This window comes from Periplaneta americana, chromosome 4 (assembly GCF_040183065.1).
Source record: "Periplaneta americana isolate PAMFEO1 chromosome 4, P.americana_PAMFEO1_priV1, whole genome shotgun sequence".
Lineage (NCBI taxonomy): Eukaryota > Metazoa > Arthropoda > Insecta > Blattodea > Blattidae > Periplaneta > Periplaneta americana.
Window position 1 is genome coordinate 151,659,639 of NC_091120.1, and position 60,948 is coordinate 151,720,586.

At 36.5% G+C, this 60,948-nt stretch overlaps 1 protein-coding gene and 7 non-coding genes across 8 annotated transcripts; 4 read left to right on the forward strand and 4 right to left on the reverse strand.

Annotated features, from left to right (window-relative positions):
* Positions 1-21,613: 21,613 nt before the first annotated feature.
* Positions 21,614-21,685, forward strand: TRNAA-UGC (transfer RNA alanine (anticodon UGC)). Its single transcript has one exon. It is a non-coding gene; the product is annotated as a tRNA-Ala (tRNA).
* Positions 21,686-26,690: 5,005 nt separating this feature from the next.
* Positions 26,691-26,762, reverse strand: TRNAA-UGC (transfer RNA alanine (anticodon UGC)). Its single transcript has one exon. It is a non-coding gene; the product is annotated as a tRNA-Ala (tRNA).
* A 9,772-nt stretch (positions 26,763-36,534) lies between these two features.
* LOC138698328 (uncharacterized) lies at positions 36,535-60,395 on the reverse strand. The gene is made up of 3 exons (XM_069824168.1): positions 60,023-60,395; positions 39,333-39,528; positions 36,535-36,880 (listed from the first exon to the last, which is right to left on the reverse strand). Exons 1-3 carry the CDS (start codon positions 60,219-60,221, stop codon positions 36,676-36,678), a joined length of 600 nt encoding a protein of 199 aa, XP_069680269.1. The 5' UTR covers positions 60,222-60,395; the 3' UTR covers positions 36,535-36,675.
* Positions 44,131-44,202, forward strand: TRNAQ-UUG (transfer RNA glutamine (anticodon UUG)). The gene has a single exon. It is a non-coding gene; the product is annotated as a tRNA-Gln (tRNA).
* Positions 44,376-44,447, forward strand: TRNAQ-CUG (transfer RNA glutamine (anticodon CUG)). The gene has a single exon. It is a non-coding gene; the product is annotated as a tRNA-Gln (tRNA).
* On the forward strand, positions 49,072-49,143 carry TRNAQ-CUG (transfer RNA glutamine (anticodon CUG)). Its single transcript has one exon. It is a non-coding gene; the product is annotated as a tRNA-Gln (tRNA).
* On the reverse strand, positions 53,612-53,683 carry TRNAQ-UUG (transfer RNA glutamine (anticodon UUG)). Its single transcript has one exon. It is a non-coding gene; the product is annotated as a tRNA-Gln (tRNA).
* Positions 53,898-53,969, reverse strand: TRNAQ-CUG (transfer RNA glutamine (anticodon CUG)). Its single transcript has one exon. It is a non-coding gene; the product is annotated as a tRNA-Gln (tRNA).
* Positions 60,396-60,948: the final 553 nt, after the last annotated feature.

Here is a 60,948-nt window from a genome sequence, read left to right on the forward strand (position 1 = left end):
TACTTGAGGACAAAATATTATATTTGCCTAATTGTCCAATTTTGTTAACATAATAATAAAGCAGTTATTCTATATGCCGGTAATAATATAACAAAACTAAATGACCATTTTGTAGAATGCGAGATTATCACTTACTAGCTATAGATTTGCCGTTTGAAACTATTAAGACCTACATGACGTTTTGGACAATTAGGCTATTTACGCTTGAATTAAGAGAAATTACACGGATGCCTTCCTTTCCCTCTTACTCCAAAATTCCACCTTGTGAACACAAAATAAATGGATAAAATTCAGAACAAGGATACTTTCCTTTTCCACTTACTCCAAAATTCCAACCTTGTGCACACAAAATAAATTGGCACTAAAAACTTCCTTTTCGTATGCATGATGATGCATATTCGACATACACAGACGAATTGCTTTTTTTTATTTTAAAATAATTGTTAGTGAGGTATCTGTATACTGAAATTTTCCCAAATAAATTATTGGCACTGAAATGTGTCTTTTCGTAAGCAAGATGATGAGCATTCGACAAACACATACAAATCTGCTCTTTTTAGTAGCCTATTTCAAGATAATTGTCAGTGAGGTATCCGTATACTGAAATTTTCCCAATTATTATCAATAATATGAAATAACCACTGTATAAATTACGTTACAAATTATGTGGAATTATGTAAACACGTATAACTCATATTGAATTGTGAGGTTAAATCCAACCAGGTAGCCTGATTTTCTCTTAGAGAACTTCCGTCAGTACCTACTTTTATTCTCTAATATGGATGCAGAATTGCTGACGAGTTCTAAAAGAATTTCCACTTCGAACTGTGAGAAGTTCGGTGCTCTTTTCTTTTTTTCTTCCATGATTATTGAAACTTGTTATTTGAAAACTGCAAGGATGTTTGAAACAATCCGACAAACAAAAACGAAGCGATAATTGACAGAGTGCGTTCGTTGGCTGTTTTATACGCGGTAACCTAGCGCTCAGATGATTCTTCTCAAGCGAGCGTACCGTCAGCTGACGGTACTGAGTTGATCGAGGGAAAATGTCTGTGCACTGCATCTGTAACTTGATCATTGTCAAGAATTAACCATGTTTCCGTGATTGCTGATAAACGAGCTAGATGATCGAGAATGGTGCACACGGCCATAGATCTGTTTAGTATCTCACCTATTTTCTTGAAATACTGTATTTATCTTGTCGAAAGCATCTGACTGCAATTTGCCTTTCTTCTTCAGTCATTTCTTTACCTTTCCGCCCCATACTTGGTCAACCCTTATAAACTGCTTGCACACTGAAAACAACCTCACTGCAGCAGTCGTATACACCAATTGAACAGAGGGAAACTGAAAGAGTGAAGGTAACTTCATGGATTTTTGTTTACTAGTTAAATACTTATTTGACGTCTAAATCGACACAGCTTAAAGTTAGGGTTCTATTTGTAAACACAACAGAAAACTTGTACAGTTGAAATTCATTTACAAGAATGGTGCTAATATTAACTTCACAAACATGAAATGCAGACATGAAATTCGTGGTTATGTATATGCTATTTGAATAAAATGTACTATAACGACCGAAAGTTGAATACTTTTTTGAGCCGCTGTAATGCAATTGACGCGTGAATTTCAGTTAAACTTAACCGAGATTGAAAGCATTCGGCCGCGAAATGCAAGTGTGGAGGTGCTGTAATCTGGCTGCCACTGCATGCGGGTGATTGTCTGACCTTGAACGGGGTCACGCTTGACACAGAGCGTGAAAGTTTCACCTGCGGCGCCTGACCTACTTTTCGACACTTTTGAGTTCACTTTTTACATAGTAACCCTGTGATTTGGCACAGCGTTCAAATTCTCCGCCGTGACTTTGCTCCGTGGAGTCGAACGAGACATCATCACACATTATCCGCGGCAGTCGATGAAGGTGAGTAAGGGATTTCACTTCTAAGGTTGTTCTGATGTGAAGAAATAAGTGGGAAAGTCGTTAGCATACGCCAAGTGATTGGTTGGATGAAACGTGCACGCGTTTGAAATGTTGGAGTTTTGTATAGAGTAGAATTCAGCCGTGGCGAAAATGCGTTCGTGCGCCGAGCCACTGTGTAATCTGCAACGTGCATAGCACCTATGGTGGGAGGCGGACACCCGAAGGGGAAGTGAAGCAACTGTCTGACTTATTAACGGATTTTCATTTTCCTTACGTCAAGCACTTAAATGTAATTTTATATAGTATAAGGTTACAAACTAATGTTTTGTACGTGTAACGAAGTAAGAAATAAACAAGAAAACATAGGACACATTATCACGACCTAAAAGTGTCTTCAGAATGTCTCTGCGACAGAGTTTCAAAATCAGGAATTATGTCACTTACTGCCGGTCGTGGTTGGTCACGAAGGTATTTGTCTGTCAGTCGTGATCTAAATTTGGTTTTTATTGTTTTCATTGTTGAAAATAATTTTTCACAAACGTAAGTTGTAGTTCAAAAGAGCAAGCGAAAGAACGACGCTTCGGATATTTATTTTTTGGCAAAGATTTGAAAAGTTCAACATTTGTCAAGTCCTTACATCTAGCTTTCATTTAACATCACATTGTATCTGTGAGTTTAAATTGAAGATCTAACCGCATTATTCGTACATCTGCTGAAAAAGGATCAACGTACAGAGATGACGATGATGATGATGATGATGATGATGATAATAATAATAATAATAATAATAATAATAATAATAATAATAAAAATTAACCTTTTTAATGTTTCATCAGCAACATGTAGTATAATGCCGTTTTATGTTATACAGCCGTTTTCCTCGTAATACTTGTGAACAAATAATACATTTAATATTCTCCTCATATTGGCAGCAAAAAAATGCGTCCTCCCATCCTACTTGAAACTTTCGTTTTTGTAGAAGTACATGGTTTCGTGAGAGACATTGCGACGATACGTCACTCGCAGGTCAGAGACAAATACAAATGGAACGGAGTTTGACTCCAGTGAATGAGAGGGTGGGGGTTGGGGGAGGTAGGAAGCGCATAACTATCATTGCGAGCCATAATGTGCTCGCGAGTCACATTTACGCCAAGGCTGCAGTATATCATTATTTTATTATCCAGCGCTCTTGCCGATAATGCGACTCCCTGATTGGTTCACGTGACCTCTGCTTCATAGCGACCCCAAAATTCAAATGTAGTTATATAGTAAAACATAAGCTCAGTCACAAATCTTTGTTTTCTTATTAGTATGAAGGTATAAATGAGGAGCAGAGTATCAAAGTTAGACAACTCCAATTTTTGCGATTTCGAGATATTGATTGTTTCTCATAGAATTTTGTGTGCTGAATGCGATTCTGGAACTGTTTTAAATTTAAAACTGACAGAACAGGGTGAAAATGGCACTTAATTGTGCGCTTTAGAATCAAAATGTAGACAACTCCACTGTGGCTTGGTTTCAAATTAGGACAATTCCTTCAGTAGCCAATGAGAAGCCCACATTCGTACTACCTTTTCCCATCACGCATCGCGAATCCAACATGGCTGATTGCTTATATAATCGGTTTATGGATGAATAAGTACTGTTTTACGTAAATTTGCTTTGAAACCGAGTTAGAAGAGACTTAGATTCAAAAGTAGACAATTTCTCTTTAAATATGGCTTCGTTTGGTTTCAAAAACAAACAATTCCATGAGTTAGTTTCAGAGATGGACAACTCCACTTTTTAAACTTAAATTTTTGACCTGAATATTAATTTTAATCACATTTTGAGACTAAAAAAATATTTCTATGACCTTTGGGAATGTTTAAAAAAATTATTTATTTATTTATTTATTCTGGTGTAGTTAAGGCCATTAGGCCTTCTCTTCTACAACACCAGGAATACAATACAATAATAGAAATAAACAGAAAAAAATACACTATATACAAAGTAAAGCTACACAAGAAATAAAGAGAGAGAGAAAAAAACACTATAAACAAAGTAAAGCCACACAAAAATATACACAAGTTGCAGTTACAAAAACTTTAAATGAGCGATTAAGTATCATAATTAATTCTATCCTAACTAATTAACTAACATAAACAAGAAACTTGCCATTTTAATATAGATTAAAAAAGAAAAAGAAAAAAAAAACAAATCAATACTTCTAGCAATACCGTACCTAAAAACATTAACTGAGACAAAATTTTCCAATTTAATTTTGAATTGTGATAAAGTCCGGCAGTCCCTGACGTCATTAGGTAACGAATTCCAGAGGCGAGGTATTTCTACAGTATAGGAAGATGAGTATAAAGACGTTCTATGACAAAGGGATAGAAAGAAGTGCTTGATGTTGGTTTCGAAGAGTTGTAAGAAATTGAAAGCGAGATAACAGATAATTCGGAGTAGAAATATGCATGATTCTAAATAGAAGAGACAGTGAATGTATTGTTCTTCGGTCTTTCAGACGCACCCATGAAAGTAACTGGAGGGAAGGTGTTATATGATCAAATTTACGAGTATTACAGATGAATCGTATGCACGCATTATGAACACGTAGTCTCGCAGCTAAGAGTGAACTTACATTAGTTAGCAAGGAATCGCAATAATCAAGATGGGGCATTACAAACGTCTGAATAAAATTCTTTTTTAGATTAAGTGGTAGAAATTCTTTCATATGAAACAAGGAGTGAAGTTGAGAAAATATTTTTTTTGCAAATGTGTGTTACTTGAGTGTTCCAATTTAGATCGCTATCCATAAAAATGCTAAGATTTTTAACGGTTTCACTGTATTTAACAATAATCCCATTCAATATTATATGTGGTATAGTATTACTATCAAGAGTGCTTCGTAGACGATTATGTCCCATTACGATTGCTTGCGATTGTACAGGGACATCATTTTATTTTTACTAACATTTTTAATATTAACCTGGCTATATCTTTGGATTAAAGGTCTAGAACCGGAAACACCGCTTGCTCCCCCTTCCACGACTGGAGTTTGATGATACTGGCGTAAAATACAAACAAATCACTTTACTAGGTATAGGAGGGAAGAAAAGTAGTTCATCCATTTATGTAAACTAGAAAATATCGCGATTTTGAGTTTGATAATTTTGATTAGGTTTTTATTTAATCAAAATACAGTACTGTATTAACACGTGTTTTTATTCACGAACTGAGCTATCCATTCGGACGTATTAATTATGCAGTGTATATTATACTGTCTACAGCATATTAGCGTACAATATAGAGAATGAAGTTAAATTGAAAAATAATCATAATATGGATATTTAAACACATTTTTGAAAATGGTGACCGTTCATTTCGACACAGGCTACAGTTCTTTTGTGCATATTAACGCACTATAGACTATTGTACCTAATTCCAATTACCAGTTTCGTCCTTCGTACTAGTATAACTCATGTTGAAATAATTCTGTACCTACTGTACTCTATAAAAGAGTACCTTACGTACTGTAAATTCAATCTTCACTTCTGCCCGATCCGAAAAGATAAAATTACTCAGAAATGCTATCTACTGTCCGTTTAAGTGGTTTTGTCGCAGGGTCGTGGAAAGGGGGGGGAAATCAGGTGACATTTAATTACTTAACGAGATCCTTTTATTTAAGTTATTTTAAACAGTTGTATAATATTACGTAGACGTCCAGTTTTCAGAAAAAAGCTAAGAGAGCCCAGCTACTAGACTTTACAGAGGGGCGAACGGAAGCAGGTGGGGGAAACCGGGATGCGACGTAGGCAAACGGACGACAGTACCTGTGCGAAAATATGATTCAATATTGAAAGCTCTTTCGTCACTGGAAAACGCGAACATATTTCTGGAACGTACTATACTCACTAACTCAGTACTGCATACGAGGCCTCTGTTCTGTGTGGAGAACGGTTGGAAGTTTACTAGTAGAAGGGATGGTAGTGAAGTACATTAAAAAACTCAGGTACAATAAAAATTGAAGTAGAAATAAAATGATGTCCCTGTACATATAATGGTGACATTGGTTTCCTAGGATCTTGTTTTTCGCCTCTCCTATAAAAAAAAAAGCAAATGTGGAGTTGTCCAACTTTGATACCAAGCTCCTCAAATATGTCTTTATGTTAAGCATACAGATGCTATGCCAAGCAGAACAAAGGTGTGAAATTTTCCCTCACCCTCACGAAAACCTTGAGGTGAAAGACAGAAAGAGAGAAGAAAAGTTTAGCTGCATGCCACTTGAACTCCAATGAATCATTCACATAATAATATATTTTAGAATATGTTTCAAACAGAGGTACCATTTAGGGGAGACAGAGGGGTAATTGTTTCCCTCCTGAGTTTAAAATAAAAAAAAAAAAATTGAGTAGTACCGGTACTAGTGAAGAAAAAGAATGTGAGAAGTGTAAGCCCTGTTTTTAATATTGAAATATTCCACTTTCATAAACTCTTAAGATGACACTTTTTAAAATTTTGAATCTTCTTTCTATTAGGCCAATTTTAAACAAATTTGTTCATTTTATTTTTTTATGAGGTAAGGTTGTATGTAAGTCCACACCTGTGGAGTAACGGTTAGCGCGTCTGGCCGCGAAACCAGGTGGCCCGGATTCGATTCCCGGTCGGGGCAAGTTATCTGGTTGAGGATTTTTCCGGACTTTTCCCTCAACCCAATATGAGCAAATGCTGGATAACTTTCGATGCTGGACCCCGGACTCATTTCACCGGCATTATCACCATCTCATTCAGAAGCTAAATAACCTAAGCTGTTGATAAAGCGTCGTAAAATAACCTACTAAAATAAAATTAAAAAAAGGTTGTATGTATACTGTATTTCCTACATGCAAATAACCCTAGATCATATATGTAACAGTCCACACCTGTGGAGTAACGGTCAGCGCGTCTGGCCGCGAAACCAGGTGGCCCGGGTTCGAATCCCGGTCGGGGCAAGTTACCTGGTTGAGTTTTTTTCCGAGGTTTTCCCTCAGCCCAATACGAGCAAATGCTGGGTAACTTTCGGTGCTGGACCCCGGACTCATTTCACCGGCATTATCACTTTCATTTCATTCAGACGCTAAATAACCTAGATGTTGATACAGCGTCATAAAATAACCTAATAAAATAAATAGAATAAAAAATATGTGTAACAGGTCATCGCTATGTTAAAATCGTTTGCACTTTGAAGAGAACAACCGCCAGGATCGCCACCTGTCCGCCGTAAACGAACACGAGATGGCAGTACAGTCGCTAATGCAATTCAAATGGGAATTATGACGTGACTTCTTGTGTAATAACTAGATGACAGCGTAGTAAACCTGACAAAAGTTGTTAACTTCAAAGCCTATAAGGCCGACCTATCTGGGATGTATATGATCTAGGAAAAAACTAAGGACTGTTCAAGAGAGCCTTACACAGGGACATCATTTTATTTTTACTTCAATTTTTATTGTACCTGAGTTTTTCAATGTACTTCACTCCCACCCCTTCTACTAATGAAGTTCAACCGTCCTCCACACAGATCCAAGACCGCATATACAGTCATAATAGCCTTACGGCCATAGTAGACATTACGTTCCAAAATATGTGTGCGTTTTCCAGTGACGAGAGAGCTTTCAATATTGAATCATTTTCGCACAGGTACTGTCGTCCATTTGCCTACGTCGTATCCCGGTTCCCCCCACCAGCTTTTATTCGCCAGCTAGTGGCTGGGCTGTCTTAGCTCTTTTCTGAGAACATTAATTTCTGTTAGGAATTGGATGTCTGCGTAATATTATACAACTGTTTAAAATAACTTAAATAAAAGAGCCTCGTTAAGTAATTAACTTTCACGTGATTTCCTCCCTTTCTATGACCCTACGACATAACCACTTGGACGGACAGTAGATAGTATGTCTGAGTAATTTTATCTTTTCGGATCGGGCAGAAGAGAAGATGAATTTACAGTACGTAAGATACTCTTCTACAGAGTAGGTACAGAATTATTTCAACATGAGTTAGTAGTACGAAGGACGAAACTGGTAATTGGAATTAGGTACAATAGTCTACAGTGCGATAATATGCACATTAGAACTGAAGCCTGTATTGAAATGAACGGCTACCATTTTCAAAAATGTGTTTAAATATCCATATTATGATTATTTTTCAATTTAACTTAATTCTCTATATTGTACGCTAATGTGCTGTAGACAGTATAATATACACTGCATAATGAATACGTCCACATGGACAGCTCAGTTCGTGAGTAAAAACACTCATTATTAGTACTCTACTGTATTTTGATTAAACAAAAAGCTAATGAAAATGATCAAACTCAAAAGCGCAATATTTCCTAGTTTACGTAAATGGATGAACTACTTTTCTTCCCTCCTGTATCTAGTAAAGTGATTTGTTTGTATATTACTTCAGTATCATCGAACTCCAGTCGTGGAAGGGGGTAGCAAATGGCGTTGATCCTAGGTATAGGCAAGCTAATATTAAAAATGTAAGTAAAAATAAAATGATGTCCCTGTAGAAGCCAAATTAAAAAAAAAAACAATATTTGGAATTCGAACTCGAACAAAAACAATGCATCTTTTAACAACTCCATACTAACTACGGACATAATACGTATACTGTATAGGCCTATGTTGCGGCGATGTGAAATATTTGCCGGTTGCAAATTAAGCAAAGGTTGTCCATCGTCATAAGTCGTGAAATTTGCCGTAACTCATGTGAACTGAGCTTCCGGACTTAATGATTTTATGACTGGCAATGTTTTTGTCCACCATCGTAAATCCCTCAGAAAAATATTTCTGTAGACTTTGGTCTATGTCTGCCTCTCTTTCAGAGGATTGTTAAAACTATAACAATTGATTAGTTATTGGGAGGCTCACAGTGGGCTAGAATCGACTCAAAATGGGACAAAATTATTTTATATCTCTATTGTTTTCTTGTGTGCATAAAATCAATAGTTATTCAATAGTTTTCACTTTTTCTTTAAATTAAAAGTACTTTCACATCACACAGTTGATTTTATTCAGTATCTGAGTCCTACCTAATGAACTAATATTTTTCTTTAGTTCTGAAGAAAAATCTTGTGGATAATTTTCACATAATCCTAATTAAGAAATAAGAAACTCATGTATTGCTGTTTTATCATTATTATTTTATAGCAGGGGTTCCATGATTTCACGGTGTAAAAAACAGCGGTCATCTGGAATAGTAATGAATAGTACTGTACGTAAGTATCTGAATTTTCGCACATTAAACAGAAAAGTGCAATTAGTTGCAGCTGAATATCACTTTTCTGCTATCTATAGGGTCTGTTTAAACCTTCAACACAAAAGGTTTCGTAACATCGAGTGACACGCACTTTATAATCCTTTTTAAATATTGAAAACTAAAATATATTAGCTTAAATTGCATCCCTCCGAGTTACCACAAATATTTACAATATATTTAAACCAATTCAAAATTATATATTCCTAATAAAACCTACCCTTTGTTCTAACATTCTCAGCCATTGTTATTTCTTTATTCACGAATATGACCACCTAACACACACCACTGTCTCAAGCGCACGGCCTAGGACTGACTGGTGCGCTATCGCTGGTTACAATAGCTCTCTTTCAAGGATGTAGCCACAGTTATTAAAACATGTTATCGTTGATGCATCATGAGTTTAATGCTCACCAACATCCATACTATGAGTATACACTGTCAAAAGTATTGTAAAGAAAGTTCTTCCCCCCCCCCCCAATTTTGTCCCATTTTTGACTCAGTCTGGCCCATTGTGGGCTGGTATAACTCAACTCTCCCACGTTATTTTATCGGTCTGCGAAATGACACTTGAGATGGTCAATGACTCGCGATGGATAGAGCCGATTGTAGCGCCGTGTGTCGTTGCGCGGTGTTAAATAAGATACTCGTCACGCACAACAATAGTGTCTGGAATTATCAATTATTGCGTGGCAAATGACGTTTGATATAACTAAGGTCGACAGACTTTGGTGCAAGAAGTCTCACTTGAGAGAAGAAATGAAATATGTCTTACTGACATGTGATATTACCATGTACTGTTTAAGGGTGAACAATTCTTTATATCCTAGATAAACAGCATTGTTTTCAGTCCAATGTTTAACTGGGGCGTTGTCTTCGGGGGACACACTATCTCCAATATTATAAACCAACTTTATTTCTTATAATTTGTTGCGGATTTATTATTTCGAAATTTGAAGAATATTGACTATTTAAAAAGTGCGTACTGATAAAAAAATTTCACCCTACCTTGTGGTAACAGCTTACGATTTTGGCAACACCTGCAGTGAATTAATATTAGTATGCACTAGACCAGCGATGACCAAAGCGGGTGTCGTGATTACGTCGTGTAATCATAGACATTCAAACGGGTACGAGGAGTATTCTGTAGATTGCTGTATGTTTCATTGACGTACTGAAGGCAAGCAGTGGCGATATCATGTTGCTCTACAAACTCTGTCTCTACAAGCAGTAAGAGGTGGTTTCGTAGAGAATGAGAATGAGAACTTTTTTGTTGTTTCGTCGGACAAAATGTAATATGTTTACTTTGCTCAACGGTTCAATCAGGAGTAAATAGAAACATTAATTGCCACTCTGAATAATGTATTATATTATTATTATTATTATTATTATTATTATTATTATTATTATTAGTCAGTATGTGTTTCTATAATTCTTCTGTACGTGCATGAATATTGATATTTTTAGATCTTCTCCCTAGAAGGATAAAATAATTAGGTTTTATCTCAATTTTAATCTTCTTAATCTTTAGATGAGGATAACTATTTATTAGTTATTCATTTAATAACAATACTGTAGAAAAACTTATTCAACATTATGTGCTAACGAATTGTTAAACGCAGGAATTTACATGTCTTAAATCATAGCCAGGAAGAGGAAGATGACATAAATAAATGTAAGAAAATCAGCTAGCTAATAAGTTTTAAATATCTCGTGCCCTAAAGCCTTTTAATAGAACAGAATTTCTCGAAAGAGTAATGATTAAAATAGCTTAATAATAACTTGTCCATAAGAAGTTTTTAATTTTGAAAAACTACGAACTTCTCAGACAAGTATCGAGAGAAGAATTTAGAAAATTCCTGATTATATTGAAGAGGAAAGTTAAAAAAAAGAAGTAAGAAAAATCGTATATTATTCACTGGCTCTTGATGACAGCAGTGACATTACTGATACAGCAAAGCTTGAGATTTTTATCCGCGGGATTGATCAAGATATTGGTACAGGAACCACCACTGGTTGTAGTTTTCATGCCAAGTACCGTACCTTCGTCTCTTTACTTCATAGGCTGTCTGTCACATGTAATCACTGCAGCTCGAGTTTTGGTCACTGCAGATCTGGGCTCGTATCATCATGATGCAATGACTGAAATACATGTATTTTCATCAAAAAAAGTCCATTTTTCACAAGAAAGTTCGGTATTTTTTTGTCATTTAAGTAACTGCCTATGTGCATCGTAAAATAATCCGCGGCTAGACAGCCCACGAAGAGCCAAGGCCGACTAGTCGGTTGTTGGCCTCATGTCCATATGCCTCATCAGAGGTGAACGATCATCCAACTAGGAAGAAGATATCGTGTGGTCAGCATGATGATCCCTCCAGTTGTTATAGCTGGTTTTCTTAACCGAATTTCTCTACCTATCGTAGCTCCCCAAATTCATCACGATGATGGGTGGACACGGGTCCCATACACAGGCCGAAATTTCATGCGAAAATTCCTTCCTCATGAGGACTCGAACTATAGCGCATTCTGTAACGCGAGTCCTAGGCATCGTACGTTCCAACTGAAATCGACGAAAGGAACATTCTAGTTTTTCTGTCAGCAGTGCATTATATTAGTAACTAGTGGCTTGTGCAGTAAATGCTGCCAACTAAGTTCATTAGATGTTCAAATAAAAATTTTTCAGATTTATTTTCAATGAAGAATACCAGACATTTTGAAAGTTACTTGCTTCCATAATAATGTAACATACTCCCTCTCAATGTTTTTTTATGTCAAATACTTTTTCTTGAACCTATACACCTTCAGTTTTTTAGTTTCAACGCGAAAACGCAAGTAACAGTATCAGGACGATCAGTGGGTTTTTCATGTGAGAGTAAAGCAATAGCTATTTCAGGTCATTGTGGATTGTAGGTGAAAGTTAAAAAAAAGTCAGGTTTGCTATTCTTTCGAACAATAGACATAGCATCTTGGTATAGCTGCTGTATGGACAGCTTGAAATGTAGAGGGTAAAATCATTTTATCCTGCTAAAAGATCTTGCTGAAATGATCTGGAGACTACAAAATTTTGTAGGCCTCTTATTTAATCAGCAAGTAATACCTTTTGGTCTTTCCTTGGCAACTGTAATTTTTGCGCTCTCTCGAGCCAATACTGACGAGTAAATTATAGAAATGAAGATCTAATTTAAGATATTCTCTACATCTACTTATATAACCCCAAAACATTTCACTTTCATATCATCAGTAATAGCATTAATGTGCATAATTAATGAAAAATAGTCACATCTTGGCATTAACTATAATAATATTCTGTTTCTAATTGTAATAATGTCATCAAACCACCTCAAGTTTTGTAGATTTCAATATCCAATACACAGCTATACTCAGAATATTACACATCGCAGAATCAGATCTGTAAATTATTTTAGTAAGTCTTGAAATTGTTAATAACCAATTGAATTTGAACTCTAAATATGTTAGCAATCCTGCAGATCATGGCCTTCGTGTAACAGCTTATTATTTATTGTAGTGTGTGTTTTGTTTTATTCTGAAATGCAAATTAGTTCTCAAAACTGTCGAAAGATGGATTTTTGGAAAATATAAAAATTATGTAGGAAAACTAACGCTTCACTGAAAGTTACTATTTTTCTGAAAATCCTTAGATGCCAAGCTTCAAAATGACGGGCCATTCATTAAAATCTGTTCAGCCATTTTCCCGTAATTTCCATTACCAGTTCAAATTATATACATATAGATTGCAGGCTCGATCTTATCAAGTGTCATATCGCAGATGAGAGAATAAAAAGTGTTTGTAGAAAGAACGATGGTGAACTGCGGTTAAAAATTAATTTACATGTTCCTTCGCTCGAAAACAAGCGCCATACTTTTTATTCTTTGAAGCGGGATGTCTTATAATAAAAAGAACTGCAGATGTTCAAGTTTTTCCTATATAATTAAAAAAATATGATTCCTCAGTGGCCTCATTTAAGTCAATTTCACAGTTTTGAACACGGCACGAGGAGCTTCGTTCAAGTGTGAACTTGAGTAGTTTCTTTTCAAAGTCAGTCTCTTCTGATGAATCACATGCCTAGTTTTCATTGCCAACTTCTAATGAAATTTTACTCTTCTGCTTTACAGGAGTTGACAGGTTTACTTATCATTATGTAAAGAAAGTGATGGGTAAATTCCAGGGAACTTTGTCAGTGGAAATATTTCCCTAAAAATTCTCAATCACAAAAATGGAAAATACTGTTAAAATTAAGTGGTGTTATTGCAATCACACTGAAAGTTGTATTAACTACATACTTTTTTTCATATGTAAAACACAGGCAAACGTTAAATGTGGATATAGGGCTCTTACCTTTCTTTAATAAATGTTAACTGTATAACAACTTTACAAAAAAATATAATTTTTTCAGTCGATCAGCAATTTAATTGTTATTTCAGGTTAAAATTAAAGTACACAGAGTAATATGCAGGGACATCATTTTATTTTTACTTCAATTTTTATTGTACGTGAGTTTTTCAAGAGAAATAAATATGTGCGCTCCTGAGTTGTTACTTAAGATATAATTACTCTCGTGTGCTGTGAAGGTGGAACTATGTTCTCCTTAGAGAACTTGCCATTGGTAAACAGTGCTGCTCTGTTAGCAGTGTTAATTGTTGGTGCACAGATAAGATTAAATCAACTGGAACAAGCGACAGGAATGTGACTGCGGTTAAGTGCCTCATGTTAATTGTTGTGTCACATGCCTTTCTACTACATTCTTGGGGTAGAGACAGGAACTCTGGATTAAGTGCATCGGATTCCACTCACGCTTTGAATGAATTCCTTCGTGGCTTCTATGTGTCTCTTTCTCTTTAATTACCTAGAGAGCATTATTATTATTATACCATATTGTTAATCACGATAATGTTTGAAATGCCATTCATTTTTTAAGGAAAGTAATAAAGGATTCGTGCATATATTTATTATTATTATTATTATTATTATTATTATTATTATTATTATTATTTGGCGGCCGGGTAGCTCAGTTGGTAGAGCAGCTGGCTACGGACTGGAAGGTCCGGGGTTCTATCCCAGGTGGTGACAGGATTTTTTCTCGTTGCCAAACTTTCAGAACGGCCCCAAGGTTCACTCAGCCTTCTATAAAATTGAGTACCGGGTCTTTCCCGGGGGTAAAAGGCGGTCAGAGCGTGGTGCCGACCACACCACCTCATTCTAGTGCCGAGGTCATGGAAAGCATTGGGCTCTACCTCCATGCCCCCCAAGTGACTTCATGGCATGCTACGGGGATATCTTTACCTTTTTATTATTATTATTATTATTATTATTATTATTATTATTATTATTATTATTATTATTATTATTATTATTACTAAACAGCGGAACTTCATGAAATTGCATGTTTTTATTGATTTGGCATTTGAAAAAGTAAAAGTGGATCTATGCTGATCATGGTTTTTACTCTCGAATAAAGTCAATTTATTTTGCATAAATGCATATTTCGATGATTTTCCTTTTAAATACATACAAATTCTAATTTTGCATATTTAAATGCACATATTAACATATTTCCTTGTTTTGTCCGATTTATTATTTACTTTTAAAATCTCTCTCTGAGTATTTCCATTATATGACGTCATTCCATTTTCGGTGAATGAAGTGTAATTAAATCTGAATTCCAACCAATCACAGTCATACATCGCGATAATTTCTGCAGCTCGATTTATCGCTATCAATTTATTGCATAGTCGTTCTTTTGTTTAGTCAGCGTCGCCAACTGTTTCCACGTAAATCGATGAGCATGGATCCATTGTACTAAATAAAGTGCGAAATCCTAATTCCACATCTACATCTTCATCTCGAATTTCATGTCCATTGTATCTAAAGAAAATGACACTCCTTCATAACAATTGTTCATTCAATTAATATATTAATCAGGTTATTTGTAATTATTTAATGTTTAAATTAAATTTTGATTTCAGCAGATAATGAAAACGTATTTCTGTTATAATAACAAGAGAAAATCGCAGTACATGTAATTGATATTTTGAAACCTATATTTCGCTTTTCTCTTATTGACGTTACTGAATAACATTCAATTTCTTTATTGCAGTAGCCGTTATTCATCTATTTCGACTTCACAATGTCTGAATAGGTTAAGTATTCATAAATATACAATTATTAACATCTTGTGAGCGAATTTTAGGGTTATATTATTTACATTTTTATTTTATTCACGAAATAATCCTAATAAATGTCACTCCAGATCTGAGATTTCCCAAATAAATCCACTGACTTCGCTCATGGATTTATCGGCAAATCTCATACCTCTTGTGACATTATATAGATAAAAATAAGAATATTTTACAATAAATATAAGAATTACTTGAGAAATAAAACCAAATAATTAGTTAATTACTGTTGAGGACATGAAATTGCCGCGACGACAATAAATACTTCTTCCTTCCTAGTGTATAAGTTGGGTATTTTCCACTTTGACATGAGGATAGCTGCTGTCCTGTGCATAACAGCCATTAAGTGTAATCACTGGTCGACAGCCATCTTGCACCAGACATAGGCCTAAAACTAACAAATTCTTACTAATTTCTACCTCCTGAATTCAAAAATATCAATCAAAATGTTCCATCAGTTGGGGTTTTCGAGATGGACAATATAATTCATTTTATATGCATTCTACTTTAAAAAAATCACCGTATTTCGTGTGTAACTACATTGTTTTACAAATGTGACAACCCATTATATGAAAACAATATTGGTATAAGTAGGCCCCATGTTAGAAGCACTTGTAGAAACGGAAATTATGTTATTGCCCTTTTACGATTCTATACAACCTCCCGGAGTTTGTCGGTTTAATTACTTTTCACTCTGTAGATTTGAAAAGCTCGTGTTTACTTACGTATTTTACTCACAATATGTCAGATACTCTTGTACTTTGGGCGTGACAAACGATTGAAGATGGAGAGTGAATGAAAGATGTTGCATGTTTTCACTAATAAAATTATGAGATCGTAAAAGATTCATTAAATAAATTGCATATATAGTACGCTCTTTACTTACTTTTTTATTTACATGTAGGTTTGTGTTGTCTATCTTTTACAGGTACTGAATTATTGAAATTTAACAGTGTTACGCACCAACGTGGATTACATTTTGAGTCTAGCACAGACTCGTAAATAAACGTTATTAACAGTAAAAAAAAACTTGTTTTCATAGAGCAATGGAGCTTGTTACACATTGACATTTCTTACGTATCGTTAGCATGATAATAGGTTCGGCGACAAGCATACAAAACTTAGTTATTTTCTTTCTTCTTCTGTATATCTCCTCCTTTCCTTCCGACTTATAATTCAGAGCGTTATAGGGAGGGTACGAATAGATCTGCAGCTATGAAGAAATATTTTAGGCACTCATTGCGGGCCTCCCTGATCGTGTGGTTAGCACGGCGCAGGGCCATATCTGAGACAACATAGGACATTACATGACAAGGGACAAACACCCAGTCCCATCCACGGAAGATTTAATCTTTTCCATTGCCCGCGCCGGGAATCGAACCACACGTCGTTTGCTAGGGAAGCAAACACGCTATTCATATAGACACAACATCGGAAAAGTTATTTTCTAGCTTAATGAATGTTATGTGCATTCATTGATTTGTGTATTATTTAAAAATTGTTTTCCCTTTGAAATCATGACATTTATAATGTGATCTTTATTTTAAAAAGTGAATATCCCCCATTTTTCAGTATTAGTAGAACATCTGTTACTTAAAACACCTTTGGCTGTCACTTAACAGACATTTTCCCGATACCTGAACAACACACCCATGGGACATCAATTCAGCATACTTTGAATGTGTCGATTTCACGACAGACTGTAAATATTCGGCCACATATTCAGAAAGATCCACATAATAGAGAAAAATTATTGTTTATTAATGAGCAAGATGGCCGACGTATTCAACATATTAGCTAAATTTATAAACCTTATTTCCTTTTACAAAAGTAAATGTCTTTATTTTCTGTCCACTTCAATTAAAATGATGGTATGAAATTTTAAATCAGAGCACCCTTTATCAGTTTCTTCTAAAAGAAAGAAACTAGTTACCACGAAGTTCTCTAAAAAGGTAATTTGTTCAGATATTTAACTCCCAACTTACCAGGGGCGGTTATTCAGGTGAAGTATGTGAAGTGTTACTTCACCTATTTATGTTTAAAACACAATTTTATCTCGTATTAATAATTAATTCTAGTTATTACCGGTACCGTATTTCTAAAATAAAAACGTTTTCTTTTCAGTCGTTATGAACAGTGTTTAGTTGTATAAATAGTACCTGTAACCGTCCGCTGAATAGAATAATGTCAACTGTTACGAGCGCCGAGCGGTGTCTATTAGAACTTACAATACTGTAGAGGTGAAATTATCTTATACTGCACTTGATTTCCATGGTAATGTGACGTCACGCAATAAAGAAAGATTGTATGAGTGAAGTGCGTTTCTGAGTCTTTCAGTTACCGACAACTTCAAACTTGTTGAATGTGGAGTAACCAGTTTGCAGATCTAACGGTACTAATAATAATAGAGAAGGGTTGCAGCTAGCCTCCAAGGCCGGGGGCTATTGTTTAAGGGCTGTGAGACTCGAGAAAAGTATTCTCATTCCCTGTGTCTTAGCAGCCACCCCTGCAGTGATAAATTAGCTGGTTCTATGTTATTTTATCAGGAATACACCACATATACATTAGCAAAGTTTAAAAGTTGTTTTCCGCCGCGTGTATTATTTCTTCTCATGAGATCGCCAGTTTTGTTCGAGCTCTTGTATTTGAAAGTTTAACGCGCGCGTAAGTGTACACATGTAGTTTAATACGTGTACGTATATATTAACTTATTATTTAATGTATTTAGAGTATATTAGTGACAAGTGTATATAGTGTATTAATCCTATATCTAAGTGTATATTACATGTTTAATCACTATAGTGCTATTATACAAATACGAGTACTTAGGTACCACTGCTTAGAAAATGTTGATAAAAGTGTGCGAAATATGTATCCCGAAAATGACACAGTTGTTATTTATTAGAAATGTCGTTTTGTAGACTTAAATATGAGGATAAAAAATGATTTAAATTCTCGATGATCTACAGTTCCATTTGTTCTCTGTTTTAAAAAGTGCTAAGAAAATAGAGAATTTGTATAAAATAACTTTAAAATTCTCCCGATGAAAGAAGTTTTTCTGCTTGAAAATATTGAAAATTTCACTCGGAATGCTACATCACAGGAGGGACTTTCATCATTAGCCCCATAGCTTTGCATAGAGATATACTGTCCACCCTCAGTTAAACTCAGACATTTTATGAAGACATCATCGACAGGTTTGCTGCTTTAAAAGATAGGAGGATTGACTTGGTATGCAAGAAATTGGGAGAGTCCTGAAATATTAGATTTTCTGTTTGCATGTGTTCTAGAACTATTAGAATTGTACGTAGTTTACGAATAGTAGGTCTATTTATTATATTGATAAAAACTGTTCATGCATTTGTTTATGTGAACAGCACTTCACCTATTTTTACGGGGAGCCGCTACTGCAACTTACCTTCATGTAATCATGTTACACCAACATTTACCGTTTACCTCTAGATACCGAGTATGTTTTGTTTTATGCCACTTTTCCCCGGAGTCGTTGATGCCATGTGGGTTTGCAAGCAGAAGGCGTAGTAATGGATCGCCATATGAATACAGAGGTGCGTGGAGAAAGTGAAGCTATGACTTTCTCTTTCTTTAGAAGTCATCTCGCTGTAAACACAGCTTCCTTCATTCCTTTATTCTTTATTCTGGGCTTGTATGTAGCTGATTGCCATATTCATAGGTCACACAATGTATCTGGGCCATGTGTTGACAATAGAAGTTCAAGCTTAGCTGGCCTGTTTATCATGATCCTTACGTACAGTATGTTAAAAAGATACTGGAAATTGTCATTCTGATGTACGTAACAACTAATTGTAAGATAGAGCTTTAACGCTGTGTTGAATTCGTAGTCGTGAGATCGTGTCCCGCCTAGGGCACATAAAACTACATACGATAAGATTGCATTTGCATTCTACTTTAAGATGTCAAAATTTGAGAAAATCAGTAGAAGGAAAATAGAGACGTTTTCCAGTTTCACTTACCACATTGCATAATTTCGTTGTAAGAGTAATTATGGATAGATGGTTGGATAAATGGATTGATGGGAGCAAGAATGGATGGTGGACGGACGGACGGACTGAATGACGAATTGAGGGATATATTGATAGGCAAATGGACATGCTGGTCAGGACAGATCAGATCAAACTAGACAGATTTGATTAGATCGGAATAGACAAGAGACATTAGCCTATTAGATTGGATTACATTATATATATATATATATATATATATATATATATATATATATATATACATACATAGGCCTATAAGATTAGACAGACAAATTTGAATAGGTAGATTATATAGGTGGATTGGTTAGATATATTGGATAGATGGATTGAATTATTGAATTCAATTAGATAGATTGGGTGGATAGACAAATTGGATTAGTTGGATAGATAGATATATAGATAGATAGATAGATAGATAGATAGATAGATAGATAGATAGATAGATAGATAGATAGATAGATAGATAGATAGATAGATAGATAGATAGATGGATGGATGGATGGATGGATGGATGGATGGATGGATGGATGGATGGATGGATGGATGGATGGATGGATGGATGGATGGATGGATGGATGGATGGATGGATGGATGGATGGATGGATAGATAGATAGATAGATAGATAGATAGATAGATAGATAGATAGATAGATAGATAGATAGATAGATAGATAGATAGATAGATAGATAGCAGTACTTACATAATCTAGGTGGATGGATAGCTGAGTGGGTAAGTGGAGAGGTAGAGAATGGATGGATAGGTAGATGGATGGATGGATGAGTATATGAATGGATAGGTAGGTGGATAGGTGGGGGAATGGATAGGTGGGGGATGGATGGATGGATATATGAATGGATAGGTGGAGGGAAGGATAGGTAGATAAATGGATGGATGGATGGAGGCATATAAATGAATGGATAGGTGGAGGGATGGATAGGTAGATAGATGGATGGATGGATGGATGGATGGATGGATATATGAATGGATAGGTGGAGGGTAGGATAGGTAGATAGATGGATGGATGGATGGATGGATGGATTGATAGATGTGTGGGTGGATTAATAGATGAATGGATGGATGGATGGATGGATGGATGGATAGGCAGAGGTGTGGATGGATGGATAGGTAGATAGATGGGTATATGAATGGATTGATAGGTGGATAGATGGATGGATGGATGGATGGATGGATATATAAATGTATAGGTGAAGGGATGGAAAAGTAGATGGATGGCTGAATAGATGGCTAAGTAAATGGAGAGTAGGTCTGTATGAATGGATAGGTGGATGGATAGGTGCTTGGATGGATGGATGGATGGATATATATAGACGTGGGTAGGTGGGTAGATAGATGGATGAATGGATGGATGGATGGATGGATGGATGGATGGATGGATAGATAAGTAAATGGATGGGTATGTCTGTATGAATGGATGAATGGATAGATGGATGGATAGGTGGTTGGATGGATGGATGGATGGATTGACAGATAGATGGATGTATGGATATAAGTGTGGATAGATAGGTAGGTGGATGGATGGATGGATGGATGGATAGATGGATGAATGGATGAAGGGTTATAAGTATAGATAGGTAGGTAGCAGTCAAGCAACTAGATATAAAATAAAAGAGTTTCGTCACCAAAGAGAGAGAATAAAAGAGAAAGAGAAAACTAGATGACCCGATAGTTACTGATTATTAATTGTGGGAGTGCCTGGTGAATGGAATTGTCTGTCCTTGTATTAGTCCATAACGGAGAATACTGTAAGTCCGGTCAGCCTCAGAGGTTTGTACAGTGATGATCAATCTGATGATATTTTAATCAGAAGGAAGAAGATATTTCAATGAAGCTACATGTAGCCTATATTTTTTTTTTCTGTTTTCTAAAATATTTACCCCTTCATATTGCATTGGTGTACATTTAAAATTACTAATTACGTACTAACACGATAACAGTTTATGAAACTCAACATTGAATTCCAGACCATAATTTGGCATTGACAATGACTTGCCACATGTTATCTCTGCTGCTTCTTGTATCTATGTCAAGAGCGCTCCATTATCACTTATCACCGCGTTTACTGCTACCGCGTGCTGACTAATACACGTTCTGACGGAAACCTGAAGAACTACTAGCAACCGACAGGAAACTATAAGTGTCACATGTAATGTAGCTGCCGCTACTTGCGTCGGGGATGTAGCTCAGTGGTAGAGCGTTCGCTTTGCATGTGAAAGGCCCCGGGTTCGATCCCCGGCATCTCCACTTTTAATTTTAAAATATTTAACTTATAACCGTGTTCACTTCTGTTGCACTTAGATTGCCCTTTGCGTTGTATTTATATACGTTCGCGGTTTTTTCTATCACCAATATTTAAAACAATTTAAACACTGCATCAAAGCTCAAGAGAGATGTTTTCTTTTAAATCTACTGTTGACTTTCTTTTCAATGTTTTAATTTTCATTGTGTGCTTTCTTAAACTTAAATACTGTACTAATATATTTTATATACAACGAAAATTCCACTTGTACAGAAAATGCACACAAAATAGTACAGAGTATCCATATGGAACCTTTACAACTTCAGATGTAAATAACAAACTATTGAGACAAGATATCTGGATGCGATTTTCTTGCTTGTATAGTCAACTCGACCGGTCTAAATATAAATACTACTCTATGCAGATGTAATTTTGATAGATGACATACTTGAGATCGAGATGTGAAATGACATGAACTGAAAAGGAAACTAAGCAATGTGGGTTTCAAACAGGACAGAAAGGAAGAAGAATTTCACATACTGTAGTATCACAGTCTTCTATATACAGTCACGAAGCTTGAGTTTTGAGGGTGCTAGAAACAATAGACAGTGACGGTACTATTTTGCATTGCCTGTAATGAGGCGATATTAGCGATCCTAGTGGTGAGAAACTACCTAATGTTTGCATATTTACTACGTATTGAGCTTCGCGACTGTATATACTAGTCTGTGGTAGTATGTCATGGAAGGCCTCTTGAGAAGTAGAAACTTTTGAGTATATCTGTATATAATACACAGTGATGAATTCAGTTGGTTACTTAACGACGCTGTATCAACTACTAGGTTATTTAGCGTCGATGAGATTGGTGATAGCGAGATGATATTTGGCGAGATGAGGCCGAGGATTCGCCATAGATTACCTTGCATTCACATTACGGTTAGGGAAAACCTTGGAAAAAACACAACCAGGTAATCAGCCCAAGCGGGGATCGAACCCGCGCCCGAACGCAACTTCAGATCGGCAAGCAAACGCCTTAACCGACTGAGCCACGCCGGTGGCTTACAGTGATGAAAGAGTTGAACAACTAATGTTAAAAAGCACTAAAAGGGCAGCGATGGCTTGTTGCCAAATGAAAAATATTATTGTATGAAAAACTGAGATCAGAGTTAAAACAAAATCATAGTCTACAATGCAATCACGATCCAGATCATGCTGTATGACACGCAAAGTCCTGCACTATAGGAAAAAAAAACAGTGTTGTTGTTGTTGTTGGTGGTGGTAGTGGTGGTGGTGGTGGTGGTGGTGGTGGTGGTGGTGGTGGTGGTGGTGGTGGTCTGGTTTACCGACCTACGACATGTGAACCGCCCGGCACTAATCTATTGTCTGCCGCCCACTCTGCTTCCCGATTATCCGTCACGTTGGACGCGCCTATGCGTGTTGTTTAATTGTGCGATTGTTATGAGTGCAGTATCATGTGAGATACCCTATAGAATAGTTCGCTTTTTTCTATAGAAGAAAGGTTGCTTTCAATTTATTCCAATGTATTTTACTTTCTTTTTTTTTTTTTTTTTTTCTATTATGATATTATTTTCATGTTGTTTAGTGTCGATTTTATTATGCTATTATTTTTTTTTGCAATATGTTAGTATTCTGTTCTTTAACTTTTTGTTAAATTTTAACTGCTTGTATACTTTGTGACCTGGTAGAGTGTAAGAGAAGGCCCTATGGCCTTAACTCTGCCAGTATAAATAAAGAATTATTATTTTAGTCCTTACTCATGTTTGTCCATAATAGAATTAAATATGATTTTTCAGAATTTGTACTGAGTATTTTGTGACTGTGATAGCCATTGCTTTTAGCACAAATGAAGGAATAAATGAATTGTTTGTGTACAAGCGTCTTATAAATATGAATCGACTCGCCGGGTCTATACGGAGTTTATTGCGAAATTTCCGAACCTCAGCCACCGACGAGGCAGGCCGTATAGAATTTAGTGAATAAATATGAGAACACGGGGTCGGTGTAATACAAAAACCCCTTAGAAACAGATCAGTTTTAACAGATTAGATGACATTAGTGCTATTTTCGAACGTTAGCAAAAAAAAAAAAAATCTCAGCAGGGTGGCTTGTCTTTATCATACGCAAGAAATGCAGCACGTTTATTACATCTTAACCCTTATTACGATGCCCCAATGCAAGTTCTAAAAGAAGGTGACCATATTTAGAGTGAATTATTGTACAGTAGCGTGCAAATTAATCTGAACACGACATATTTTTACATTTTCTGTCATTGTTGGCCTCACAGCTGCTCATACCGCTTTAATTGACATCTGTAGTACGTGTAATTCCATTGTTGAAGGTCTGTGAATATTTTTTTTTATAATATGTGACATTTTGCTTGTCGTTTTGTACTTATAAGCATTTCAGTTGTGTTGAAGACTTAATATTGCAATCCTGTGCACATTCTGTCGTCTTCACAAATGGATACAACTCCACGAAAACGGTCTAAAATTATAACATTAGCAGAGCATTCTTCTATGACACAGAGGCAAATTGCTGCAGAATGTCACATCGGTTTGGCTACTGTTAATTCGATCATAAAACGATACAGGGAGACTGGATCCATCACACCCCAGAAAAAAGAAAGCTGTGGCCGGAAAAGGAAGACTTCACCTGCAGACGATCGTTTAATTGTCAGGAAAAGTAAATTAAATCCTAGACTAACTGCTGTCGACTTAACCCGCGAGTTAATGGGGCGAATATTCACGTCACAACAGTGCGGCGTAGGCTTTTGGAAGCTGGACGAAGGGCTCGTAAGCCTATTAAGAAGCAACTGCTAACCCCTGTTATGTGCAAAAAAAACGCTTAATGTGGGCAAAATTACATCAACACTGGACAGTGAATGACTGGAAGAATGTACTTCTTTCCGATGAGCCACATTTCGAGGTCCACGGCCACCGTGTTTCTTACGTACGGAAAGGATCCGAAAAAGTAACAGCAGCTCGTCTCCAACAAGCACCAAAATACCCCCCTAAAGTAATGTTTTGGGGTTGTTTTACACATGAAGGGCCTGGAGCATTAATACCTATCAAGGGAATGATGAATTCTGACAAATATATTCACTTATTGGAAACCAGAATCGTACCCCAGCTGCAAAAATCATTTCGGATGGCAGAGGTGTGTTCCAACAAGACTTGGCACCATGCCATACGTCTCGAAAAACTACAGAATTCTTCAACAAGAAGAATATTCAGGTACCCTCCTGGCCAGGCAACTCACCCGACATCAACCCCATTGAGAACTTGTGGTCAATTTGCAAAAGAAGAATGCAAAAAATGGATTGTTTTACAAAGGAGAAGATGATTTCTGCCCTCATTGTGTATGGTTTCGCGATGAAGAAATGAAGAATATTTGTGGGAAATTAGTGGAATCCATGCCAAATCGTCTCAGAACTGTTATTAGGAACAAGGGAGGCCACATAGATTACTGAGGTATGTCTTAGATCCTTTTTTTTTTATCCCGTTTGAGTGTTTCTGCATAAGTAATTACGCTGTTCGGATTAATTTGCATGCTACTGTACTTGGTTTTTAGACTCCGTGGAGAGTGGTGTAATTGACCCACAGCTTGTGTAGTTTAATCGCTCTGTTGCGGTACTAATTCTGCGCCAGCAACCTCAATCCTTGCCAAGGACCCGCGCGCCAATATATCGGTAAACCAAACTGATAATAACTCTGGAACATGAGTAAGATCGTTGCCATTTATATGAAGTATGTGAGGCGGACTATAGTAAAAACCAGAAGAAACTGTCGATATGCTCTACCATTATTATTATTTTATTATTGTCATTGTCACACTAATAAATTACAGCTATATTGTTACAGTAAACCTTGTATTCATCTATTATTGGCTAATTCTGCTATTATAAATAATGTATATATATTATTATTGTTATTAATATGGTATTATTGTTATTATTATTATTATTATTATTATTATTATTATTATTAGTCTATCCCTGTTATTGTTGTATTGTTACAGTGGCCCTTGTACTCACCTATTATTGGATAATACGTAGCTGCTAATTAGCACATTATTGTTATCAATAGTGTGTGCATATTATTAAAATTATTATTATTAGTCTTTCACTGTTATTGTTGTATTATTACAGTGGCCTTTGTACTCACTTATTATTGGATAATACTGTAGCTGCTAACTAGCATATTATTGTTATTAATAGTGTGTGCATATTATTATTATTATTATTATTATTATTATTATTATTATTATTATTATTATTATTAATATTTGGTGTTTTAGGTTTTGTGAAATTTGCTTTCTTTATACAGTCTAAAATCTTAAAGTCTGTAATTTCTAGGAAATACATTATGTATATATACGGTATAATAGGCCTATACTAGCATATTAAAAATAATTGAAGGATAACAAATGCAAGCTTTTCATTGTGACTCAATTTCTTGTAACGTAATATGTGGTTTTATCAGAGCAACTTTTGGACGTAAGAAAATAAAAAGAAATCCAATAGATTTAGTTGCAGTCATGAAATACTTTCATTGAGCTCTAGATTAAAATTGCAAGTTTCTTGTTTATTTAGTTAATTAGTTAGGATACAATTATTAATTAGGATACTTAATCACTCATTTAAAGTTTGTGTGACTGCAACCTGTGCATATTTTTGTGTGGCTTTACTTTGTTTATAGTGTTTTCCTCTCTCTCTTTATTTCTTGTGTAGCTTTACTTTGTATGTAGTGTATTTTTTTCTGTTTATTTCTATTACTTGTAGTTGTATTCCTGGTGTTGTGGAAGAGAAGGCCTGATTACCTTAACTACACCAGAATAAATAAATAAATAAATAAATAAATAAATAAATAAATAAATAAATAATGCATTATTTATGTTTTATGAAATAATCTTGAGCTAATAAAAACCGGAAATCCATAATTGAACAATGCGAAGTAATTACTATTGCAAAGTTGACTTAAAAAAAAGTTATGGAGATGCCGGGGATCGAACCCGGGGCCTTTCACATGCAAAGCGAACGCTCTACCACTGAGCTACATCCCCCATACACTGTGCGTTTGCTAAATACATGGAACGGCGGTCACGATCCGCGAGGAAGAAATAAACAGCCACAGAACGCTTGTTGAACTTCGACAGTCGCGTATGGATTATTCACCGCCAGAGAAGTAGGCCAGAGGTAGATGGAGTTATTGTTTCCACTTTTCTCACGGAATGCTATCACTGACACACATAACTGACAGCTGGATAGTGAATTTCCATGCACCATTATCGCGTCACTCCTTGCGACCGCTATGAGGGCAAGTGAACTCACAGTCAAGCCAAGACCCCACATGCCAATTAATTTTTGGTTCCAAACAGTTGTTTAAATAAACATTATTCTCCTTCCTAGTTCAACTACATTCATCGAATCTTCGATCTCACTACGCACCTCATAACATATCTGATTTACTTTGAGTTTCATAATTGATGAGATGAAAATGAGAGATGGAATAACTTTAAAAATGTATTCATTCATTTAGTGTTCTGCCCAAGGGCAGGTCTTTCACTGCGAACCCAACTTTCTCCAGTCTTTCCTTCCTATTTGTTTCCGCATTTTATCCATATATCTTATTGTCGTCTATCATCTGATATCTTCTTCTACCCCGAACTCTTCTCCTGTTCACCATTCCTTCCAGTGCATCCTTCAGTAGGCAGTTTCTTCTCATCCAGTGTCCCAACCAATTCCTTTTCCTCTTCCTGATCAGTTTAGCATCATTCTTTCTTCACCCACTCTCTTCAACACAGCTTTATTTCTTCTTCTGTCTGTCCACTTCACACGTTCCACTCTTCTCCATATAAACATTTCAAATGCTTCTATTCGCTTCTCTTCACTTCGTCGTAATCTCCATGTTTCTGCTCCATGCAATGCCACACTCCATACAAAGCACTTCATTAGTCTCTTCCTTAGTTCTTTTTGCAGAGATCCGCAGAAGATGCTCCTTTTTCTATTAAAAGTTTCCTTGGCCATTGCTATCCTCCTTTTGACTTCCTGGCAATAGCTCATGTCACTGCTTATAGTACACTCAAAGTATTTGAAGCTGTCCACTTGCTCTTCTGCTTCATTTAGAATTCGCAAGTTTATTTTCTGTATTTTTCTTCCTATGACCATGCTCTTCGTCTTATTTGCATTTATCTTCATCCCATACTGCTCGCAGTAAAAATGTATATACGACAGAAAATTAAGTAAATATGTCGCGTTTAATACACTATATTTCACAATTACACTTAATAACGTCTCCCACATTTATTTATATGAGCAGTGTTGCCAACTCGATTCTTAAAAATCCGCCGTGAAGCCGAGCAGAAACCGCTAAATTGCTATATTGTCAATGTAAAATTATATTATTTTGCCGCTGTGAGTGCTAAAATACCCGCTAAATCCCTATATCAGCAATACAAATTTCATAAATGTTACCCGCTAAACTAACGCCGAAAAACGCTAGATCTAGCGGGAAAACCGCTGAATTGGCAACACTGTATATGAGTCCGTTACCTATATGTTATAGTTCTGAGTACATCCAGCAAAGAGCTCTTGAAATCGGTGTCGCAGTGCTGCCAATATATGACAAGAAATATTAACCATCAATGACAGGTTAAATTTGGTTTGTTCAGGCTTTTGATATGCCTTACATAGACATGTACGTAGATTTTCCTGGACCAGGGATGTCAAAGCGCCTGCACTGTGTGCTCACAAGAACCCACACACCATTTCGTAAGAGCGATGATTGTACTTTATCTTGCTGAAAAGTGAACCTTATTGGATTTGTATTACTTGCAGTACGAGCACGCTTTGTCGTCCTCCCTGGACCATAGTGAAGAAGGGAATGCTTTCGTAAGGTATGATTATCAAAGATCGTACAATAAACAATATTCCCAGAAACAACAGAAGAAAATACGGGACACTCAGTATTCATTTAAAAAATCGAGCTTTGGTGTTTATGAGGTCGGACAATAAAGTAATGAGACTGATTTTTACCCACCTGATGAGGCAACTCTGCAGCTTCCTACCAGAGATATGTTTGAGCTTGGTTCTTCCTCCACCCGAATTCCAACTGGCACCACCCTGCAAACCGTCATTGTGGAGTAACTGCTTGACTAGTGAAGTGTGTTTGCTCTTCGTCAATACAATGGAATCGTATAAAAAATATGGTTTATTTAATGACGCTAGCAACTGCAGAGGTTATATCAGCGTCGCCGGTGTGCCGGAATTTTGTCCCGCGGGAGTTCCGTTACAGACCGATTATTTAGTCCTGACAGCTCAGGGACGCGAAAGAGGGGAAGTAATAGGAGGAGTGGGGAGAGTTCCAGAGTAGAGCTAAGGGTGAGCTGTCGGTAAGGGAATGCAGTACAGCTTAATTGTACTGGAACCATACCGCTCTACCGCACGCATGACATCCGATCGCTCCGAAGGTAAGCGAGTGAATAACCCAAACATCCCTTGGCGTAACTTAATGGACTCGCCTGACCCAGGCGCATATCGCCGGCGACTGTAAGGAATAAATAATCGTACTGTACTTGCCAGTAAATCTACAAACATGAGCCTGTCGCATTTAAGCACACTTAAACGCCATCGACCTGGGCCGGGATCAAACCCGCAATCTCGAGCACAGAAGGCCAGCGCTATATCAAATACACTACCGATGTCGACGAATCGTATAATATCGCGCAGCGGTATACCATCTTGTTTTGTGTGAAAATGCCGCGAGAACAAACTTTCCGGTGGCATAAAATGTTTCTGAGGAGAGAAGCAACATTGGAGATGTACACCGGAGTGGGCGACCAACAATTGCACTGACAGATGACAACATTGACAGAATACGTGAAGTTGTACGAACTGACAGACCATTAACAGCCAAAATGATAGCACAAGAATTGAACATGAATCGGGAAACTGTTCGCTTCATTCTCACTGAAGACCTGGGCATGAGAAAAATCTGTGCAAAAATGGTTCCAAAAAATCTCACAGGACAACGAAGAAATGTGGCAGCTGATCTGTTTCAACACTGCCGCAGCCTTCATATTCACCAGGCCTTGCTCCATGCGACTTTTCTTATTCTCAAAAGTGAAATCAGTTGTGAAAGGATGCCATTTTCAAACAACAGAAGGCGTCCAAAAGGCAGTAACCCAGGCATCAAACAGTGTTTCAAAAGATGGGTCTCACAGCTGTTACCAGCAGTGTCAGCACAGCGTTGGGATAAGTGTGTGTCAGTGGCGGTGAGTCAATAAGAGCACAAGAGCACGTGAACACCTTGTTTCCAATAATGAACGACTAGTTTTATTATTTAATACCGTATTGACGTAGTGGGGATGTATAATATCAGAATCGAGTATTTTAAACTTCCCACATCTTACATAAACTTCTTATGTAAACTTGGCAACATCCGTTCACGTACAAGCCGTGCTCTTTTCAAGAAGGTTACAGGAATTTCACGCATGCGCGGGAGAAAATTGTCTTTCGCTGGCCGCTTATGATTCGTCAAGAGCACAAAGCGTTAAGTGAACAGTGAATCTATCCTACAGATGTCAGGTGCATCGATGCCTATCGTTCACGTGCTATATCTCGAGGAGGAAATTTAATAGTCTGTATTTTAGCCTGTAGTTGTCAGCATCTCACTGTCGGAACGTTTACTTTGTGTGGATGTGTGTATAGTGCTGCTACGAGATTGTAGTTTGTGAATTACTATATTTCAGTGTCAGCATAATAGCATAGTTTGGCTTTCAAACACGTGCTGGCTGAATGTGATGGTGGTATGAATTTAAATATCTGTATGGTGATGTATATTATTTCAGAATAATATTTACTGGCAAGTACTTATAGTAGGGTAAATTAGGGTCTGTTGGACAGTCGGGCATGTTGGACACTTTGTACTTTAACGTGTTACCTCGCCACTTGTGGGCACCACATTCTGCTAGAAGTCAATGAAGGAAGTATCCCCACTCGTGGCTACTTCCGTCATTGACGTCTAGCAAAATGTGGTGCCCACAAGTGGCGAGGTAACATGTTAAAGTACAAAGTATCCAACATGCCCGACTGTCCAACAGACCCTAGTTTACTCTAATCAATCTATGCGAATGGGATTACAGTACTGGTATAGGCTATAGTGTATCAGTGTGTTGTGAATCAAAATATATTACTGAACACACGCTTTTGTAAATAACTGCATCGCATTAATTTTTAATAAACGTAAACAATGAACTCTGTTCAACTATTTTGAACAGTAAAGAACTGGGTAAACTGGCTTACGAGGAAAATTTGGAAATAAAAATACTGGGTTTCATTGCTATTATTATTATTATTATTATTATTATTATTATTACATGTTGTTTTGAATTTATATACGGTTTTTTCGGTAGTAAAATATTGGAATCATGACATTTCATGTTAGGCTAAACGTACGATTTCTAACTCTCTTCGATTTTGGAACACAAAATTGTGAACACACACAATATTTTATCACGAGCCGCCACTGGTGTGTGTAGTCTCAAATGAACTACTCTGAAGGTGATCACATTATAGTTAGTTAAATATGTAAGTAAAAGTGACTTTTTAAACCAGTCTCATTACTTCATTGTCCGACCTCGTATTTTCCTCGGCCCCATTGTGCTCTCATCTCGAGCTGCTCGTTAATTGATCACCATGACAGTTCTCAAGGTATTATATTTGATTAAACATAACTAGTCGGATAAGCAGACGGTCTTTTAGGAATATATAGCTTCATACAAACACAGTTATGTTTGCATATCACTTCTAAAGCTGCTATTTTCGGTAGATGTGGATTATTGATTATGAACAACAGACATACTCAGAGTATGGACGCAGTGCATATTATGTTTTCGAAACCTTTACTAGTATTTTACCTAAATTAACTATTCAAAGGAGATATCAGTTCGAGAAATATTAAAAGTAGACATTGCATTGTAGAGTGTGACGTCGTACAGGAAAGAAATAGACAGGTAATTTCTTATGGATCGTGAGAAAATGTCCATCTCAGTTTCGATAGTTATATCCAGAAAGAACAGAAAGATTCGACCCAGTGAGAAACAAATAGAGAGATGGAAACATCTTCAGCTGAAACAGTACAGATTTTAATGAGGACAGTTCATAATTATCCATGATAATGATAACTGAATGCACTATTATCTTAAAACTGTATTTATTGACCAGTGAACATCGTAACAATTTCCATTACAATCCTAAATTAAATACATAGACAATTTATCAGTCAATTCTTTATTAATTGTTGGGTTCCGGAGTAAAACATGGTAAGTGTTTTAAAGTTATTTGGTAGGTAAACATTTATACAAACAACAGTTTGTATAGTTACCAGGAAAGTATAATCTGTATACTGCTGCCATCTGTTGACATGTTGGAAAACTAACTACTGCATTAGATGCAGAATGTAAGATACCATATTATACGCTATCATTTTTTTTTACAAAAATGTCAGTTACCATGTCTTACGCCTGAGCTCCTGTTATCAGTTACTTTTTAATTTAAAATGCAATATCTATTCTGCAAACTGTTTAGCAAGAAAGACTATAAAACAAAGCTTTGCTTTCTTTAATTTTTAGTTAATATAATTTTAACTTACTCTTTTGAAACCAACGGATATTGGAAAAACTTTCGTTGCAGCTAGTCTTTCCTGGTAAAATCTGAGTCCGCAATAGAGATTTTCTTGTATACGGTATAATTTCATATTTACTCACTACTATCATTTAAAAAAAAAGCGAAGTGTTTGAATTATGTTGTTTTATTTCCAAAAATGTACAGTTCAGAAAATATTTTAGAAGTCCATGGTAAATCAGTGATTTTCGAACTATGGTCTACTATCCTCCGAGTCTCCTAAGCAGTTGCGCTAGTTTCTAACAATTTATTGATTATGAAGAATTCAAGTAAAACTTTTTAATAAATTTATGCCTATGGAATGAGTTTTCTCTGTAGACTCTTCTATTACAACTTTTTATGACAAAGTTTTCATATTTGGAACTGAGATATTTTTTCGATCCCGGCCGAAAGTCATTGGCATTTACTGGGCGGAACGGGATTATCACCAAATACTGCAGCCCAGTAGGCTTTTTGTGCACCTGTTATGGAATGAACTGCTTGCCGACTTCGCCATCACCCGCATCACGTATTCCTCTCCAGCCAACAAGTCCGAATACTGTACACACTTCAGAGATTCATTTGAGTCTGGTAGTTCATCGCCCTGGAGATTCGAACTGCCATTCCTCTATATAGATTTCTAATTCGTCTCAGTCATATTTACTGACAAATTCTGGAAGTAACTCAGAGAAGATAGTGACCTGCTTACTGCAGACCTTGAAAATCACTGATTATAATAACTTATTTGAGCTCATTTATTAAGTATCTCTCAACTTCATAAATTAAAATTATTTTACTTTTATTTGCTAAACTTCATTCAGAGGAGGTTTGGATTAGACTTTGTATTTTCAAAATAGCTGTGAAGTTACGCAGGGTGGAAGTGAATAGCCTTGCAGATTTTCAGAGCGAATAGCTCATGTTGTATAATTATAACTAAAAACTATAATATCATATTGATGGAAAGTTCATAGTTTTTTTTTTCCCAAAAAATTGTTTTATTCCCAAATGTTTAACAACCTCTTATTCGGTAATTATTGCAAATAGGATTGTGAACTTCGTCCATATCGATCGGAACACTAATAAAAAATAATTTATCCTTTTGGAATATTTCAATAGTATGTACTGTTCTCGTGCAAATTTAATTTTAAAAACCTCTAAATTCAAGCCATTGCACGACGCGAGTTGGTTGCAACACAGCGCCAGAGAACAGCTTATCTAGCGAGACACACCGATTTCTTTGACCTCTTACATCTGTATCACGAGAAGAGTGTGTTAGTGGCGATGTTGCCGGACTGCTGAAACTTCAAACTTAATTTTATAATTAACCGTGCATTTAATCACAAAACGTAATATAGGTTTTCTATTCATTTCAGAGTACCCTATCGTCCCTTTCAATCTGCAAGGTCATTTCACTTCCGCCCTGTATAGGTCTGTGAACAGGTGATTTTCAAAACTGTCTTTGTCCATCAGATATGATTTTTCACTGAACATGAAAATCTTATAACAAGAGAAGTTTAAATGTTTAATGAAAAGAACCTTCTTGTAGTGTAAAATTATGATGAAATGAATTGTTTCCAGACGTTTCATAAATATTCCCCTTAAAGTTATAGAGTTATATAAAATAATATTTTGGAAAAGGGTTGTTTTGTAGCAAACTGGAGGAAAAGACCAATTTTGACAATCAACTCATCGAATTAGGATACTTTAGAAACAGAAAACTCAGTTTCAAATTGAAGAGTCCACTGCAAGAATTATGGATGTCACTTTCTTGTCGAAAATGAACCAAGACTGTCAATGCATAGCTTATGAAATATAGAATGTACATAGAGAGTTATATGGCATTAACACTGATAGTAATTGTCCAATAATGATCGGAAAATCACAGTTAAGCTTTGAGCGCTAAGCTTTTCAAACTTTCAATTGCTTCTCCTGCAAAATGTATTCCAAATGACATCCATCATTCTTGCAGTGGACTCTACAATTACATTTATTAATATGATGTTCTTCAGCTGGGTGTAATTTCTTAAATACATTTATCTTTGTCTCGTACGTATTAGTGGATCTATCAGTATTTCTGTTTTCTTTAGGAAAAAGTTCAGTGCTTAAATGTTTTCTGCATAAGTTTTGAACAAGGCATCTGGATGTCACCAGATAATTCAATAAAATTTTAGCACGCACATTACCTGTAATGATTCTGGTTAGGTTCTGACGAAGGTATAATTTTTTGCTGATGTTTTACCGGAACTGTTTGGTACTTTTGCTCGAGAAGTATTCTCTGAAAAGCTCTCAGAAGTGTACAGCAGTCCTGACCTAGTTTGTTCGAATTTTCACAAAAATAGTAACAGAAGAGCCGAATATCCTGCATCCCTAGACTTCCAAACGTGAATGTCTTTTTTGTGTCCGGCAGTGATTTCGATTAATGATTCACTTCTACACTCTCTGATAACGATAAGAATTCAACCATTGATAGTTAGGAAGGAAAAGGCCATTTTTTTAGTATTACATGAATAACACACAACAAGTACAAGAAAAGGAGAGTTTGGTTTCAAAATGACTTAATGGAAAAGGGAAGTTCTGCTGCTCACGGGAGTTGGAAAGGAAGAGTTTTGCACCAGCACTCGTACTTCACGGCAAATATATTATACAAAAGACATGGTTTAGACACAAATTACCACCATTTCTAGATGCATGTGTACAAATATCAACATAATCATATGAAAACTATTTTAGTCTTCATTTGTGGAAAATGGCAGTTCTGCAAATCACCTGCTCATATATATTGTGGTAACTTCTCAACATTACCAAGTTTGGATGTACTATCCTCCGAACAACTACAAATTTCCTCCCTCCATTGTAATCTTTTCCTTACTCAAGTAACAGCAGCTTCTATACGCTTCTCATTGTTGCGAAAAGCGGTAGGGAGGGAAGAAATTCGAGTATCGGGAGACGATGCTGCAGGGCACAAGAACAGCTGGTCGGTCTGTACTTTCGTATTCAGGCGAAAAGGAAACACAGTGAGAAACATACACACGTGGACAAATTATTAGACTAAGTTAATTATATTTGCAACGAAGCTGTATTTATGGGCACAAATTATGAACAAAAATGTATTTTGCACAGAAATAATGGACAGAAAATTGAGTCTTGAGGTTACTAATATTTTGTGAACATTCCCTTATTCTTTATTAACACGTTGATTTTGTCAGGGATGCTGGAAACCAAAGTTTGACACTTTCTTTGAATATCAACTTCATTTAGCCAGATATCAGACAGTGCTTAAATGAGTCCATGTTTTGTTGTAAGCCTCTCTTTGTTCACTTTCTTCTTCAGTTTAGATCACAGATTTTCAGTTTCGTTCATGTCTGGTCTTCTTGCAGGCCATGGGAGAACAGACTGTTGTATATCTTCTGCAGTATATAATTAAAACAACAGTAGTACCAACATAGCCAGACAAAATATACTTAACCTTTGAAAAAATATACCAGAAGATGTAAACAATCATATTTACGACAATAGAGACTCTGTGAATTATACTGATAGTTGATATGACGAATTATATTATGTTTCCAACAAAAACGTCTTAGTCTAATAAGTTGTCCACGTCTGTAGTATCTTACACATTGCGTTGCGTCCACGTGACAGATCACTAACCAATCACGTGGATCTAGATATTTTGTAACGAGTTCAACTAGTATGGTACGTTGTCTCTATCATGTTTTTCACCTGAAGACAAAAACAGATCTAGCCTTTGAAATGTAAAGATTTCAATATAGAGTTCCCAGATAAAAGGTATCAAAAGATATTCAGAAAAAAGAACTTCCTGTAGAAATCACTTTCTTGTCCTAGATTAGGAAATTTTTCTGTGATGGAAGTTCACGTCCATATCGCGTTCTAAAACAACATTGAATACCCATAAGATACTTCTAACTCGGTTACCACAACAAGCAAACAACCTTATTCTTGCGGTCTCGAAATTATTTACAGAGCTCTTGGCCAGTCTCACAAACTGACGCATACACTTGAACGGGAAATGGATAAGACTTCCAGAAATTCCTTTTGCAATGGCACAAACTGACGTATGTATAATCTACTTTCAGAGATACATAGTTTGCTTATTTTGATACCTTTCATTCTGAGAACTTCTACATAATTTTTTCACCTGCGATGGAAGAATTATTCCAATATAAAATTTAATTCATAACAGTTACATCGTTTTAAATTAAACACAAATTATAATAACAAATATTGTGATTCCATTTTCTGGCAATCGTTAACAATTATTGATTAGCAAGAAGTTCAATTCCGGGTTTGGTGTTAATGGCTGCGACCTCTATGAACTTCCGCCTTCAGTTTCCTTGAAGTACGTGGCCTGGACCTCCTGAAGGATCGGGGGCTTCCCTTACATCCTCGGCCTCTTTTGACAAGCTGACGACACAAACCAGGTGACGCAACGATATCTCCCAGGAACACACTTAGAAGGTAGTTTCGCTTGTCGTTCACTGGAGATGTTTCATAACCCCTGGAAGGAATGATGCAAATGAGTTCTCCAGTTCGAAGACAAACCAATTGAACATTAACAACTGCTAACAATGAATGTATCATGATGATGATGATAATAATAATAATAATAATAACAATAATAATACCCCCGATTTTTGTGTACTAAAAGTTAAAAATTACACTGAGTGTACCTGAATGGGTGTGCTAGGTCAGAATCGTTTTCAGGCCTTGTTCACAACACTTTGAAATCAACAAAGGCGAACTGAGCCACAAGAACTGCGGAATACCTACATTTAATGAAGTATGCTTGTTAATTTGTACATAAAAACATTCAGAAACTTCTACAGAACTAAAACAAATTATATTTCACATTAGACGATAATTGAATAGTCCGGATCAATTAGTGCCTAAAACAGTTTTAGGTAAATGGAGTTAGGATCGCTATTTAATTCTACAGCGAGATGGGTATCATATCACGCCACGAAACAGGGGCGTTATTTCAATTTTTGCTTCGGTGGAGGCGGCAATATATTTTAGGATAGGCCTTATAGGGTATATTGCGTGGCGTACTCCCTCTATATTTCCTCTGAAATGAACTATTTTCCATACTGGAAACTGGGGTAACTTGCCCACTATCTATGTTTATTATGATCATAGAAAACAAAAAGACTTAAACCGATTGGCACTCTTGCTTTGAGATATGAAATTTATTTCTCGTGATTGGCTGTGCAGCGAATACTGTAAAAATTAGTCTATCTAAAATTTCCGATTTCATTTGTTCAAATTCTATTACAGACGTGGCCTAAATATTTCCTTTCCTACGGGTGATGCCATATAGCAAAATTTTAATTTTAGGAATATAGAAATTAATGAAGTAATATTACCTGTGAAATTCACTTCTAAGTATAATTAAAGAGTGTGATCTCGCTCAATCCATTTGGCTCTTTTTATGTTATAAGAACAAGAGGAAAACATAAGAACAAGGGGAAGACTATAAGTGCAAGAGGAAGACGAGGGGAAAAAGGGGAAGACAAGAAGAATACTGTACTCCAACCACGAGAAAGTCTCTGCGGAATGAGACGAAGCGGGGTGATGCTGTGAATGAATGTTGGTGTCATAAGGACACACACGTGGGTACTCGTATCTCTATTGACTAGCTCTCATAGCACAAACAATAACATTGCTAGATACATATTTATACTACCCTAGTTACAAAATTAGTTCACTGTTAATCTCCTGGTCTTTTAATCCCTCCATACAGGAAATAAATTCAGGAGAGCGCATGGTTTTTAAACTGACGTTATGACGATAATATTATCTATCTACTTCGCTCCAATAGATGACTCAATAGTAAGCACATTCCTTTCACGGTTGATCTCCTGGTTGGATAACAGTAAGGTGGAGACAAGAGGAAAAGGGAAAGGCAAGGAGAACAGGAGGAATACAATGAGGAGGAGGGGAAGACAAAGCGAACAAAAGGAATAGGAGGAGAAAGAGAGAAACAAGGGGAAGGCAAGTAAACAATGGGAGGACTAGGAGAACAAGGGGAATACAGGGAAAAAAGGCAAACATAGAGAACAAGGGGAATATAATGAGAATAATGGAAATGCAAGGGTAACAAAGGGAAGACAAGGAGAACAAAGGGAATGTAAGGAGAGGAAGGGGTAAACAAAGAGTACTGTGGAAAAACAAAGGTACCAAGGGGAATATAGGGAGAAAAGAGGAAGACAAGTAGAATATGGAGAATGAAAGGAGAAGAGGGCAACAGAAGGAGAAGAATAAAGATTCATGGAGAGCAAGGAGAATGGGGAATAACAAAGGAAATAGAAAGAGAATAAGGAGAATGCGAAGATAATAATAGGAAGACAAGAAGAATAAGAGTAAGACAATGATAAGAAGAGGAATAAGGAAGGAATGTAAGGAGAACAATCGGAAAAAGGAAAAAATGGGGGAAAGGAGAACAAAGAGAATACAAGAAGAATAATAGGAAGATAAGGATAACAGAAGGAAGACAAGAAGAACAAGTGGAAGATAAGGACAAGAAGCGGAATACTAGAAAAGAAAGGAAATACATGGAGAACAAGGGAAATACAAGTAGAACTAGGAGCAGACAAAGAGAACGTGTAAGACAGGGAGAACAGGGACAATACACGGAGAACAAAGGGAAGTAATGAGAACAAGGGGAATATAAAGGGAACCAAGGGAATACAAGGACATCAAGGACATTGAAAGGAGAAAAATGAAAACACAAGAAGGGCGAGGAGAATAAAAGGAAAAAAAGGTAATGTAAAGAGAACAAGGGCAGAGGGGATTGCATTTTATGGTGACGATGAATTTCAAAGTTGCTCCCCATGCATAATGAGGAAACAGCTGTAGGCCTAGTTCTGTGTCGAAAAGCATCCGCTTGTTTAAAAGTCTTGCTATGCCATTCACCAGGAAGGTTTAATTCTGCAGCTGATAATGGTACTCACTTGAAGACCTGCTCCCAGTCCAAGACGTGATTGGATCCGTGCTGTTTTCTGGCGAGTTCTGCGTACTTGTCACACACATTTTCGAACACGCACACGTGCTCCCCGAGCTCTGCCACCAGCCGCTTCTCAACCGCTGCTATGTTCAGTGGCGGATCCGGAAAGTTCAGACTTCTCCTTGATCGGCTCGAGTAAGTTCCTACAAAATAACAGAACATTTATTACGAAGCCGAAATTATTTCTGATACCTTTCAATTCTTTAATGGTTATTTTTATGGTATGAACATGCATTGGTTTACAAATCGGTCACAAGTCAATGGTCGGCATAATCCTTGTCTAGTAAATTAGGCCTATATGAAGCGTTTCATTCCATTTTTGAAGACAAATTTAAATAAATCTAATATATGAGTACAGATAACGGCCTTCTTAGTTCAATTGCTAGCCAGGCGGATGTACCTCATATGGGAGGATTTCATATGAAGAGTCCACTGCAAGAACGATGGATGTCATTTGGAATACATTTTTCAGGAGACGCAATTGAAAGTTTGAAATGCTTAGCGCTCAAAGCTTAACTGTGATTTTCTGATCATTACTGGACAATGACTATCAGTGTTAATGCCATATAACTCTCTATGTACATTCTATATGTCTTAAGCTGTGCATTGACAGTCTTGGTTCATATTCGACAAGAAAGTGACATCCATCATTCTTGCAGTGGACTCTTCATATATATATATAAAAAAAAAAGACGAAAATAAAGGAGGAAAGAACCTTTGGGGAGGCCGAAACGTAGACTGGAGGATAATATTAAAATGGATTTGTGGGAGGTGGAATATGATGTTAGAGACTAGATTAATTTTGCACGGATAGGGACCGATGACGACGACGACGACGATGATGATGATGATGATGATGATGATGATGATGATGATGATGATGATGATGATGATGATAATTGAGCTCGGATTTTTATGTCGTCATATTTTGATCCTGGTGTCTCTTCACAAACTTGAGTTAAATGAAACACATTTCTAGTTTTTCTGAACACGATGACACGGTTTCTATTGATCATAAAAATGAATATTTTATCATATTTTATCATGAAATCATATTTGACCAAAAAATGACATACGAACACTATTTTTCGTAATATTACAATTTTTTTAAAAGTTCTCAGAGTATTATTAACATGTTTTGTATTAATATTGACAAGAGACTTTGTGTGCGTTTTGTTAATAATTCTGCATTTCCTTTCCTTAGAAATATTTTGTGGTTAAATGAAGTTTGAAGATAAGGGGATTCGCCAGCAGTAAGTTGTGAAAACAGAAACGACAAAAGAGTGTTAGGAATATGGCCAAATTGTTCCTGTGGGTCTCGCTTTCTATCCCTGTAACACTTCCAAACATGTGACGCGTAAGAGGTTCCAATCCCACTGTTGTGGTACGGTGACTCATAAATAGGCCCCAGATTTTATGTAATATGAAAGTGCGAAATATGTACATAAAAATGAAGTAAATATCGGGCAAATATGTAATTAAATATATACTATTAATAAAATATGTAATTTAAAATCACTATTTATTAATGCATTAAATTCACAAACATGTCGTCACAATTTAACTGGTCAGTTGAAGTGAGAGGATGCAGCCTGGAAAGTCGATTTGCCATTTCCACCCCATCGCATAGTTTGCAAATACAGTTTTCATCATCATCATCATCATCGTCGTCGTCAAGGTTTAAGCCTCTAAAGGCTTGTTCCGGTCTCATGCATTAAACATTTGTTGAGTCCATCTTTTCTTTGGTCTGCCAATGTTTATTTTGCCTGTTGGTCTGTAATCTAATATCAGTTTTGGAATGCGGTATTCTTCCATTCTTTCCACATGTTCCCTCCACTTAGTTCTACAGGGACATCATTTTATTTTTACTTCAATTTTTATTGTACCTGAGTTTTTGAATGTACTTCACTCCCACCCCTTCTACTAATGAAGTTCCAACTCCACACAGAGCCAAGACCGCAGAGAGTAAGCAGTACTGAGTTACTGAGTATAGTACGTTCCAGAAATATGTTCGCGTTTTCCAGTGACGAAAGAGCTTTCAATATTGAATCATATTTTCGCACAGGTACTGTCCGTTTGCCTACGTCGCATCCCGATTTCCCCCACCTGCTTCTGCTCGCCCCTCTGTAAAAGCTGGGCTGTCTTAGCGCTTTTCTGAAAACATTAATTTCTCTTAGGAATTGGGCGTTTACGTAATATTATACAGCTGTTTAATTTAACTTAAATAAAAGGGCCTCGTTAAGTAATTAACTGTCACGTGATTTCCTCCCTTTCTGCAATCCTGCGGCATAACCTCTTGGACGGACAGTAGATAGCAGGTCTGAGTAATTTTATATTTTCGGGTCGGGCAGAAGTGAAGATTGGATTTACAGTGCGTAGAGTAGGTACAGAATTATTTCAACATGAGTTACTAGTACGAAGGACGAAACTGGCAATTGGAATTAGATGCAATAGTCTATAGTGCGATAATATGCACAAAAGAACTGAAGCCTGTATCGAAATGAACGGCCACCATTTTCAAAATTGTGTTTAAATATTCATATTATGATTATTTTTCAATTTAACTTCTTTCTCTATATTGTACGCTAATGTGCTGTAGACAGTATAATATACACCGCATAATGAATACGTTCGCATGGATAACTCACTTCGTGAGTAAAAACACTTATTCTTAATACAGTACTGTACTTTGATTAAAGAAAAACCTAATGAAAATTATCAAACTCAAAATCGTGATATTTCCTAGTTTACGTAAATGGATGAACTACTTTTCTTCCTTCCTATACCTAGTAGAGTGATTTGTGTTTTACGCCAGTATCATCGAACCCCAGTCTTGGAGAGGGGAGCAAGCGGTGTTTCCGGTTCTCTAAAGGTATAGACAGGTTAATATTAAAAATGTTAATAAAAATAAAATGATGTCCCTGTATATTGGTGTATCTTCTCTGTTAGTTTAAAGATGCCTAATTCCTTTCTTATGTCATCATTTCTCCTTTTGTCTAACAAAGTGTAGCCAGCTATACTCCTTAGGAATCGCATTTCGGCGGGCTCTATTTTTCTCTCTTTACTTTTTCTTAATGTCCAACATTCCGAGCCATATAGGAACATGGGCACTGCCATTACTTTATAAAATTTTAATTTAGTTTCTTTCCTAGTTTGTTTGAGGTTTCTTTTTATTGTTCCACATATATTGTTAAATTTATTAATCTTTTTTTATTACATCATCATTTTTAACGTATGATACACTGCAGCCTAAATAATTAAAATTGTTTACTTGTTCTATCAAAATAGAACTTGTCTCTGCCATAATTTATGCTTTTTCTTGTGTTTAAAATTTCCTAGAAAAATATTTTTCTGTGACACACAAAATGGTATTTTGTTTTACATGACACCCTACCCAAACCCCTTGCTAATAGCCTACTTTTAATTTGTAACAAAGTTAAATGACCGGCGCACCTGACCATCCCAGATTCTGAGAAAGCATTAGGGCAGATGTATAGAGTTGAGGCACTCCGAACTACTATGTTTTACAGACAAAGAGTTGGAATCCCTAGTTTTATGTTTGTTTTCTTTTTTAGAAAAGAACTATTCTCTTAAACCAGCTTCAGAAATTGAAGTATTTTCTATAGTTGTAAACGAAACATAACGATGTCAGTTCCGGGCCCTCGCTCTTTACCAGCGTCGTGTACTATAGTGAGAACAAATGACGGCCCTGTAGTCGGAGTAATGGGACAGGGAGGTTAAGATATATGCCTAAATATATATGAAAAAAATTAAATAATTTATTCTGAAAAATAAAGCAAATTCAATAAAAAAATTAAAAACTCAATAACTGCCTAGGTATGCACAAAAATTTTACATTCTTTACATAACATGTAACATATGTAATATTACTATAAATATGTAAAAATATGTAAAATAAAACTCAACTATAACCATATCAACACCACAAATCGCCGACATTTGTCATTTTCAGTAGTCTACAAGTAAAGAAATGCAATATGTAATTACATAAGAATCCGGTCTCTACTCATAACAGTCAGTGGCCCTGTTTATATACGTAGCTGTAAAAGAATTAGTCACTCAGAGGACAGACGTTTGACATTTTCCAATTTTCTTTTCTCCCTTTTATTTTGCATTGAGTGAGCAGTCCGTTATGTCCAAGACAAGGGGTTAATACTCACAAAGCAGTTTTGTAGAACGGTGAATAAAAAGGTTTCTAAACAAAGGACAATATTCCATTTTTTTTTTTCAAGCTTTCTGTTATATTTTGGTGTCTATTAGAGCATAAATAATACATATATCCAGAGTTTTTAGGTCATAGAAATTCGAGTTCTAAAGATGATTATGATTATGAAGAATAAAATAGCCTCCTGATGCATTCTACCCACTCATTATGTAATAATGAGGAGTTTATAAACACGCCCAATTTGAGGGGACTTTTAAATTGAAACTACAGTACATTTCAGTAACAGGTTTGGGAATAACTTACAACCTAAGTTCATAGCGAAACAAACCTTTAATGAGACATTTAAAACTGGTTCGATCAAGTTTACGCAACGGTTCTCTCTTGTAATTCACGTCTTGTTCACAGTCTATTTATTTAGGCCAGACATCAGAAACAGAAAACTGTTCACTCTCGCGCTAAACACGGCAACAAGTTGTCTCGCGCGCGGAATATTCCTACGTAGTCATATCTACGTACTACCAACGATGATCTTTCTTAATGCCCAAGGCCGAGATCGTCCGGTCCCATGGTGTAATGGTTAGCACTCTGGACTTTGAATCCAGCGATCCGAGTTCGAATCTCGGTGGGACCTTTAAATTTTTAAAAAGTAATTAAAATTTCCATATAGTTCGTTAGTCACTCAAATTTTGACTGACAACGGTTTTTCTCAAATTTAATATGTTTATTTTTATTTTGTATCTTATAACAGATGTGAAACAGAAATACTTCGTACTAGTATTACAGAAAGGGCCATAAATGGACAGAGGTCCCATGGTGTAATGGTTAGCACTCTGGACTCTGAATCCAGCGATCCGAGTTCAAATCTCGGTGGGACCTTCAGATTTTTTTAATGTGATTTAGATATTTGTTTCTGTTTAAATTCAAAGTAGTTATGACATTGATCAGAGGTATTGAATTAGAAATACTAATACTAACTAGGAAGGGCCGTTATTGCATGTAAGGTCCCATAGCACTGTGGATTCTGAATCCAGCGATTCCATTTCAAATTTCGATGGGGCTTTTGGTTTTTATGTGCTTCGGGATTGGTTCTCTTTGAATTGAAACTAAAGTTTATACAAAACTAGAAAGGTATTGACAGTTCTTCTCTCTCTCTATCTCTCTCTCTCTCATGCAGAAAGGCAGCGACGTTGCAAAATTTCTGCTGTGCGGCTATTTCCGCTGCCTGCCTGCCGCGTCGGAACTGAATAACTGACGCGAAGTTGTAAATTTGTTTCGTACGATACTTTAGTCTACTTTAGACAATAATAATAACAATAATAACAATAATAATAATAATAATAATAATAATAATAATAAAGCTACCGGAGTAGCTCAGTCGGCTAAGGTGTTTGCCTGCCGATCAGGAGCTGCTATTAGGCCGCGGGTTCGATTTCCGCTTGGACTGATTATCTGGTTAGTTTTTCCGAGGTTTTCCCCAACCGTAAGACAAATGTCAGGTAATCTATGATGAATTCTTGGCCTCATTTCGCCAAATATCTCACTGTCACCAATTTCATCGACGCTAAATAACCTCGTAGTTGATACAGCGTCGTTAAATAACCAAGTAGTAGTAGTAGTAGTAGTAGTAGTAGTAATAATAATAATAATAATAAACTAGAGTGTATGCGAATATGGCATATAATACTATACATATAGGCCTAGTATAAACCATAATTAAGATTTCTTGTTTATAAATTTAAAGTTATAAAGGAAAGATATAGTTTTTAGCACGGTGGACCACCTTACTTCAGTCAATAAGATCTCGTGGAGAAGTCTTAGGAGTACATAAGTATGTCATAATGTGGCGAACAGTACAGAAAATGTGATGCTTGTGATTTATCTGTCAAGCAAACATCCTTATGTGGACAGATAAAAAAGTTAACTTTTTTCTTTCACCACTCGAGCGCAATTACGAGGACCGTCCAGAAAGTAAGCTTCTCTTGGGCCGTTTACAGAAAGAAAATACAATTTCATGGGAAGATTTATTGAAACAGATGCAGCAATTGTTAAGCTATTCTTCAACATATTCCCCACCGGAAATAAGACATTTATCATACCATGGGATCAACTTTTGTATCCCTGTGCCGTAGAAGTCTGCCACCTGGGATCAGAACTAGTGTACGTCAGCCGTCTGCACCTCTCTGTTGATCCCACGGTATGAAAATTGTCCCATTTCTGGAGGGGAATATATTAAAAAACAGCTCAACAATAAATTGATATATATGCTGCATTAAATCTTTCCATGGAATGGTGTCTTCTTTCTGTAAACGTCCCCAGGGAAGCTTACTTTCCGGACGGCCCTCGTAATTGCGTTCGAGTGGCCGAAATTTGTATAGGCACTTGTTTTGGTATTATTAATATGGTGGAAGAAAAAAAATAGCGGTAACTTTTTTATCTGCCCCCATGAGAATATTTGCTTGTGAGCCAGGTGTTTCTGATATAATAATAATAATAATAATAATAATAGTAATAATAATAATAATAATAATGACGCGGAATTATTTACGCTTATTTTAATTGATACCGATTACGTATCCTATAGAACGAAAGGAGATAGAAATATTTTGACATGAAGGAGAAACTCTGCCCGATAGTGTTTTGTTTCGGGATTTCAGGGGTGCCAGCTATCTTAAAAATAACTAAGAATATGGCTATGATAACATATGGATTCATTTGGCATTTTACATGCATTCTCAGAGCAGGTAAAGTGTATGATGCCATATGGAATCATTGGGCTGGAAAGGGTTAAAGCCTTGGTTTTTCTGAACCGACACGTGCTACGTGTGAGTCCCGCCTCGCACAAATCCGGACTATAGGAGAGATAGTGAGTGGTTTCTATAACTGTGAGATACGAGATCTGCTCACCTCGCAACTATAGAAACTACTCACTATCTCTCGTGTAGTCGGAATTTGTGCGAGGCGGGCTTCGCACGTCGCATGTGTCGGCGTCGGCTCAGAAAAACCAAGGCTTAAACGTTGGATGATCTTCCGTCGATTTACTCGTATATGCCGCAGTTGTAGAAGGTAACTAAATTTGTTACCCGCTTTTCCACTTTTCTTTTCACTCCTAGGGATTCAATTCGGGAAAGGCCATCCTCTTGCTGATCAACTACAAAATAATATCGAAAACAATAGCCATGACCGACCATCAGTATAGAGCATTCATTATCTCATTAAACCAAACGCAAGCGTACGCCGGGGGTATGTAAGCTAGCTACAAGTGGAATCGTAGCGAGGGAGGGAAGCTTCTCAGTCCACTTTCTACTTCCCTTACGAGGAGATACTTTCCACATTTCACGAGATGATCCGAGCAAGGAATGTAAGGTTTTCCTCCACTCTCACAACCAAACGTCGAGACAGAACCGGGTTTTGGTGCTCTAAACTTTCGCATCAACTACAGTGAAAACATTGTCCCTCAGTAAAACATTAACTTTGTATCCGGATTATTAATTCACACAGGCTGCTTATTATACATTTAATATTTATAATTAAGTTAATTACGGAAAGCAATTATTCAGTGACAGTGTTATACTATACCAGTGAATGTAAATATTATATTTTTGGTTTACAATATAGTAACTACTACTACTACTACTACTACTACTACTAGTACTACTACTACTACTACTACTACTACTACTACTACTACTACTACTAATAATAATAATAATAATAATAATAATAATAATTTAATTTATTAATTTAATTATTTGATTTATTAAGATTTTTTAAAAATATAATATAGAAATTAAAATTTTACGAGTATAATGCTGCATGTTATTTAAATGAAATATTACAGCTTCATGTATACTTTTGAGCTAACTAAAGTTTTAAATTTGTTCCCCTCTCGAAGTCACGCCCGTGGTTAACTGAAGTTATTGTTAGTTCCAATAATTTAATGTTGACATTATGAGAATATTATTAAGTCAGTGTAAATGAAATTAGTATTAAATTAAAAAAAAAACCTGCGTATTTAGCAGCCCTTTCTGTAGCATTCATCAAAGGATACAATAATCTCTTCTGCCTTACTTCTTCATCACACATCTTCATTACATTCGGTATACTTTGTCGTGCTTCACTATGCATAGTTTTTCCATTTTTACACTTTCTAAACATTATGATAACTGATATGTGACACTATTGAAATAAAACAGAACTCTACTTCGCTTTAAAACTACTTAACTAAATATTTCACTGACTAAACAACTTCGTAACTCATTGTCTAACTAAATTACTAATTTAAGATAATTGCCTAATTAAAGCGTAATGCAGCCAATCTGGCACGATCTTAAAGTTAACTTAAGAAATTAAAATCTGACTTAAAAATGTTTTAATATAAACTACACTTGTTATCCACAGTATTCACAACACCGACATCATACAATAAAATGTCAACAGTAACTAAAACGCTTGCATAGTTTGCAAAACCAACGTTTTCAGGTCGAGCGTCACTGAACTTTGTCCCAGCCAGTCAATGGCACCACCCTCATCTTCCTGCTCTTTCAGACGCGCTAAGTATTGTACATTTCCTTTCCCTCGTCTCTTACCCCGCAAGGACCATTCCCCCTCCCAATCATCTCGTGAAGTGTGGACAGTAGATTTCAGGAGATAATAAATGGCATATACTTGCTGTAACACAGTAACGAAGATTCAATACAGCTCGCTACTAACAATCGGCAACGCCGACCTGTCACCATGATCTCTGATTCGCTGGTTTGAGCGGGTACCATGGTGAAGCCTTGAAGGCGCAAAACTGTCAATACCTGTCTAGTTTTGTATAGATTGTAATTATAACATTGATAAGAGCTATTGAAGCAGAAATATTATATATTAATACCTTACCAGTCTTACTAATAAACCGTGTATAGTTTTATACGAGACTTATGCAGAGTTGAGACAGAAAACGTTACTAATAAACCTTGAATAAGCTATGGACGTATAAACAGGCTGTAACTATACAATGGGAATTGCTTTGCAGTAGTTATATACACGAAACCCCTTGTTTAAGCGTTGTATATAGGGAAAAAATGGCCGCCCCTCTAACAGCTGTTCGTATCGACTGTCATTTTATGATGATGGTTACCTTCTAACCACAGAAGAACAAACCAAAGATCATAGTATTATTAGAATAATATTGCTGTAGCTTGTACTCTTTGACCAAAATGTAGTGTGGTAGTCGATTAGAGCCAGTTGTACGATATTTATCACGCCACACTAGAGCGCTCTACCGGATGCAGTAGAGAACCTCAGACATTCTATTACCTTTCGTAGCGAAGTAATGACGAAACTGACGTAGCTGTGTAACAGTTATACTGTTATACACGACGTATGTAGTGATTATGAGTAAGGAATTTACACATGACTTATAAACGAGCTACTCATTGTATAAGTATAAGACAGTTAAACGTCTGTATATAGAGTTTTTATTAGTAAGTACTTATAGAAAGAGTCATTAATGTAAGGTCCCATGGTGTAATGGTTAGCACTCTGGACTCTGAATCCAGCGATCCGAGTTCAAATCTCGGTGGGACCTAGAGTAAATTTTTATGTGGTTCATCTATTTGTTCACCTTTGAATTAAAACTAGTTATGACATTGAGCATTATTTGCTGCACACTTACACTACATATTGTAAAAACCAATTACCGCTGTGCTATGTACATCTTCTTTGTGGTTTTTTCCCTGTCTCGTGGTTATACGGCCTTCGAAAGCGTATAAAGTAATAAAAAAAGGTAATAATAATAACAACAACAACAATATTTTATTGTAATTTAGCAGCAATTAACTGCGATAGACAAAGTCATCAGAACGTACATGCAAACGTAAAAGTAACAGAGATAATACATAAAATGGTAGACTCTTTTATATTAAAAGGATTAACGTGCAATCTCCCAAAACTTAAAAAATTCGTTTATGGAATAGGTTATCTACATCAAGTCATCTATGGAATTTCCTCTTAAACAAGTTATGAGTAAGTCCATTATTGCGGTAGAAAGTTTGTTATAGAGCTGTCTAAAAATGGTAATGATTAATTTTATTTTCTTAAGTCTGCAAACAGGAGTATCAATCTTATAATTTCTACTATAGTGATGAGGTAACAATAGAAGAGCATCGGCGTAGGTCTGTCGGCTAAGGCGCTTGTGTTCTGGCACGGTTTCGATTTCCGATCGGGCTATTTACCTGGTTGGGTTTTTTCTAAGATTTTCCCCAACCGCAAGGCAAATGTCAGGTAATTTATGGCGAATCCTCGGCCTCATCTCGCCATCTCGCTATCACCAATCCCATCGACGCTAAATAACCTAGTAGTTGATACATCGTCGTTAAATAATTAAATTATATATATATATATATATATATATATATATATGTGTGTGTGTGTGTGTGTGTGTGTGTGTGTGTGTGTGTGTGTGTGTGTGTGTGTGTCTTTTAAGAACGATTAAAAATAGAGCAACTTTGTTTGTAAAAATAATCTATCTCCCTGCCTACTTATGCAAATTATCAATGGCAGTTTTTGGCCTTAGGATCAGATGGAGCACAAAAGAGAAGATATTCGATTAAAAACATAATGATCAGTAGATAAAATCCTGGCCTATAACTTCTGCCTTTGGGAGCCTAAGTCCTTTGCTAAAAATTTGCTTCATAACATTAAGTCAGTCCGCCGAGTTAGCTCTGTGGTAGCATGTCTCCTTTCAGACTAGCCGGCCCGGGTTTGTGTCCCGGCGGAGTCAGAAATATTCATGTAAAATTTCTACCTCGGGACTAGGTGAGATGGCGGTGCACAACTTCTGATCCTAGTGAAGTGGGTAGGTATTAGATGCACACAAATTAAGTCATAAAACTTTGCTTTGTAAAAATTTTACTTCATTTTGATCGACAACGCTTATGCAACCACTTTGAAACAATTTTCACTCATAACTGATTAAAATAAAACTACTTTATTGGTCACTCGATTGATATAATTGATAATTCATGCTAATAAGAACTAGATGTCACTAAGAATTTTGTCACTTAACCCCTCAACCCGGTATTTAAAAGTCGTGGTGCTAAGCACTGATGCGATATTTAAATCCCATTGAGAAACCTGGACTCTTACTTTGAGAGAGGAACAGAGGCTAAGAGTGTTCGAGAATAAGGTGTTTAGGAAAATATTTGGGGATAAGAGAGATGAAGTTACAGTATAATGGATAAAGTTACACAACACAGAACTGCACGCATTGTATTCTTCACCTGACATAATTAGGAACATAAAATCTAAACGTTTGAGATGGGCAGGGCATGTAGCACGTATGGGTGAATCCAGATATGCATATAGAGTGTTAGTTGGGAGGCCGGAGGGAAAAAGATCTTTGGGGAGGCCGAGACGTAGATGGGAGGATAATATAAAAATGGATTTGAGAAAGGTGGGATATGATAGTACAGACTGAATTATTCTTGCTCAGGATATGAACCGATGGCGGGCGTATATGAATTATATAATGTAAAAAGTAACCTAAATAAATTTCGTGTGAAATAGTAACTATGTTGCCATTACTTTTCGAATGTCCATAGTCAGATCAATATTATGAAAATTAGTATCATGATACATGGAAGGGAGTATTTATGAGATTTTTTTTTGTGAACTTATAACTCATGTGTTTGAGCCTATTCAATGTTTTTCAAAAGTTGGCTGCACTGGCCACTACTATACAGTATATTATTACTTACTTACTTACTTACAAATGGCTTTTAAGGAACCCGAAGGTTCATTGCCGCCCTCACATAAGCCCTCCATCGGTCCCTATCCTGTGCAAGATTAATCCAGTCTCTATCATCATATCCCACCTCCCTCAAATCCATTTTAATATTATCCTCCCATCTACGTCTCGGCCTCCCCAAAGGTCTTTTTCCCTCCGGTCTCCCAACTAACACTCTATATGCATTTCTGGATTCGCCCATACGTACAACATGCCCTGCCCATCTCAAACGTCTGGATTTAATGTCCCTAATTATGTCAGGTGAAGAATACAATGCGTGCAGTTCTGCGTTGTGTAACTTTCTCCATTCTCCTGAAACTTCATCCCGCTTAGCCCCAAATATTTTCCTAAGCACCTTATTCTCAAACACTCTTAACCTATGTTCCTCCCTTAGAGTGAGAGTCCAAGTTTCACAACCATACAGAACAACCGGTAATATAACTGTTTTATAAATTCTAACTTTCAGATTTTTTGACAGCAGACTAGATGATAAAAGCTTCTCAACCGAATAATAACACGCATTTCCCATATTTATTCTGCGTTTAATTTCCTCCCGAGTGTCATTTATATTTGTTACTGTTGCTCCAAGATATTTGAATTTTTCCATCCCTTCGAAGGATAAATCTCCAGTTTTTATATTTCCATTTCGTACAATATTCTGGTCACGAGACATAATCATATACTTTGTCTTTTCGGGATTTACTTCCAAACCGATCGCTTTACTTGCTTCCAGTAAAATTCCCGTGTTTTCCCTAATTGTTTGTGGATTTTCTCCTAACATATTCACGTCATCCGCATAGACAAGAAGCTGATGTAACCCGTTCAATTCCAAACCTTGCCTGTTATCCTGAACTTTCCTAATGACAAATTCTAAAGCGAAGTTAAAAAGTAAAGGTGATAGTGCATCTCCCTGTTTTAGCCCGCAGTGAATTGGAAAAGCATCAGATAGAAACTGACCTATACGGACTCTGCTGTATGTTTCACTTACTATATATTATTATTAATATTATTATTATTATTATTATTATTATTATTATTATCATTATTATTATTATTATAAGACAATCATAACTAGGAACTTGCACGTTATCACAGCCTTCATTCACGATATTCCAACCTGGTTCGCTGAATATTATTAGTCAGAATTCTATCCTGTTTAATAACTTATATTCTAAATAACAACATCAATATCACGACAACAAAGACGTACAATGATATATTGCGTGTTAAAATAACTAATTTAAATAAAAAATGAAAGTAATAATACCGAATGTTGTTGTTCAGTTAACTGTCCGAAGACAGGTTTCAATCTCAGAAGTGACACCAATAAATCATCACTCTTGAGGAAATTATTATCCTGTAATTCCCTTCATTGTTTCCTGAAAATGCTGACTGAAAAGCACTAGGGTGAATTATGAAGCGTATTACCTAGGGGGCCAGCGCCGTGGCGTCGTGGTCTAAGGCATCCTGCCTAGGACTCGCGTTACGGAATGCGCGCTGGTTCGAATCCTCATGGGGGAAGAAAGTTTCTCATGAAATTTCGGCCAGTGTATGGGACCGGTGCCCACCCATCATCGTGATGCCCTTGAGGAACTACGATAGTTAGCGAAATCCGGTTGCGAATACCAGCTATAACGGCTAGGGGGATCATCGTGCAAACCACACGATACCTCCATTCTGATTGGATGATCGTCCACCTCTGTTCGGCATGTGGGCGTAAGGCCAGCAGCCGATTGGTCGGTCTAGGCCCTTCACGGGTATAGTGCCACGGATTATTATATTACCTAGGGGGAATTTACTAAGCAATGACGGACTTTACCAGGAATGGGATGATAATGCCTTTAGAGACAATTTTCCTTCAAAAGAGCTGCTACCATATGCTACACTCGTTGTTTGCAGATTTAGCAGAAAATTGATTAATAGGCTATCAGCCCAAAGGAACCATATGTATCAATTTCTCAAGTGATTTCACTTAAACATTTTCAAAAGTTTCAAATCTGAATGTTTTCACTCTTTGCTTGCAATATTGGTTTTAGGAATGTGTTAGCATAAGGAAGTTTCATCGTTTGTCACAATTCTACAATATGGGACCAGTACCAATGTACATCTTGGCATGTCAATTAGTTTAGTTATAAAACTAAAAGTCAAACACAAACGTTCCACCGAGACTCGAAATCGGATCACTGGATTCCAAGTCCAAACTGCTATCCATTAAATCTACATTAGCCCATTTAATATCTGAATAATTTTAGTGATAAAACTAACAATAAGGTCCCACCGAGATTCGAACTCGGATCGCTGGATTCAAAGTCCAGAGTGCTAACCATTACACCATGGGACCGACTGCTAAACTTATTTAAACATCATGACAATTACTAGTTTAAGTGATGGAGCCAAACCGAAAAGTGAAGTTTTCACCGAGAATTTATGGAACTCGAGCCGGTGGTTTCAGAATTCATATTAGCAACTATAACCCGTATAATGGGACCGGTTACAACATTATATCGTAATACCTGAACATCGAGTAATTTTATTAAAAGTAAAATCGAACCAAAAGGTCCCACCGAGATTTGAACTCGGATCGCTGGATTCAGAGTCCAGAGTGCTAACCATTACACCATGGGACCGAACGAGTCTAATTTTGGTAATTACAAAGTATCATGGGTACTATGTGAAGGACACGTTCAAAGAACATTTTGAGTGTAGCATCGATACTTTCTGGAGTAGTCACAGAAACAGGTCTTTCAACATGGTGTTCGTCTTAGATCTCTATTCTTCTTCTCTTAAATTTGCTATATTTTTCGCTTACGTAGGCCTACGAAGAACAATGTATTACCACAGTCTACTATATACAGTCACGAAGCTCAATACGTAGTAAATATGCATCCATAGATAGTTGCTAACCACTAGGATCGCTACTATCGCCTCATTACCAGAGCAGTGTATATTATACACTGCTCTGCTCATTACAGACAATGCGAAATAGGACCGGCACAGGCTATTGTTCCTAGCACCCTCACAACTCAAGCTTCGTGACTGTATATATACTAGACTGTGGTATTACCCAAACAAGGCGAGTGAGGACCCGGCGGTACTGTGAACTAAACTGTTTATCTAAACCAGGGGTTCTTAACCTTTCTTGACCAAGACCCAAGTTAACTGGGCGATAAACTTGCGCAACTCATGGGCCTATTTTGAAGTTAAACAGTTCTATTGTAATAAAAACAAGTAAATAAGTGTAGCAATTATTTATTAATATAGAGTTGTAATATTTCATAATAAGCAATAATTATAAAATATAATCATAATCCCAAGTACTTTAATTAACATTTCTTCAATTTTATTTTTTCGGGAAGCTATGGCGACCCATCCCGAAAGCCATGGCGACCCTTGTTTGGGTCGCAACCCATAGATTAAGAACCCCTGATCTAAACATTCGTGTTCCCTCTCAGTTGGCCTGTATACTAGGGCGTATCGAAATAAAGTTTCCAAAATTCAAAACGTAAGAGTATACAAAAGTTGTGTTGTAGTCACTACTATAGCTAGTAAAAAAACTAGATATCTGATTAAATTTTTCACCAAGCCGCAGGAGGTCTAAAGATTATCGTATGGGCCTACCTAAAGTAAAATTTGTATTAATTTTTTTATTTTCATAATTCTTCGTTGCATGGTCAATGGGACTCAAGTCGTAATGTAGTAAAAGGATCATTTTGCTTTAAGTCTTATTTTCTAACATTTTGTCGATATTAACTGTTTATGTCGACATATGCCCTTAGTATCATCACTATATGATGTACTGGAGAAATATTATGTTGACCACTTAACATTTTTATGCGTCTGTACTTAAACTAACAGGTGCTAGCACTCTATTAATGAGGAGGCTTGTAAGATTTTTATTTCCACTGTTGTTACATTCTAGCTTATGAAAGAATAACATTATCGAGTCACTGAAAGTGTTGTTAAGGGGTTACGTATAGCTTACAGCAGTAAAATTTTGGAAATATTCAACATTTTTTTCTCCGTTACCGTATCTTGTAGAAAAATGAAAATTAGTATGTGTAAAATACTGACCTTCTGCTATATGAGAAAAAAATATCTTTACGATTAAAAAAAAAATCATTTACATTTTTTCTTTTCAAAATTCAGTTCACTGTGCAGTGATAAAGCATTATCCAACATTCTGTGATGAAATTTTTTGTATGTATTTATGCATGTCTTATCTACAATATGATGCAAGATCACTTCTCTACCTTTGATAGATTGTCTGATAAAACATAAATTCATTTTAAAAAATGGTCAAATATCAGTATTTTCTTCTAACACAAAATAAAAAAATATATATTATTTATTAAGGAATGTAGCTGAAAGAGTATGATATTGTAAACATGAGTTCCAGCAATAAAATAAAAGAGAGAGAACATAAAAAAAGTTAACAAGTTTATAAGTTATGAGGGAAACGCTTCATCACTGCACAGTTAACTGCCATCATTCTGAATTTTGAAAAAAAAAAGATATATATATATATATATATAACTTTTTTTAAATCGTAAAAATATTATTTTCATACAGCAGAAAGACAGTATTTTACACGTAACAAATTTTCATTATTGTACAAGATAGATCAATAGAAGAAAAAAATGTTGAATATTTCCAAACATTTTACTGCTGTAAGCTAAATCTAACCCCTTAAGATGTTCTATAATAGGAACAAAATGGTTCTTCTTGTACTCGTACAAAAGCAATAAAGGTAAATATTTTTAACAGAAGTATTCTCTGTAGGTATTTATATTTTTAATACAAAATAGGATATTGACTCGCTCTGTAGATTAGAATGAAATTAAAATCATGATTTTAGTGACTGATATTATTATTTACTACATACAACTGGTTCCGTGTAGTTATTTTTTGTCTACTGCAATAATTTTTTTTTTTTTCAATTTCTCTTCGTTCTGACGCTAAATAACCTGAGATGTTAATACAGCGTTGTAAAATAACCCACTCAATAAATAATAAATTATTGCAGTGAATTATGTTCACAGTGTAATTACTGTATAATATTGATAATGATAGTTATACTATTTTTGTGTTACAAGTATAAATGATCGGCGGAACGCTATAGGGTAAAGGTTGGTAATATTGTGATAGTTCTTTTTGAGAATATATTAAAATTTTACTGAGCGAGAGGAAGATCGTTTATTTTTGCGTCAACGTATTAAGGTAATGTTCGTACAAGTTGCTGCACAAAACCGGTTCTTCTCTCGTTCAGTAAAATTATAATTAATTCTGAAAAATAACTATCACAATAATACTCCTATCACAGTATTACTAACCTTTACTCTAGATTGTGTTTAATGAAATATATTATCTATGACAAATAACTAAAATTATGTGTAATAAGTATATCACTAATAAATATAGCCTATCGTTCTGGATGTTACAGAAACTACTGTGCCTATATGAAAAATTAAACATTATTGCAGTCCACACCTGTGGAGTAACGGTCAGCGCGTTTGACTGCGAAACCAGGTGGCCCGGGTTCGACAAATTACCTGGTTGAGGTTTTTTTTCGGAGTTTTCCCTCACTCTATTGATATCAAATGGTGGGTAATATTCGGCGCTGTACTCATTTCGCTAGCATTATCACTTTCACCTCGTTCAGACGCTATATAAACATAGCAGTTGATAATGCGTCGTAAAATAACACTATCCAGCATTGTGAACCATGTAGTACAGCATGTATTGCAGAAGACTTTTCGTTCGAATTTTTCCAGTAGTTTTGTAGTAGCACGATCCTCATTTAGAAGCCGATTATGTGGGAGCATGCCTTACTTAGAAGAGCTCCTGGTTATCTAACAACTTCAGCGGACATCAGACATTCTGTAATTACGAGCGACATACTGGACAGTTTGCATCAGAGCGTGCAATGCCGAAGTGCGTTCCGAGACACAAGTGCAAATGAGAAGCGTAAAAGTAAGACACTTTCACTCTCCTAACACGTAACCCAGGAAGTTTTGTAACGTCGTCTACGTGCCTGCTGACATACGTGAAGAAAATGTTAACTAAGCGATGAGTTACAGTCTGTAATTTACAAGATGCAGCAATTACAGTTGATTTATGTGATAAAATAGTCGTTGGTCTTATTTTTTCCTATCAAAAACTAACATATTTTACAACATTGTTGAAGGAAGACGTACAAATAAAACAGATCAAATATTACAAATATTTAAGAATAATCATATTCAAACATAAGGCTTAAAATAACAACTACATAAAACAATGAATAGAAGAAAGGACGTAAGTTACACTATTCGAAATGAATCTGGTGGAGTATGTAAATGAATCACAGGTGCTGAGTGAGGAAACTAGCACACGTCCATAATATGTTCTCATTGTGCTACATTCAGAGCTTAATTGTTCTGACATGAGTGATGAAAGATCTGAGAATTTTTTCTGGATGACTCTCATTGAGGGATAGAATTCATTAAACTATATGGACTACACTACTTTACTTCCCATCCAGAAGAAACCGTGCTGTTATTATTGCTCTGTCAGATGTGAACTGAGAAAGAGTCAATAAATCAATCAATCCCTTCGATCAGTCCAAACAGCGATCGGCTAATCAGTCAGTTCAGTCAGTCGAGTCAGTCACACTGTCGGTGAGCCGAGTTCGTTTGTCAGATTGTCAATCAGTCGAGTCGTTAGTCATTTAGTCTAATCACTCTAGCAGTGGAATCAATCAATAAGACTATAGATATGTCGAGTCAGTCAGACTGTCGGTCAGCTAAATCGATCAGCCAGTCAGACTGACATCCAGTCGAGTCAGATTGTTGGTTAGTCGGGTCAGCGAGTCTGGTTATCTGTCGCTCAATTCAGTCAGACTATCGATCAATTGATTGAGATTTCCGTGAATCGAGTGAGTCAGACTTGGTCAGGTGAGTCAGATTGTCGGTCAGTCAAGTCAACCAGTGAGTCAGATTTTCGGTCTGTCGAGTGTCAGACTGTCTGTCAGTCTAGCCATTCAGTCAGCTGGACTGTTAGTCGATTCAATTAATCAGTCAGAGTGTTAGTCAAGTCAGTCAGCTAAACTATTAGTCGAATCAGTCAGCTATATTGTTGATCGAGTCAGTCAGCTAGACTGTTAGTCAAATCAGTCAGCTAAAACTATTAGTCGAGTCAGTCACCTATATTGTTGATCGAGTCAGTTAGCTAGACTGTTAGTCAAGTCAGTCAGCTAATACTGTTAGTCGAGTCAGTCAGCTATATTGTTGATCGTGTCAGTCAGCTAGACTGTTAGTCAAGTCAGCTATAGGCCTATTGTTGGTTGAGCCAGTCACCTAGACTGTTATTCGAGTAAGGCAGCCAGACTATTGGTCGAGCGGCTAGACCATTACTCGAGTCAGTCAGCTAGACTGTTAGTCGAGTCAGTCAGCAAGATTGTTAGTAGAGTCAAGTCATCTATATTGTTGGTCGAGCCAGTCACCTAGACTGTTATTCGAGTCAGTCAGCCAAACTATTGGTTGAGTCAGCTAGACTATTACTCGAGTCAGTCAGCTAAACTATTAGTCGAATCAGTCAGCAAGATTGTTAGTCGATTCAGTCAGCTAACTGTTAGTCGAGTCAGTCAGCTAAAACTGTTAGTCAAGTCGATCAACCTAGATTTATAGTCGAGTCAGTCAGCTAGACTATTAGCCGAGTCAGTCAGCTAGACTATTAGTCGAGTCAGTCAGCTAGACTGTTAATCGAGTCAGTCACCTAGACTGTTAGTCGAGTCATTCAGCTAGATTGTTAATCGAGACAGTTAGCTAGATTGGTAATCGAGTCAGTCAACTAAGACTGTTTCTCAAGTCAGTCAGCTAGACTATGACTCGGGTCAGTCAGCTAGACTCTTAGTGGAGTCAGTCAGCCAGACAAATAGTAGAGTCAGCTAGATTATTATTTGAATCAGTCAGCTAGACTGTTAGTCGAGTCAGTCAGCTAGATTTTAGTCGAGTCAGTTAGCTAGGATTAAGGCGAGTCAGTCAGCTAGACTGTTAATCGAGTCAGTCAGCTAGACTTAGTCGAGTTAGTCAGCTACATTTTTAATCGAGTCAGTCATCTAGACTATTAGTCGAGTCAGTTAGGTAGACTGATAGTCGAGTCAGTCAGCTAGACTATTAGTCGACTCAGTCCGCTAGATTGTTGATCGAGTCAATTAGCTAGATTGTTGGTCGAGTCAGTCAGCTAGACTGTTAGTGAAATCAGTCAGCTACACTGTTAAACGAATCAGTCAGCTAGACTATTAGTCCAGTCAATTAATTAGACTGCCGAAGTCGAGTTAGGTAGTGCAGTCAATGAGTTAGTCTAAATAGTCAGATTGACAGTCAGTAGAGTCAGTCATCTAGACTAGTCAATCAGTTAGATTGTCAGGCAATCAATCAGACTATTGATTAGTCAATTACACAGTCAGGCAGCTAGACTACCAGTCAGATTGTAAATCAGTCAACTATTCGGTTAATCAGACTGCCAGGCAATCAGTCAATCAGTGGAGTCAGTAAGTACGATAATATTACAGAAATTGTGAATTCTGTACGTCTTTAACCTTAAGTGTGTAATGATAAAAATATTTCTGCCATTGACATGCATATTTTCATAAGTTGTATAACCCAAGCATGTGGAACATAGTACAGGAGCAAGTACTCACGTGGGTTCAAAGAATAAGCGAGTTTCTTGACGAAGTTTGACAGTCTGACGGCCAAAATGATGACTGGGAAACCGATCAGCTGCACCGGAAGTTCGAATGGAGTCTCTTGAGGCGCCGCGACGCTGGTAGACGGCAACCCGAGCAGACACACGAGCTGGAGGACCACGCCCGCCCCCAGCACCACACGGCTCGTCTTCATTTCGGCACCTCGCTAACGGTCACTTCACACCAGAATCATTGCCTCACAACGGTGATCAGATGTCTGGGGCGTTTCCTGTATTCCTTGAAAGAGCAGTCACTCTGAAGGTCGAATTGTCGTCACACAAACACCGGTAACACAACCGAATTTTCTATATATGATCTTATTAACTTTACAGTCCTTCGAAAGTTATTTCTTCGATTCGTAACAACAAAGATTTTTATTAAAAATAATTTTATTAAAGGTATCTAATTCTGCACTCAGGATAATGAAGTTAATGAGAACAGAATTTGAAATAAACAGCCGCAGAAATCTTGAAACGTTCGTTACCTCATAGTATATGTATCACAAATATTGAACAATACAAGTTTTATCTCACAGCTAGAGATGCGAAATCTGAAATTCAAACGTCTCAGAACTCGTTAGAATCACACTGATGATCACCACTGAAATATTCGCGCTGTTAGAAAGAGAGAAGAAACTGTACTTAAAGATCGTCTTGAATGATCACGTAATCTTATTAGATTTTCTTGTTCACTTCTAAAAGACAGCCAGACCTTACAAGAAGCTACACGAAAAACTCGTGGAGCAGTGTTCGTCAGAGCGGTGAAGCAGAGATTGTGTTCCAGTCCACTGCAGGCAGCTAGCAGACAGGGCGGGCGAACCGCTGCGCTGCTCCAGGTGAAAGCGGGACAACCCCCTCTACCACCTCGTTCACATGGTCGGA

Coding starts and splice junctions, on each gene's coding strand:
- LOC138698328 (XM_069824168.1), bottom strand. CDS start 60,221: ATGAAGACGAGCCGTGTGGTGCTGGGGGCGGGCGTGGTCCTCCAGCTC. Junction 39,529..60,022: donor CGCTTATTCTTTGAACCCAC/GTGAGTACTTGC, acceptor GTTATTTTGTAG/GAACTTACTCGAGCCGATCA. Junction 36,881..39,332: donor GACTGGGAGCAGGTCTTCAA/GTGAGTACCATT, acceptor CATTCCTTCCAG/GGGTTATGAAACATCTCCAG.